The sequence below is a fragment of the Pezoporus wallicus genome, unplaced genomic scaffold (assembly GCF_028554395.1).
Source record: "Pezoporus wallicus isolate ANWC-B61680 ecotype Strahan unplaced genomic scaffold, APGP_CSIRO_Pwel_v1 contig_14356, whole genome shotgun sequence".
Lineage (NCBI taxonomy): Eukaryota > Metazoa > Chordata > Aves > Psittaciformes > Psittacidae > Pezoporus > Pezoporus wallicus.
In genome coordinates this window covers 83,358-154,212 of record NW_026635511.1, presented here as the reverse complement: position 1 = coordinate 154,212, position 70,855 = coordinate 83,358, and the positions used below count along the sequence as shown (strand labels likewise).

General features: G+C 49.6%; 2 protein-coding genes across 2 annotated transcripts in view; both read right to left on the bottom strand.

The window, feature by feature from the left end:
- Nucleotides 1-4,937, bottom strand: part of SMU1 (SMU1 DNA replication regulator and spliceosomal factor) — a 10,547-nt gene extending 5,610 nt beyond the window's left edge. Inside the window, exons 1-8 of the mRNA XM_057396684.1 lie at nt 4,840-4,937; nt 4,396-4,606; nt 4,126-4,278; nt 3,477-3,587; nt 2,614-2,742; nt 1,710-1,829; nt 1,193-1,309; nt 869-996 (exon numbers count right to left, since the gene is read on the bottom strand). Of these exons, the coding sequence (XP_057252667.1) occupies nt 869-996; nt 1,193-1,309; nt 1,710-1,829; nt 2,614-2,742; nt 3,477-3,587; nt 4,126-4,278; nt 4,396-4,606; nt 4,840-4,865 (995 nt within the window). The 5' untranslated portion in view covers nt 4,866-4,937. The remainder of the gene's footprint in view (nt 1-868; nt 997-1,192; nt 1,310-1,709; nt 1,830-2,613; nt 2,743-3,476; nt 3,588-4,125; nt 4,279-4,395; nt 4,607-4,839) is intronic.
- A 29,026-nt stretch (nt 4,938-33,963) lies between these two features.
- On the bottom strand, nt 33,964-59,208 carry B4GALT1 (beta-1,4-galactosyltransferase 1). The gene is made up of 6 exons (XM_057396683.1): nt 58,873-59,208; nt 45,283-45,518; nt 38,083-38,270; nt 36,612-36,734; nt 34,805-34,909; nt 33,964-34,229 (listed from the first exon to the last, which is right to left on the bottom strand). The coding sequence occupies exons 1-6, from the start codon at nt 59,135-59,137 to the stop codon at nt 34,094-34,096; spliced, it is 1,053 nt and encodes a 350-aa protein (XP_057252666.1). The 5' UTR covers nt 59,138-59,208; the 3' UTR covers nt 33,964-34,093.
- Between the last annotated feature and the right edge of the window lie 11,647 nt (nt 59,209-70,855).

Below are 70,855 nucleotides of genomic sequence, written 5' to 3'. Positions count from 1 at the left end.
ATTGTTGCTTTAACAGATTACATGCATGCCAGGTAAGGTGCAGTAGCTGTATGCATGTAAGTCTTAGCACATGGGAAGTGTCAGGTAATGCCATGTTTGTTTAGTTTAGTCCAACCACATTAAGAGGGATGTACCTCCTTCGATTTTCTGTAGACAGATCTCATATCCAACCACTGTAACTAGGCTGACACACTATCAACTAGCTGAATACACAAACTGGACTGTGCATCAAAGAAACTCCAAAGTCTGTAGAAAAACTCAATTCCCATTCCCACGGTTCCAAAATCACAGCCTGTAGGCCTTCAACATCATGAACTGCTTCACTGCCCCCAAAAGAAAGCCAGACATTGGGGAACTGAACTATAGACCATAGCAGTGGGGTTGGAATCAGACCATGTTTAAGGTCCCTTCCAACCCAAACCATTCTGTGATTTTAAACTGGATGGAAACAACCACTTTCAAGTCATGTATTAAAGACAGTGAGTTTGATCAGGCTGTTTAGGTCATTTAAGAAAAAGAAATGTCATTATCCTGCTATCCTCAGATTTTTTTCCCCCTACACTTATCATGAAAAATGTTATTTTTGAAGGTTGACACAACTATCACTTAAGCTAGGAGACTCACAGAAAGAAAGTGAGCAAAGTCAGTGTAAGCAACAACAGATCAGAGGTAGTTGGCCTCTACTCCTGAAGTAATTAAGTTAAGCAAGGTAAAAGGTTGAACTTTCAAACTGCTCCGCTCCAACCCTCAGCAGTCATGCTATCCTATATACTAAAACTCAGTGCAAAAGGATCAAATCCCAGATCAAATCAATATATATTCAAGTTTTTCTTATGCACTGTAGGTCACATATTTACAGTTTATTTACCTGATTGTCTGATCAAATGAAGCACTAAGAATTTGGCTGCTGTCTTTAGAGAAGCTGAGGCATGTAACACCTTTGCTGTGTGCTCGTTCAAATCTTCTCAGACACTGACCACTCTGAATTTTCCAAACCTGAGAGGAAACAGCAAATGAAACAGAGGTGGTCACTTTGTTATGAGATCATAGAACCTTAAAAACATTAGAGGGAATATATATCTGTTTCTGAACCACACTAAATTTGTTTTTAGAAGGAACTGCAACATCACTATAATTGAAGTGCATCTTTCTGGTAACCATTCCTACCAAAATACTGTAGAAAGATTTGTACCTTGATCTTTCCATCCTGTGCTCCAGTTGCTAGCATTTCTGTATCTCTGCTGAAGCACATGCAAAGCACTGCATCATCCATCATCATAAAATTATCTTGCGCCTGGTACTTCAGATCCTAAACAAAAGCAGAAGATCCACCAATCAAAATAGCGAATTCAATTAAATATATTTTAATGCAAAGTGTAAAATTACCACGTGTTTGAACTTCACTTGTATTTTATAACCCAACAGCAGGCAGACCTCACAACCTTGTAACAACAGGGGGTACTATTGTCACCATTTTAGAGGCAACAATGATGATCCAGACCCCTCTTCCTTTGCAGAGGGAAGTTTATGACAAACTGGACAAATGAATCCATGTAAAGATTTCAGAAAGGCATCTGAATCACCCAGCCAGGCACCCTTTACAAATTCACTGTCCCCAAGAAATTAAAATAAAGTATAAAAATCAAAGAATAAAACCAGGTGCTCTGTCCAACGAGCCATCCATATGAATAAAATAAGGCACAATTTACCTTCCTAATCTTTCCAGTAGTGAAGTTCCACACTTCAATGAAACCATCAACAGAGCCAGTAACAAGATACTGTCCATCTGGGGAAAACCGAGCACACTCCACATGTGACTTCTGCCCAAACTGTTTTATGGAAGATAAATTAAGCCTGATAAGCAATTTTTAAACAGCAACTAATTAAAGCAAAAATGCAGACTAATTTTGGTGGCAAAAATAAGCCATTTTCTACAGGTATGCTTTCACATATTTAAGGTTAAAGTACAAAAACGCCTGTCAATACCAACATATTCTAAAAAAAAAAATTAAAAAAAAAAAGCCCTTATCTTTCGTTCACTGTGAGAACTGGTAAAACTATTACCTAACACTTCTTGCTTGAAGTTGAAAAACCTTCACATGAGGAAGCTGCTTATTCTACATTGTGAGTGCTGCAGGACTACTATGTCATTATAGCATAGTTTTCTTTCTCTTATCTATATGATTAAATCCTTAAAAAGGAGATACTGATCCTATTAGTACACCTCGTAGGTCTAAAACTTCAATGGTTCACAAAACCTAATATACACCACCCACAGAAGTTCAAGACACAAGTACTGCCTTGCACAAATAAAGAAAATAAAGAACCACTTCTGAAAATTGAATTATTCTTAATTGTGAAGTCAAACAATTAAAACATTTATCATATTCACAAATATTATGAGCATCCGATTTCAGAGTCTCATGAAATGCCTCCTGATGAGATAAAGCATGGAGAAAAGGGGAAGAGGAGGGAGAGAGCTGAAAATCATTTAAAAAAAAAAGAGAACTGAAGAATTCAGAAGGTTTACTCTTATCTCCAAACATAAAGGCCAGCAAAGGAATAAGCTGGAACACCACATATCAAACACAAACCAAACAAACACAACATCACCTTAATATGTCTGCTTAGCTGTGTTGGGAACTTTTCTTCCTCGACGTCTTTCACAGCTGCTTTGCCTCTAAACAAGTCAATTGTCATACCAGGAGGAAGCAGGCCCTGATGCTGCTGCCATTTCAGTGCCTGGAGGAGTTGAAAGCCATACTGTTACGTATCAGTTAACATATATCTTCCTCATCAAAGCTTGCTTCTAATTAATATAGTACAGCAATTTCTTGTACCCTTTCAATTTACACACCTGAACAGTTTGAGACTGTATATAAACTGGGAGGAGTCACCTGGAAGGGTAGGCTTGGTACTGGTCAGCAGGTGGTAAGCAATTGTATTGTGCATCACTGCTGTTTATTGCATTTTTTCCTTCCCTCTTCAGGTTATATTCCCTCCTCTTCTTACTTCCCTTATAATTAACATTAGTAGCAGTAGTAGGTTTTATATTATACCTTAGTTACTGGACTGTTCTTAACCCATGGGGTTTACATTTTTTTGATTCTCCTCCCCATCCCTCCAGGAACTGGAGGAAAATAAGGCAGGGAGCAAGAAGCTGTGGGGTGCCAAGTTATCAGCTTGACTTAAACCACTGAAGTATGCACCTTAAAAATACACTTCTCTACGCTCGCAGTACCTATTCTATGGCAAAAAAACTATTCCTGGAGTGCTGACTTCCCTAAATCTGCTAAATCCTTGTCACATGGAGAAAATATAATTTTACCTATACCACACGTAAATGTGCAGTACGTAAGCTTTACTTCCATAGAGTCTGAGAACCAACTAGACAAAACTGTGATCTCACGGGCAGTTTTATGCAGCAAAGATCCACAGAAACTCACATAGCTACTAAAATATTATTTACAAATTACCTGCCCCAGCAATGCCATGAGACGAGAGGGAGGCACCACACTGACTTCTCCAGCTAAAGCTTGTGCAATAGCAGCTCTCCGTTTCTCTTTGCTACTTCCATCCGGGTATGCCTAGGGAAACATCATTTGTATAAAATGACCGTTCTAAACTGCTTTCCATAAAAACATTCACTGCTTTGAGCAGAAGCCCCTTCCACATTAATTTCCTATTAGGCCTTCAAGACAGCCCTTCCTTTTAACACCAAGCCTCGAAACACTTGCAATATATTTTCACTACAAATTTCTGGCTGATGTAATCAGTCAGAAATAATAACTTATTACTATATAACAATTTTATTTACAGAAATGTACATTTTCTTCTGCACATATAAAGACAAGAAAAGCACAACACAGACATCATCCCATGACAGGGCACAGTTACAAACCCCTGAACTCCCACCTGCAGTATACTTCCAAAACCACTGCCTTGTGATCAAGTGTTACACATCGTTGCCCTAACACTTCATAAAACGTGCAAAGTCATGAAACTGGGCGGCTGCATGTTTTTACTTCTAGAGTGGAAAAATAAAAGCTGCAGTAAGCACCTGGTACTGAAGTCAAGAGTCATGCAAGAGACCAGTGTGAAGTCTCTAGGGAGAGCATAACTTACCTCACGAGGATCAAAGTAAGATCTGGCCAGGAGGTTTTCAAGATGTATGTACCGCTCTGGCTGAGTTTGTTTTAGCATAATCATGGGATCTGTTTGTCTCAGGAGAGATCTGGCAGCACCTAGCTCCCGGAGCTCTATCAACTCCAGCACAACCTACATCAAGAGAAAAACATCTCCATCAGTAGGTGGAAAACACCAGAGAGAGATCTACACCCAGACCAGAAAAGTGTGACCAGAAAACCAGACCAGATGCAGCCTGCACTCACTCACCTGCTCATAGAGATCAATGAGGGTCTTGTCGGGTAGCTTCAGCGACTGTATGGCTTGCAACACCGTGTCCCAGTGCCCACTGTTGATGTCCGCCACGAAGCTTTCAATACTGTCCACAGTGTTGAGGGACACGGTAGTTTCCTCCTGAAGGGTGGCGAGGGCTCGGTGCAAGCTGTTCTCCTTCAGGTACTGCATGATCAGGCGGATCACACTGCAGAGGCACGGCACAAAGTCATAAAGACGGCCCTGCGGCCCCTCTTCCCCTTCCCTCCCAGAGTCCCGCGGCCTCTCTCCCGCCCGGACGCTAGGCCATAGCAGCAGCGCCCCCGCGACCGCTTTCACGTTCCCCGATCACCTCGGGAGCGGCAACCCGCGGGGGCATCGCGCCCCATTACTGCTCCCGTTACGTCGGGGGCACCCCGACACCCCCAATACCACACGTACTCGGAGGACTCGATTTCGATCGACATCTTGCTGCGCCGACACCGTCACGACGCACCGGCCACTACCGCCACCACTAACAATGGCTTCCGCCCTCACTCTCCGCCTCTTCCGGCACACGCCGCGCCACGCCCCCTCCCTCCTGACTCACCACTCAGAGCAAGGGTGGATGGACGGGGGGAGGAACCAATTTGAGCGTGCGCACTGGGGCACCCCGCGCTACGGCAGCGGGTGGGCGCCCCCTGTAGGTGGGGGGTACTCCCTGCGGCGCGTATGGCGGGGCATATGGCGGTGGAGGTGGGGAGGGAGCGAGGGAGCCTCCCGACCTCGGTGTTCCTCGCCACACAGGCGAGTTGGTGTGAATGCTGGGGTTAATACTGCGCTGTGATGTAGCGCGAGCTAAATGCAGGCGTCGTGGAGTTGCAGCTGAGCTGAGCAGGAAGGCTGAGAGTAAACACGCGAAGAAAGAGCATTAGGAAGGTCGGGACTACTGTTCCGGCAGTCGTGGCTGCTGGCTCTGGTGGTTTTGTTCATTCCCTGTACCTCCCAGCGGCAACACTCCAAACAGAACGGCCGCTTGGGAGAGCACGTGTGGCATCAGGGAAGAGCACTAGGCCGAGTTACCCTGCGTGGTTCCTGTGCAAGCGCAGCGCTGTCTCACAGAACGGTCTGCATCTCCTGCATAAGTGTGAGGGGTTTACAGCCTGAATACACTGGTTTCCCACGGAGCTGCAGTCCAGCCACCGTCTCTCACTCATCAGGATCTCGGGAGGCTCCCTGCGGTGACACGGGCTGACTGCAGGTCAGCTCTGGCATGGATGTGGAGTAGCTCCTCGGCCGCTTGCTTCTATGCATATGCAGGTTTGCCGATGCAAAACAGGGATTTTGCTTGCTGTTTTGCAAGCCTTAACCCATTGTGAGCTCTGCATTTCAAAAGCATGGTCGCGTGTGAAAGGTGGCACTGCATAAGGTAATATTTAATTAGTAGGGAAGTTAATAGCGTATTAATTATGGACCAAGAATTGGGAAAACGCTGCTGTGCCCAGGCAGACCCCTGCAGAGGTGTGGGGGGACATGGAAGATACTTGTCTTTTAAACACAAAAAGGTGGCTGTGGCAGCCATCCGTGCTGCTTGGACTCTGACCGAGGCCAAAGGTCTGGAAGCCCCGGTTAATGCTGAAAGACAAGTAAGGCTGACTGTGTCCCTCCTGAGTTCGCGTAGGCTTAGGTGGCCTTGCTGGGAAGGGAGCTCCTGGCTCCATTGGTATAGGAACGAGGGGGTTAATAGCACACCCTAATAGAGGTGATGGGCTGCTGATGGGGGTGACTAGGCTGAGAGTTGATTAGGGGTGGAGGCCGGATGGGCGTTAATGGCTGCCTCAGCAGTGTGAATAATGGAATGTGTCACAATTCCCACCTTGCACAAGACCCACAGCCCTTTGAGCAGCCAGACCGAAGGTAATCAAAACTGTCATTCACTTACATATAACAATACACCAAAGTGAGATCCCCCACACCATCTATGATGGCAGCAACAGGCAGTTTGAAAACAGTCTCAACAGTATAAACTGAGCATTTGAGCTCCTCCATGGCAGAGCATGAGAATACGACCCCGCTCTGCGGACAAGTCAGCTGGCTCTCTTGCAGGGACGCACTCCTCTTTGTGCCTCCTACAACACTGGATAATACCCGGGTGAAACTGAGCTCAATGGTTTATTTTTCTATACAAACTCAATTAATCATTGGCTAGCTTTGGATTACAGTGCTAATGAAGTAAGTGAATTTATCAATGGCAATTCAGAATCCGTATTAATGTTGCTTCAATAAACTGCACTATTTGTGGATCTGTAACTGTGAAAGTTCTTACTGAACACAAAGGGAGCTTGAGTCTTGAATTAGTGATAATCAGAATCGAGCCCAGCCATCCCCAGCCTCTCTGATCACTGGCTGGAACACAGCAGGGGCATTTTCTATACGTGTAATGCAGCACTGGGCAGCGCCAAGGATGCTGCTGCTTGTGTCTTCCTGGTGCGGGGCACTTCCCACCTGCACCAGTAAGTGCCCAGTACCAGTGCTACACTGCTAGTGCACGGGGGTGTGAGATCTGCTGTACTCGGGCCCTCTTGGATATACTTGTTCCTTGCTGGCTTTTTAGGCTTAGTGTACAATTTGTTGGATGAGGCATGGAAAATAGAGCCGTGTGTGAGAAAATGCCTGCCTTTGCCAACAAAAGCTGTTCTTTGCTGTCGCTGTCCCCTGAGTGCTTAAGAAAGTAATCTAATAGCACAGAGTTGAAAAAACAAGGAGTGAGGCACATGGGTAACGTTTTGCTTGCTGTTGTTTCCTCTCCACTCCTCTTTTTTAACTCCTAATAGAGGTGCAGGGGTTACTGCTGAGTACTAGTTAATTATACCAGGTATTTTGTTCTCAGTGACAGGTGTATTGATGTCTATTGAAGGTTGATTTGAAAACCAGTCTGATCCAGACTGTAACAAAGCAAAGTCCAAAAACAGCAGCTATTTTTGTTCTGGCAGCACACAGGGCTCTGGCTCAATTCATCACTAAATTCAGCTGCATATAGTAGTATTTATGCTAGTAGTATGCTGTCCTGCCCGCCCTCCGTCCCGTGTTCTGGTCCCAGCAGGAAGAGCTGAACAGACAGGCTGCCTGGTCTTGAACCATCACAGTCATCAGGATGACATTCTCCTGGAAGGTGAAACCAGCACAGGAACAGGTTAACAGCCTGGACGGATGTCAGTGCTATATATGCCACCTGGCCTTCCTTCCCTGATAGCTGCAGAGGGAGGTAGACCCCCCAACTAAACCTCCCTGTGTGGAGTCAGCACTCTCCATGAGCTTCATCCAGGGAAAGGGTCATGACACACCAAGTGCTGTGCAAGCACAAGGGAAGCAGACTTCGGCTTTGTGGCTAGACACAGCTAAGGCCAACCTGATATGGTGCTGGCAGCAGTGCTGGGTCTGGAGACCTCCAGAGAGTGTTCCACCCACCACTCACAGGATGCCAGCTCTGGCAGAGCATTATGTAAGGGAAAGAAAGGTGTTTATTCTATATTTTGGCTCCCCTGGGAAATGGATGCAAAAGGACATAAATATTCTTGCTGCAGTTAGGCAGCACAGATGATCTGCAGTAGAACAGTGTTAAGCCAAGTCCTTGTAGGTCCCAGACCCACTTTTTAAGTGGGAGCTCAGTCAGATTTTTTAAGGAAAAATATCTTTTTCCCTGGATGAAAATTTAATAAAATACTTTTCATATCTCTCCCAGTGGAAGATTAGTCAGTTTTCTGCACTCCCCTTCTGCTCCCTGGCTTCCCTTAAACACCAAACCAGGAATGAGCCATGCCTTACACTGACTGGGTCACCTGAATGCAGTGGCAGGGGAGCAAGACCTGGGTGCCACTGGGGTGCAGAGTCACAGCTTAGGGGTAGCTGTACACCCATGAGGACCTCACTTTCCCTGCCAGATGGCCATCTGGCTTCATGTGCAACTGCCTGCTGCCTCGCCAGCTGCAAGGCTTGGTTTCCTATGCTCCAGAACTGTGCTACGGCACCAGGAGGCCACATAAGCTTACGGAGACAATGATGTCCTTTCTCTGCTCTCCAGATTACTCTAGTGACCTGCCGTAGGGTTTTGCTTTTCTCAGCTTTCAGACCACAAGGCCGGAAATTAGTCCTTCTGCCAAAGTGCTTTCACTGTAGTCTGAAAATAAGAAGCACCCCCCTGAGGCCAGCATCTTGAGAGAGGCTGCATGGGGGAACCAGCTTGTGTCATTTCTATCTCTCTGTTCTTGAGAATACTTTTTATGGGTCCCAAAACAAAAAACCACCCAAGACCTGCGTCTTGCAGGGAGGGAGATGCGCGACTTGATGTGGTCCCAGAGGATCCTTAAACCTGTGCAAGTACAAGCTTTGTTTCTCAATGCTGTTGAGGCAAACCACACTCTGGGCCATGCAAAGAGATGCAGACCATGGGACATTATTTTCCCCTCTGCTAGGCATCCACTATGGGGGGATGCAGAGAAGGTAGAGGGTTCATGCATGAACAAAGAGTTGCATGAAGGGGCATGGGGCACATGGCCTGCAGGCAGGAGCTGGGCAGGGAGCTGGGTTTAACGTCAGCCTAAAACTGCGGGAAGGGCAATTCCAAATGGCTGGAGGCTCTTTGGTAGCCTCAGCAGACGCACCTAAGGACAATAACCACATGGCACTGGGTGAGTTCAGTCTGCACAACCCCTTTGAAGGCAGTCCTGAGATAAGGCACCAAGGAGGTAATCCCAGACCTGGGGAGCAGGCTTTAGCTGTGGCCACACAAAACTTGGAGATCTGGGAGAGCCTTGCCACCAGTGGGGCTTGGGCTGAGCCCCCTCCAGGAGCCCTAGTGCTGCTGGGGCCCTGCAAACTGCAGACCACATCCTGGCTTTATCCAGCTGTTGGCAGCACTGTGGGGAGGACTGGTAATTTAGGCCTGTCTCTAAGAGATATCCAATGAAATGTATCTTGGACTAATTAGGCTTTAGGGCTCAGGAACTCGGTTCCAGTTGCCTGGCCTCTGTTTTGACCCCTCTTTTCTTTGAAGTTCATAGAAAAGAGGAGAGAGGAAATGAGAGGAGAGGCCCTGCTTTTCCTGTAAAATGCCTCATTCCTCATAAAATCATTTTGTAGGGATCTCTTTCAGCTGGACAAGCTGAATACTTTAATACACTCCTGAAGTCATTTTCCTTTCTTGTCTCATTCCTCTGGCTGCTCAGTCACTGCTCTGCATCAGTGAAACTGTGTATGTGCAGACACGAGTGCTCCTTGAATTGGTAGTGGAGGAGATCTCCAAAAGCATGTTAAGGGGCTCTGAAATGCAGCTGTATTGTTTCCTGGACCAGCTGAAGTGCACAGCCCTGCACAGGGCAGTGGTGGCAGATCCTGCTCAGCTCTGGGGTTTTAGACCTTCCTTTCAGGCAAGCCTGCTGGTGGACACAGCTTCCAGCCCTCCCATCGTAACACAGAATCACCAGCTTTTGTTGGCAAGGCATCTCTGGAGGTCTATAGTCCCAGCTCCAAGGGCCAAAGCTGGATCAGATTGTGCTGAGCCTTGTTGAGTTCTGTGCACCTCCAAGGACAGATATATGGTTTCTGAGATGCACCACTCTCAGTGGCGGGGTTTTCTCATGCCCAGCTGGAATGTCCCATCCTGCAGCATGCACCCATTGCCCATGTCCTGTCCTTGTCTTCCTTGGAGAAGAGCTTGGCTCTGTTTTTTTCCAAAACCACCATTCAGGCAGTGGATGACACCTATGAAGACTCCCCAGTTGTCTCTTGTGGCTGGAGAAGCCCAGTTCTACCAATGTCTCTTCATATACCTGGCGCTGCAGCCTCATCACCACCCTGGGAGGCACTGCTGGTCTCTCTGCAGTTTGTCAGTATCTTCCTTGTACTGAGTAGCCCCAAAATACTACTACTGCTACTTGGATGCAAGTACAGCGTCTTCAGCAGCAGTAAGTTATGCAGCAAGATCATCAGTATTGAACTTCACAAGGTTGCTTCTGCCCATTCCTCCACCCTCGCACTGGGTGGCAGGCCTTCCTCCCAAAACATAGCAACTGCTCCCACAGTTGACGTTAGCTTTTTCTCATTTTCTTGGAATGGGATTCAACCCACCTTTCCACAAGACAGCAGGACCAAAAGGGTCCTGGGAGCTGCCCAGGGTTTCCACCTCTCTTGGCCAGGCATGCAAGACTAGCCATGGGAGCTGTTGTTTCCCTGGAAGGAAGGTGGCCTTTCTGCAGAAGATGATTTGCATGGAGTGTGGTTAGAGCTGGAGGCACTCTTCTCCTTGTGGAAGGTGAAAGGATGGCCCGAGTGTGGTCAGAGATTTCCTGCAGCTACACTCAGTGGTTGGCCACCTGCAGTCCTTTAGCTGGAGGTTTCACATCCTCTTCTCGACCAAGCCTGCCTCACTGCTGTGGGAATGAGGACTTAATCTACCTCCAGCAGCACCTGAGCTCTAGTTTGGATGAACAGTCAGTTGGGGAGTTTCCGGCTTGCCTTTGTGTGTTCCTGGGGGTCTGGAGGAGTCTGCAGCAGCGTGTAAAGAGTCTGTTCTCAGACTGCCCACCAGCATCATCTTGGCCCTCTGACTTCTGGATTGGGCATCTCAGAAGCACTGGCTGACCTAAGCAGCAGCTGACCTAAAGCTGGGAGAAAGCCAGGGAAGGTAGTGCTAGCACCAGGTTGTGCAGGAAAGTTTTCTGCTATCTGCAGTGAGGATCAGCAGCTGAGGAGCACTGGGAAATCCAGTACAACTTGCAGTTGGCCAGGCAGTTGGTGGTGCTCTCTCAGAGAACAGCTTTTGGGTTCCAGCCCCATAGTGTTTCCATACGCAGTTAGCGCTGAGTGTCTGCAGAAGCACACACGCAACTGTGCAACAGTGCAGGGGCAACAGAAGTGCATCAAAGCAGAGCCACAGGTACCCCTGCAGAGTTTTCATGGAAGTTCCTGCTATCCTTCTTACCTGCATGGTCTTTGAAGTTTCAAATGACCTGTGATATGAGGACAGCCAGGCATTTATTTGAGTACATACAGAGCAGAGGAGGCCTCCTGAAGGCATAGCACAACATGGTGTACTTAGGCTGTACCACCTTGGAGTGGGAGACCTCATTACAGTTATACTTCTGTAGCTGCACCTTGCAGCCCCTTGGAGTTATTTTAATGTGTGACTCATGTCAAAACTGCTTGAATTAGGAATTAGGAATTAGGCTGAAATGGCTGTTATTCAGAGGCAAAAATTGAATAAAGGCATTTGCCTTTTGTTTTTAAGGACTGCAGGCAGGGGAAAACTGTGAGAAGAATAATTTCTGTGTAACTGGAGACTAATCATGAATAATGACACTCCCTGATGACGTTAAATAGAATTGAGCTTATTTAACTTGCAGGCTGTGTTGTGTTTCCAAATTGTAATCTTGGGCAGGGCTCCTGCACACTGTTACAAATGAGGTGAGAAGTGATAAAATGACTGATAGGAGTAAGGAAGGGCCAGGGAATGATGCCCATGTCATCGCACGTGGCAGCCTTTATTTAGGGTTAGCCCCAGTCCCAGTCCCTGCCTGGAGATCCTCAGGACCAGCAATGCACTCAGTCTACTCTCCCCAAAGCAGTGGTCTCACTCACCCTTGCCCATGACTGAGACTTGTTCTGGAGCAAAATGAGCATCTGACGGTGCAGAGAGGCTCATTTGTGCCCGGGCTGCAGACTTATGAAGCCAGGATTTCATGTTACACACTGGCCATCACGCTTTACTGTGGAGCATGGCAGGACAGCACCCTGGCGGCTGCCATTTCAGGCACCAGCAGCACCAGCACAAGCTGTCTCTTCAGGCCATTCCTCCCTGATACACCAAACAAAAGCACTTTCAGTACCTCAGAATATCTGAGCTGCCTGCCCTTCATTTGTCTGTGTCTCTGCCTCTGGGTGCCCCTTGGGGGCTGCAGTGCAGGGGACAGGCTGCTGTACCTTTGCAGCATCCCACTGGAGAGCAGTGCTTTCTCTCGGGTTAAGTGGGGGCAGGACAGCCACAGCTCCTCTCACTCATCTGTGTGGGAGCCTGAGCAAGAAGAAAACTCTCCGGGCTTTTTCCCCAGCCAGCAGGCGAGGTGTGTGCTGACGGGAGTGACAGCCACTGAGACAGAGAGACACTCCAGCAGCCTGTACTGCTGGCAGGCGTGGTGCAGTGGCAGCGTAGGAGCTGGTGTCCTCTTGCTGCTCTGTGTGCAGTTAGCATTACAAACCTCAGCATGGACACAGCACAGTTTGGAGGTAAGTAGAATCCTCCCATTAGAGTGGTTGGTTTGTTGTTGTTTTAAATTAGTATCAGCAGGCAGCAGGGTGGCTGCATGAGATCCCCAAGTATCTTGTCACTGAGAAGCACATAGAGCATACAACTCACAGAGACTGAAGTCAAAGTCTGAGTCTTGGAAATACCCATCTACTGGGATCCTTCCCTTACTGTTCTTATACCCAGGACCCCAAGCTGAGTGGGGGGAAGCCCAGCTCTTCCTGGCAAAGGGAGAGAAGGCACGTACTTGACTTTCAGTAAAAGCAAAGATGTCTCTGACTTGCCTTTGTTGCCTGCAGGATACCCTCTAAGCCAATACCGGAATGCCACACCACGGCCAGCAGGGTGTGTCAGCTAGCACCCATGTCCCTAACAAAGGCAGATTCAGCGGGTATTTGCACCTAAGCAGGAACATATTTTATTTGTCACAACGTGAGAAGCTGTAGGCATTGCTCAAAGGTTCAGTTTCAGTTGTGTACCATAGGACATGTTTTGCACTTCACTGAATACCTTCAGCTGCTGTTGCTTATGACCAATTTGTCTCACCTGAATAGTTTTCGCCCTCCAGCAGTGCTGGTGATGGAGCCTCTGGTGGGTCTCCATTTGGTCCCTCTGATTCAGACCAGGGCAGAGCACGCAAAAGCAGCTCAGCTCAGAGGTGGCAGGGGCTGGAGGTAGCCCTAAAGTGATAGAAGTGAACACCCATGGCAGCTCCCGGTGCACCTTGGCCATGACACCTCTTCATGCTTTCCTCCATGCGCAGAATGGCCAGGGGACCTCGTGGAGACCTTCGGGATTTCCCAACTTGGCTGTGCAAGTCCTTGAAGCTGCCTGTGCTGTGAGCACAGGTTTGGATCTGGGCACCTCCGGAGGTTCCTCCTGACCTCAATATTCTCATAATTTTGCTGTCATTGCAGGTTTGCTGGGCTTTGGTTGTTGTTCCTCTAAACAATAATTTGTTGAGAACAAATTTTACAGAGCTCCAGCACTGTTACGAGAGTGCTGTACAGAGCCTTCTTCCTTTACCTGTAGCCCTTAGAAAAGCTTTCTCCTGACTTATACCAAAAGGGCAGGTTGCATTCAGTGTCAGACCCTTGACCACTTTTGAACTTGTTGGACAGGTCACATCACGCCAAGAAAGAGAGGCCAGGGACTGAACAGAAGATCCAAGGGTGGTCCTAGAGTCATTGCTGGCATTTAATGAAGCGGTTTGTATCCCTGCGGTGATATGTGTGTATAAGGGAGCCTCTCCTCTCTCCCAGCCCCACATGGCCATGGGGAGCATGGAGAGTTGAGCTTGGGCTGTCTCCATCCTGATGTTCCTCTCAGAAATAACACCCTGACAAAGCACCCCATGCTCTGCCCTGGAATCAACCCCTCCAAAACCAAGAAGCATGGCTGTTTTCTGAAGGCAGTGCTGCATTCTCATTCACATGCCTCAACCAAGAAAAATGTTACAACAAATACCTATGCTGCTTGTGGTTCCCTGTGACAAGAGTACAATTTCTTTCACCTTTCAGCTTCAGCCATCAGTTTGCTGTGCTTTTGCTGAGCCTTTATGAGTGCAACAAAAAGAGGGATAAGGAACCATCCATCATCTAGAAAAGCTCTTCAGATACTTTTGTAGGGTAAAACCAAAACCACTAAACCCACCAAGGATACATCTAGTGATGCATTGCTTAGAGTTTGGCTTCATGGTGCGTGATAGCAAATGTTGAGAAAATGACTAGGGTAACCATTTCACAAATAATTAACCTTGCCACTTTTCAGTTGCTCACATAAATTACCAACAGCATCATGCCTCAGGAGAAACCTGCTATTCAAAGTTTGACCAGGGAAATTATTACAAGCATCATGAGGGGTCAACAGGTAAGACCCTAAGGAAAACTCTAGTTCCTGTTGTTTTCCTCTTTGGTAGACTGGTAATTTTTGGCTTTATTGCTTTTAATAAAAGTCTTCCTCTGCCAGGAAACATCAAAACTGGGTAAAGTGTAGCAACACTTGTCTGCAGATAAAAGATTTAGTTCTAGAAAACAGGAATTTTATATACACACACACATATGGTGTGTATACATGTGTATTTACATACTTTTCTTTGTTTTTTTTACAGCGCTGGAAATAGCCATTTTGAGGGAGTAGCTGACATGGTGAAAATCAGAGCCTCAGTCTGGCGTACCTCTCTAAATGGGAGGACAGGGATACCTGGGTGCTAACAAAGCCCCGCAAGTAGCAATGCCAGTGATGCTTGGTACACACGGGTGAGGGAGAAATAACCCTGAGCAGCTGTCCAGGCTGGAAAGTGACTGGTGGAGCTGCTGGATAGGACTTGGAGGTAACTGTGAACATGCACTTGAACATGTAATTCTCGATGTGAATAATGCAAACTGCTTACTGGCTGTATGAGGAAAACCACAGTCAGCCCAGTGGAGGGGTGTTGGAGACTCTTATGTTTCTGTAAGTCTAAAAAGTTCTTCAAGGTGATGCATTGTAGTAAGGACAAATAGGCTATGCTGCTGCCAAAGTGCAAGAAAGATTCCTTTGCAACCCTCTGGACCTGTCAAGGTTGTGGGTTGTCAGACCAGTGGGAACCCAAGTTTTTAGTCAGAGACACCAAAGTGTGCAGGCATACTGGCAGAAGGTGGCAGGCAAGATTTTTGCCATGTGTTAGGCACTGGAATGAACACTCTACAGCTTGCTGGCATTGCCTAAGTAATCATTGCCTCGATGGGTCAGCTGTGAGAGCTGCACTGGGGTGCTGGGTGCTAGCAGCACTGTCCCTTCTGCTTCCTCCTCGGGCCATTGCTTCAGGCATGCTGGAATGTTAAAGGTTAGGGTGGGTCCTGTGACACAGCCTGTTTCCTTTGCAGTCAAAATGGAAGGGTTTTGGCACTGCCTGGTGTCCTTCGGCTTGTTCTTATGTTTTGCTTCCGCTAGGCATTGTTTTGTCTGGAGGCCTAGGACCCTTGGCCACACCATGTTTCCAGTGTTGCACTCTCTGTGTTTTCTGCTGGATGGGTTTCTGACTATTGTACCACCTCATGTTAGTGGGGCAGGGGTTATTGGAGCACTCTTTGCTCTGAGCTGTTGGTGCAACAGCAGACCATGGAGTTAAACATTAGCAGAAGTCGCTTATTTCCCCTAAAGGAGGATCTTTATGGCTCTGCCCTTATTTTATATTGTAGTCCCAGCAGTACTGTAACTCTGACAGCAGGGGTTAGAAATCTGATTTGTTAAAACATTGCAATGTCATTATGGCTGGTGCTTTTTCAGAGTTTCCTGGATGTTACTTGAAACCGGATAATTATTTACTCATGTGCAACCAGTGACCACATGGAAGCCGCTCACAAAAGAAGCCGCAGCCTTCGCTAACAAAGGAGCTCCTTTCTGTTCTAGTTCTCCAACCAGAATTCCCAAAACAAAGTAATTGAATTTCTCCCTTTGTTCTGGCTTTTGTGTTTGCTCTCACTTACAAGTAACCCAGTGGGGGGATGGAAGATACGGGACTTTAGTCTTAGGATACGGACCTTGGTTTGAAGTTTTTCCTGTAGGTAGTTGTTCCTTGTCCAGAAATGTCAGAACATGCAAGGTTTTTTTCTTCTTTGGACTCATTTGTCTCATGCATTCATACTACTATAGATGGTATACTTTGGGGAAAACAAAAGAGAAGGATTTCAGTTTAATCAGGTCCAGGCACAAATTTTGGATCAACAGCTAATACAGCAGAGCGTTGGCAACATCTGTCTTCTCTCTGCACTCAGATCCAAGAGGACTCAAGAGCTATCCAGGCATTTTTATGACAAAGATTTGCTTATTTAAGAACCTACTCCCCTCTTCTCCTCTAGTTTTCTTCTTGCTCTCCCAAATGCAAATCAGTAACCTTTATTAACACCAGGTCTGAAAAACACTTCTGTGTTTAAATGTGAGCACAGATGGGTGTTTGTTTTTTTGGGGATGTCAGTCAACCAGGAATGTGTAATCTGCATGAGTAATGAATTACACCCAGCATCTCCATCTGCTCCGGCATCCCTGGGAAACTATAGCTGGACTGGGCTGGGATTCCTGCCATTGAGAGTCCGTTGCAGGGGCAAGGTAGGGAGTAGTCAGCTTCCCTGCAGGGAATGAAGCTCAGGTGAGTTGGGGTAGAGCTGTTCACATGTGGCACTGCTGCAGTGCAGGAGATAAAGCAGAAGGGATTGCTGATGCAGGAAGGCTTTGCCTGGTAGCTGAGAGGGTCTGGAGGATGGGTGAAAGGCTGGGCTGGGTCTCTGGCCCCAGCCAGGTCTGTGCATGAGGTGAGCCTGTGATAGGGTACAGGGGGTAGAGGGTGCTGCAGCTCAGCCTAGGACACATCAACAGGAGACACCCCAGGGCGAAGGGTCAGATGCTGCTTTCACCAAACCATTTTCCATTGAGCACCATTCTGGAAGCAGAGCCTCACCCAGCACTGCCTCTGCTCATCTTCTGTGGTTTTAGGCAGGACCAGAGGAAGGGAGGGTTCAGTCTGCCCTAAGGCTGCCTCTGAGATGAATTGCTGGACTTGATGATCTTGAAGGTCTTTTCCAACCTTGGTTCTATGATAGCTGTCTGTAGGAGGTTGCCTTTTCACAGCCTCAACCCCTGGGAGTGATGCTTTGTGGCCTTTTGTCTCTCCCTCCATGTTTGCAGATTTGGTTTCATGGGCCCTTGCCAGAGGCAGCCAAGGCTAAATCCACCTGGTGTTAAGGATCCACCTCAACTTCTAAATCTGGAGGACCTGCAGTGGCTTTTGTAGCCACTATGAGTCACTTCTCTTTCTTGCCCATGCCCTCATACAGTGAAACAGCTGTCTCTCATTTGTCTCTCTGTGGCAGGCCAACAGGCTAAACCATGGACCCTCATGACAGCCTCTTTGCTGGCAGGTTTGCTGTGCCTGGCACCAGAGAACTGTCACTCAGCAGGACATGATGTGCATCCTTGCAGTGGTGAAGTGGCACAAATGACTCATGCAGTATCTAGTTGCTGCAGTGGAGGGTTGCTCAGTTATGTGTTGTGCTTGTTACAGTCCCAAATATAGAGAATGGGGATCTTTCACCGACATGCTCTTTAGAGGTCCTGTGAGATTTGGACAGCCAGCTGGCTCATACTAACAGGAAACCAGAGGAACACTTAAGCTAGAAGGGAGCTCTGGAGCGCTCCTAACATATCCTCTTCCCAAAGCAGGCTAATTGCAACATCAGATCTGGTTGTTATGAACCTTATCAGTTTGGGTTTGGGGTCTCTCCAAGACCAGAGACCCTACCAACCCTCTGATCCCTATCTGCACCCCCCTTGCAGGGAAGCGGCTTTCCCTTGTGTCCAAACAGTATTTCCCCCATGGCAACCCTTTGCCCAGGCAACAGTAAAGTAAATGTATGCATCCACATTACACAGAATCACAGAATCCTAAGGGTTGGAAGGGACCTCAAAAGATCATCTAGTCCACCCCCCCTGCAAGAGCAGGGTAACCTAGAGTACATCCACAGGAACTTGTCCAGGCGGGCCTTGAATACCTCCAGTGTAGGAGACTCCACAACCCCCCTGGGCAACCTGTTCCAGTGATCTGTCACTCTCACAGTAAAGAAATTTTTCCTGATGTTCACATTGAACTTCCTATGCTCCAGTTTACACCCATTGCCCCTTGTCCTATCACTGGACATCACTGAAAAAAAACTAGCTCCATCATCCTGACACTCACCCTTTACGTATTTGTAAACATTGATGAGGCCACCCCTCAGTCTCCTCCAAGCTAAAGAGTCCCAGCTCCCTCAGCCTCTCCTCATAAGAGAGATGCTCCACTCCCTTAATCATCTTTGTATCTCTGTGCTGGACTCTTTCAAGCAATTCCCTGTCCTGGGGCCCAGAACTGGACACAATATTCCAGATGCGGCCTCACCAAGGCAGAGTAGAGGGGGAGGAGAACCTCTCTTGACCTACTAACCACACCCCTTCTAATGCACCCTAGGATGCCATTGGCCTTCTTGGCCACAAAGGCACATTGCCGGCTCATGGTCATCCTCCTGTCCAGCAGGACCCCCAGGTCCCTTTCCCCTTCAGTACTGTCCAGCAGGTCAGCCCCCAACCTGTACTGGTACATGGGGTTGTTCTTCCCCACATGCAAGACTCTACACTTGCCCTTGTTGAATTTCATCAAGTTCCTCTCCGCCCAACTCTCCAGCCTGTCCAGGTCTCGTTGAATGGCAACAGAGCCCTCTGGTGTGTCAGCCACTCCTCCCAGTTTAGTATCATAATTAGTATCATTCCCATGCACATACTCCTCCTTGGGCACACAGGGAGTGCAGTGAGATATGCGCCCATTGGAAAGGTTTTTTTGGGGGAGGGGAGGCAGCTACGTGCTGTCTAACTGCATGGGGAAGCAGCAAGGAAAGCCATTCCCTGAGCCTGTGGTGGGCTGGATCCAGCACAGGGAAACGAAGTGTTTCCTGAAGCTGGGAGTGTGGCCGGTTGGAGCCATGCTGGCCAGGCGGCTCTCAGCCTATGGGTGGCTTTTTCTGCGTCTGGCAGCAGTGGGTTTCCAGACAGAATGATGACATCATTTTATGAATGAGGACTGCCGTTTCCATGGCAACCTGCGGGTGTGAGTCAGCATCTCCATGCCGCAGGGGCCTGTGGCATGGCACACTTGGAGGATCGCAGGGAGGGGAGTGCTACCCCGAGAGCAGGGGAAACCTCAAAGGGAGGATCAGACTGGTTTTCCTGACAGTTAAATATGGGGATCCCTTTGCTGAATGGGGCTTGTCCCTGCCCACCTCAAGGACAGTGCTCTGCATAGCAAGAAACTACCCTTAACTTCCTCCCAGTGTAACTGCTGGTGCTCTTACCATGAGCTGGCGAGGGCTGTGCCAGTGTGCAACCTGCTGTGTCCAGACCTGACTGTGCCAGTGTGCAACCCGCTGGCTCAGACCTGACTGTGAGAGCAACAAGAGGGATGAAACATGGTCCTTCCTTAGGCACAGTGGTAACTGTCTTTGTCTTTGCAGCTGCAGCTTGAGGGAAGGCGCCACCAGCGTGAAGCACTAGCAAACACCACTGTGTGCTTTCTATGCGACCCACTGCAGATGAGGCCCTACATAGAGCATGGAGCTGTTAATTACTGTTAGCAGCAGCAATCCAAACTCTTATCTTCTGCATCTGTGGGAGACAGAGGGCATAAAAGCTTCCAGGCAGTGTACCATGCAGCCCTGCCCTGTGAGCATCTGCTTATAATGAGGGACCAGGAGAGGAGAGTCAGGAGACAGACTAGGTGAGGACTTCACCCAGCAGGCACCAAGCCTGTCTGCCCAGGCTTTGCACCCAGCAAGTCCCCTCAGTAGTCAAGGTGCAGGGTTTGGGTGCCAGAAGAGATTTGGAGTGTCTCCTCAGGATGTGCAAGGAGCCAAAGCCAAGCCAGTAAGAAATGGAGAGTCTATTGCCCCTCTGTGAGCCAGGAAAAGGCACAATCCCATCAGTCATGCAAGCACTGTCAACCTCTTTAGCATTCAAGGTGGGCTTCAGACTTACATGTTACTCAGTCCCCACTCACAGACTGTGTGAACAGATTCATGTTACAGGTTCATTGTCTTTACCCTGGGCAGCAGGTCTGGGTGACAAGTGGCACTGTGAGGGTGTGGGGAAGTCCCCCAGTGTTCCTTAAAGTGCACTGTTTCGAGATCAGCAAGTCCTGTGTAAATACTGGTGTGGTGGGAGCAAGATGTGCTTGAAACATGAAACTGCTCTGAGAAAGGTGGTGTGCTGTGTCTGGGTGCAATGCAGAACTGCTAACCTGAATAAAGCACAGGGCGGAAAAACCTGTCCAGCATCCGTCCCCCAAGACACTGCTGCCGCCATGCCCTGCCACCCTTCTTGGCTATGAACACCTTGCTTCTAAGGGGCCCTTGGCCTCAACCTGCTGGTTTCACACTTCTCCTCATCCAAAGCTGTGGCCAAGTTGCATTGACCTCCTGTCACCTGCAAGCAGTCTCCTGGCCCCATCTGCCCAAACATCAGCAGAGCCTACCTTTGGGGCCACAACAGCTGGAGCTCCTCTCCACAGTACAGCCGCAGCTTACAGGACTCATCAGCTGTGTTGCAATATGTATGTAAATATCTGTGTCTGCAGTGAAGCGAGGTTAATTTATTTCCTGGAGGTCTCCCAAAAAATGTTGGAATTCAGCATTTTTCTGCCATAGGATTTTGGTGGTGTGCAGGGTGTTGTTTCTCTTCTGTGCACTGACCCACAGGACTGCTCCCTGTGGGAGGGTCTGACACTCCACAACTACCCTGATTTGACTGGAGCCATGAAAAATGGCAGCTCCCTAGCCCAGCTGCCTTATTCTCTGTTCTGTGGTTCAGTACAAGATGTCTCTGCTGCCTTGTAGAATACTCTAACCTTGCAGAAACGCATACATGAACAGAGCCGTACATGATCCTCAGGGTGATGCTTTGCCAGGTGTAGTACATCCAAGGTAAGATACATATAGACGTTGTTCCAGACATTGTGAGGACCCACAGCACAATGCAGTATTCGGGCAGGTGAGGGTGTGGGCATGCCCATGGGCTTTCAGCCTCTGATCGCTCCCCATGCTTCCCAGCTTTTTGTACGTCCTGCAGGCTGTTTCCCATCTCTTGCTCACCTGATGGGGTCAGTCTGCAGTTCAAAGAACATGCTCTCTCGCTGTAAATAGATGAAGTGCTTCAGTGTCTGAGGAAAAAGCCCACAAACTGCTGGATGCAACACAGCTTTGTGGCAGGCAGATTTTGGGGGTCCCCACAACAGTGTCTCCAGGCTGACTGGCATCCAGACACCTGCATGGTCCCTGACAGCAAGAGGTATGCACTCACTGCATGTGCATTGTGTCAGACCCGTATGTCGCTCCTTCCACCTACAGAGGCAGGGAGGTGTTTTGAATATGCTGTGGCATGGATCTATCCTGTGCATGGCTTCCTTCAGCCAGCACAACTGTGAACGTCTTAGTGGGCAATAACACAAAATGGAGTATGGTGGCCACCAAAGGGAGCAAATCATACCAAAGGGCTTGGCAGCACTGCTGTCAGCTCCCTGCTGCTGAGCTGCAGTCCTTCTGCCACAGGAAGCGCTTTCTCCTTTGCCTTGCACAGTCCTGAAGCCAGGGCAGGCAGGGGTTAGGATTTGGAGCAGCAGGGCTGGAAAGAGTACACTGCTGTTCTGTGCCACCACCTCTGTGCAGCAAACTGCTGAACCACAGAGGGACTGTAAGTGATGGGACAACATCAGCCAAATGCTTAGCAGCAGGGGGACTGGGGTGTTGCTTCCTCCAGCCACCCCATTGGGTGCAACATGGGTAAACACGGGCAGCCTGCCATACAGGACTGGGGCAACCTGCTCCTGCATCCTCCCAGTTTCTTATCCTGAAACCATTCAGGAGAGGAATTTCCAAAATGAATGTTGCTACTCCAGGAATGCAGTGAGGGGAGGGGGGAGGAAATAATCACAACAGAGATAAGAAGAAGACAGTCGACTCGACAATTATGCTGAGCAGCCTCCTAAGGCTCCGGCTGGTTTCAGATGGGACTCTGCAACCTGCCTTTCCCAACCCCGGGCAGCCCGTGCTCTGCTAACATCATCTCTGCTGGTGTGGGCTGGGGTGGCAGCTCTGGGACAGAAGCAGGGAAAGGAGGAATACACCAGTGAGGCTGGGGCAGTGGGGTAGCATCTGCCTCTGCTCCCCTCTGTGTATGAGCCACGCCAGCTCCTCTCCTCGGCTACTGTCCACCAGGCTTCCGTCTCACTGTTCCATAGAATCACAGAATGGTTTGGGTTGGAAAGGACCTTAAGATCACCCAGTTCCAACCCCCCTGCCATGGGCAGCATTGCCTCACCTTAGACCATGCCACCCAAGGCTCTGTCCAACCTGCCCTTGAACACTGCCAGGGATGGAACAGTTTCACTATACCACATGTGCATCTCCTCACAGCCATGCGGTTGTCCTGTCCCATCCTCCCAGGGGGAATCTGGGGGCTTATCTGCTTTCCTCCTTGTCCTGGGCTGTGCTGCACTCGGCTGCCAAGATTCCCCTGTCCTCGCCACTGCTCCCCTTGGGGACCAGCTCTGTTTAACATCTGTCTGGCTGCGTGGCCCTCCTCTGGCAGGCTGCTGAAGCCCTTGTATAAATGTTCTCCTGGCAAACGACATCCGAGGTCCGGGGTCTAGTCCTCTAATCCCCAGGAGAGAGGAAAAGCTGCATTGCTCTTGGCTGGAAGTGCAGGGGGAACTTGACTACTAAAACCAGGTGCCTGCTTCCACTTCCGTTGACACCATGCTGAGGCTTTCGAACCTTGCAGTGGTTCGGAGAAAACTCCAGGAACAAACTCGCCAGCAGAGTTTCAAGTTGACAAGCAGGTATTCTTTATTGCGGCGCCGGGAGACACGGGGTATAGCTCCTCCTAACGCGTGTCCCCGTATCGCCATGCAGGCCATCCTTATGTGGTCATTGAGCATATTACATCGTTTTCCAGAAAGTTTCGGGCATGCATACAAAAATGTGATGGTGGTCTTTAAGGGTCGTTTGCTTTTCCCAACAATCTTCATAACCAGCTTAATTAACATTACAGACATAGCAATCATCCTGGCCTTCTACTTATCAGTTAGTTTAACTGCTCCTATCCTGGGCATCTGCTAGTCCGGGTTACTCCCTAGTAGATGCTTACACCAGCTTAATGGGTTTATTAACACCCCAAGCATAGCAATCATCCTGTCCTTTACTTATCAGTTAGTTTATCTGTGCCCACCCTGGACATCTGCTAGTCCCAGATACTCCCCATCCCCAGGTCCTGTCCTTCTATTCTGCTTTTCTCACACCTTTTGTACTGAGGTCCTGAGGGCCTGAAATTATGTCAACTACCTTCAAGCACCGCAGTTATTTTCCATTACAAAGCCATCAAACTTAACATTACTTAGAGCTGATTACATTATGTATTTTTGTGCCTCCTTGTCTCAGCAGAGAGGCTATTCTCTTGCTGTCGGGCAATAAGGAATTTGGCAGAGCTGAGGCTGCTCTCCCAGGACTGTGCACATCTGTGGCTTGGCAAATAAATGGTAAGAGAAAACAGGCCTCCTGGCTGGACATCCTGCAGAAGGAAAGGTCAACAGACAGTGCTTAGGCAGGTGGATGCAAGGTATCCCGCTGACTGTTCCTAACGCACTCGAGTCATGCTGTGCACCGAGAAACAAAAGGGATTCCCTGAGCGTTGAGATGTGGAAAGATGAGGAATTAAAGATTTCAGCCCTTCAAGGTGAAGTTGTTCACCCAGAGAAAAGCCTTCAGTTGTGCAGGTCTATCCGAGCTCGCAGGTGTGCTCAGGTTTGCTTGTCCACCCTGTGCCATTCAAGCATCCTACAAACGTAGTTTATTTTAACTCACTGCTGTGCCAAACCTGCTCAGCACTTTCCTCTCTAGTAAAACAGCCATCAGGATCTAAAACAGAAAATGCCGGGCAAATAAATGGTAAAGAGGGGATATTCTTCCTGACCCCTGCAGAGAACTAACTCTGCAGCCTAAGCCTTGGTTTATAGTCCCTGTTGCAACACAGAGCCGCAGAAGGTATCTGCAGAATTGTCAATGCCTCCTCCCCAGAGATGTACCCAGTGCCGGGGGAAAAAAGGAGCAAAGCAGAGACCTTATTGATGGAAAGACTGAAGGTCAGAGGGAATCCTCAGAGCCTTCCCTTTTGCTGCACTGTAACATTCAAGAGGGCTCAGAGACACTTTCTCCCTCCCAGATGTGTGGCACAAGGTAATCTTCCTGCTGTAGCACTCCTTGCTCATCTCTGCAACCTCTTTGAATATGTAGATTTAATTGTTTCTTGGGAAATACTGGCAGCAACTGAGTGCTTTTTCTACCAGGGCTATGCACAGAAGCAAGATCCCTCTGTTTCTAATGCTGTAACCCCACTTGCTTACAGCTGGGGGTTGCATTATCCCTCTTAACTGCAGCACAAATTGCTCGTAGTGTTATTCACAGATACATTTTAGTCTCTGCAACCTTGCTTTGCAGGGCAGATGTCACATCTGGCATTACTAGCCTGTAGTTGCATTTCAGTAATTCATTTATTAATTTCACCAGACTATCATGATTTATTTAGACCCAGAGCCTTCTGCAGCAGACAGCCATTATTTGCTATGCCACCATGTTCCTGCCATCTGCAAACTTAATAAAGGTCTTATAACAGCTACTCTCTGAAATGTCGCTGAACTACTTTTTAAGCATTGTTTCTTTTGCATAAGGCCTGGGTGCTTGGCAAAGCATCAGGTGATATAAAGTAAAAAATGCTCTGAGGAAATCCTGTTATGTAACAGAAAAACCATGCCCTTTATGGGGTTTGAACAATAATTCTGAGCCGCATTTGTTTGAAGCAGGAAAAATAGGAGAAAACAAGTTTGTTTGACAATGCTGTGACTGTGACTCGGGGCCAATTCCAATAGCAGTTTCCAGCTATCCCGATGTTCAATAAGTGGCCAGCTGTTCTCTTGCCCTAACTTCTATTGTCATGGAAATACTGTGCTGGTTTTCTTTTCCTGCAAAGGAGCTGCAGTGAATACATTGACTGCTGTGGATGGAGTCTGTGTGGGTACCGGAGCACCTGCAGGAATAAGTGGCAGGAGTGGCCACAGGCCTGGCAGCCAAGCATTAGATGATTAGTGCTTTCCACACCACCCCAGAGAAGGAATGGTTTTAAGTATGTGAGAGCCTTAGGCAGGCTATACTGCAGCCATTAAAAAAAGTGTTTGGAAAACAGGGAAAAGGGAAGGAGACATTAAGGAGACAGAAAGCGATGAGTGCATCTTAATAGTTCCCAGAGGGGATGTGAAGAGACAGGAGACCACAATCACCGTCAGCTCCTAAGGGGTACAAAATGGCAGAACTCAGGAGGAGCGTGCAGCTCCTGAGACAGCAAAGGAGGAGCCATGGTAAAACCTCAGTTACAAGTGTGCCTTTTACTCTGCATCACCATTAAGTGTCCCTGGGCAGACTTCTTTCATTTTGGTGCTTGCATCGTGGACAGACAACTCAGATGCCCCCATCTTGGACATCCCTATGAGTAAAGGGGTGTCGGGGGTGGCAGTGAGGAAACTGGCTTAGCTTCAAAATAGTCCTCCTTCCCATTGTGCCCCACAGTGAGCTCTGATGCATTGTTGCAGGATGACCTTTTGCCAGCATTTTCGTGGTGCTCTGACACTTCTGGTTTGCTTTTCTATTGCTGCTGTGGGCCAGGGCTTACCCCAAAAGGACACTGCCACTGCTGGCAGCAGCCTGTCCTAAAACCCCATCCTGACCTGTCCTCTCTGTTGTCAGCTTGCCACGAGTCTGGTGTGTGAACTGGCCCACAGTACCAGATGTCTCTTGTTATTAATGTGTGATGTAAGTGCAATAGCTGTAGAGGGCTTGAGAGTTTTGGAACAGGTCACACGCAGAGGCACCAGGACTATAAATAGCTCTCTGGTGGTAGATAGTTGCGCAGGCTCAAAAGCTGGGAAAAGCCTGTGTTAAGTGTACCAAATTAAAGCAGCAGCAGCAGCAGCAGCAGCTGAGCCCTGAGAAACATCTGAGCAACAGGATAAGGCACCTGCTGCTCCCTGGGAAAGCAACAACCATCAGTGCAGTGCAGGAAGAGGATGGGGGATGAGAGCTGTCTAGGAACTCAGACCCCTCGAAGGAGTGCTTGGATGCTGAAGGTGGTGTGTATCTGTGGGTTCTTGTCCCCACAGTCACTGCTGCAGGACCAATGTGGGGCTGTTGAGTGTCCCTGCTCCGTGCAGTCTTTCTCTCCTGGGGACCACACGCAGCCACAGAGCAGTTGAGGTTGGAAGGGACCTTTGCACACAATCCTCTCCATCCCCTCTGCCCAAGCATGGCTGCCTAGAGCCAGTACCATGTCCAGGGTGCATTTGAACATTTCCGACGTTGGAGATTCTCACTCTGCCTGGCTGCAAACCCTGACAAACCCCTTTTGAGTCGCCAGTGTCACCCAGGCTAGTGCGTGGTGCTATGAGTGTATCTGAGCATGGGGCTCTGTGCACATTTCTCCTGTCTAATGCTCCAGTCTTCAATGAAGCTTTACGATGTATCAACTCAATTGCGATTGGAGATCACAGTTTTGGGCAGCATTACCATCTAGCACCTGTGGGACAGGGCAGTCCTTAGAACAATGCTTCAAAAGCAGGCCAGTGGCAGTGTTTTAGACACACTGATTTTCAAAGCAGCTAATTTTGCAGAGAGCAAACTTGCAGGCAGAGTGCTGCCTTAGCTGGGTACAACTGCAGTTTGCAGGTGCCACCACCAACTCGGATGTTCAGCTGCCCTTTATGTGTTAGGGATTTGTACCCTTGATGATTTTACATCACCTCTGCAATCACCTGGCTTCTTGTCCACCGGAAATTTTAACTTCAGTGAGATCACAGCTCTTTAAGGCTGCCAGGTGAACCTCCCCAAGGAAACCCTATTTCCACCCATGTTCCACATGGTGTCTAGATGAATTTCATCACATCAATGAGGCATGCAGGGTCCTTGTGTCTATAGAGTTCCTGGCGAGAAGTACCACAATGTTCGTGGGATGTAGAGGTAACCAAATCACAGCAGCTGTGATTTGTAAAGGGATGATAGTGGATTAGAGTGATTTAGGCAGGAAAGGATCTCTGGAAGGTCTCATTCAATCCCTCAGTCAGCCAGGGGTTTGCCCAGGTGAAGTGTAAGCTGTAGTCTTCCCCATCCTATTGCTCCAGAGACACCCAACCCATCCCTCAGCTCTGTGCTCTGTAGTAGGACTTCTGCTCAGACCAAGCTTTGGAAGACTGCTCAGACCTAGAAAACATGTGGTGCAAACTTTTGGCAGCTGGAGGAAAAGTGAGCTGTACAGACATAGGCACCGGTCAGTGTTTTCTGCCTGAAACTATCAAAGCAGGCAATCTGAGAGAGCAACTGCACCTGTGGACTTGTTTCACCTCCATGCTTCATCTATCTCACCTCTGCCACTGATGATCCCACACAGCCTTGGCACTGCCTTGTCTCAAGCATGTCCCCAGGCACTGATGCTTAGTGAGTGAATGAATGAACTGCATGCAGAACCCAGTGCCTTCGCTGAGCTGAGCTTAGTGCTGCCTCCTCTGTAAGAACACATCTGCCCTGGTTGCGTTGGTCAGGAAGGCAAAGGAGCTCGACCAGCAGCAGAAATATAACCTCTTTTCCCTTCGAAGCTAATATTCTCCAGTGCTAGTCTCTTCCCTGGCACATCATGCTCTTCGTTGGGCTCAAGTACCTCTGAAAGTATTTCTGGATATGGGGAGTATAATTGTTATGCTGTAAAGACATTTCCTCCCAGGATATGCTGGAGCATATCCTGCCCTAGAGTGATGCTGTGATCCCCTTCCTCAGCCCTGCAGTGAGACCTCATCAGGTTGTCAGCCGTGCCCTCCCTATGAGACCTCATCAGTCCTCAGTCATTAGAGCAGTCACTACATCCCATGTGAAAGAGGTATGGTGATGACAATGTTTTTTCCCATTTTTCCTTTCAGATGAGATTTTTTGGTGGTTTGGGGAAAGAAAACCGGGGCACTGACAGGTGGGGTTGCTGCTGGGGGTATGACTTCAGCCTGTGTGTGTTTCACCTGGGAGTCTGACAACGTTTTGCGTTTCTTGACCAAGCTCTTTCTCTCCCTCTCAGGAGGGTGTAAAAAAAACATCAGAAAGTGAGCTTTTATTGCACATCTGCAGGTGCCTGGAAGAAATGGGCAACAGACATGGGCTCAGTGTCCCTTTGCCACCTCTGGATGAGTTAGGCTCAAGCATGGAAAACTTCCCGACTCTTCCCTTTCTCTCTTGCAACTGGGAGGATGTTCACAGTGGTAAATACCACACAGAGGTTTGGCTTTGGAAACACAGTGTAAAGTGGGTTTGGAAAGCAGAGGCAATCATCTGGCTCCATGCTTTTCCCCTGGCAGTGCCATGCAGGCTTCTTCAGGCTTGCTGGCATCACCCTTGTCCCTGTCTCCTGCAGTGTCCTTTTGCAGACGGGCTGCAGTCTCCTGCCTTTCCACTGGCTCCACCTTGGTGCTTGCAGGGTCCGGTTTGTCGCTGTGTTGGCCACACATCTCGGGAAATGCTGACTAACCCTTGAAACCTCCCAGGGATGGAGATGTCCACCATGCTGGGATGCTGTCCCAGGGCTGCACCGTCCGCCTGAGGAGGGTTTTTTTCACAGTGCCCATTCTGAATATCGCAACCCTTCCCTTCTGCAGGAAGACAGGAATTCCAGTGGAAGTCCTGCTTGACTAAAAAGGGAGCTTCTTGCACTACAATGCAACAAAAGATGCATGTAAGGAAGGAGAAAAACCATAGACAGCTAAACAATGTAGCAGACCTTGCTTGATGTGGGAAGCATCAGCCTGTAAGCTCTCTCATTGTAAAAAACATGAAGCAAGACCTCTTGGAGATCATTTTTGAGCAAGTGAAGGGCAGGAAGGTAACCAGAAAGAGTCACAGGTCCAGGCTTTGGACCAAGCCCCAGCCCCTTGTCTTCCCCGCTACTGCAAGATCTAGTGCAGCCTTTGAGGGGTCAGCTACCTCTGACTCTGCAGAGATCTTGTCTCTGTGCTCATCTGCGTTGCTGGTAGTAATATTGAGAGCCGGGGATGGGAAAGAAAAACAGGCTCTGGTAGTGGGGCTGTGGCCTTGCGTAGACAGAAAACAGGTCTCATGCTTGTGTGCACAGACATTCTGTAAATGGGACATAGGCAAATAAGAACAGATCCAGTGTCACCACTGCTGTGCTAAGACAGAATGAGAGCAGAGGGCAAGCACACCCACTTCAGGCTTGCTCCAAGGGGGTGAAAGGAGTCAGCAAACTCCAGCTTAGCCCTTTTCCTCCTTCTAACAACAGCTTCACTTTTACTGGGAATTTTCTTCCCCATGGGCCGCAGAACAGGAAGGTGTGGCAGGTTAAACGCATGGGATAAATGTCAGAGACCTCTGCTCCATCCTCACTGCTGGCAGGCACGTGGAGCCGGAGGTGGGAAAGGAAGTCCTGCTGGAGTAAGTATGGTCTCACAGCAAAGGAGTCAAGGAATCCTTTACAAGGCACGTACTGATCTGGTCCAGGGAAGCCTTGGTAACCAGTGGGGAGAAGGGCGACACTTCCCACCTGCTGCTTTCAGCAAGGGACAAGATTTCCACACAGGGTTTCCTCCAGCCACTGAGCTGTGCAAGTCCTGCCTGATCCTCACCCACCTGAGCAGAAATGGGCAGGAATGGAATAGTCTGGGGACAGAAGCATGAGAAAGTGGAAATTTCCCATTGGACCACGTTTCTGGTCCATGGATATCAAACCTTGAAACGTGATAATCAAATGGCCACAATTCCCATGCAATGCCTTTCAGGGTCCAAAAGCCAATGAAAGATGCCACAGGGCCTAGCAACCTTGCCCCACTGCATCCCTGTCCCAGCCCTCTACTGCATCCTGGTTTGATAGCAACTTCAGTGATGCTCCTGCACTGTGCCCAGTGTCCCCATTCCCAGCCCTGGGGGGATGACACAGGCAGAGGCCAGTAGCCTGCCTCTGTCAGTATCATTACCTCCAAGCAACTGAGAGGCTTGGGGATGTTCTGCCCACTGTGCCCCAGCTGGGAGCAAGCTCATCTCTCCCTGCTGAGCACTCCTGCTAGCCGCCTAGCCTTAGCCACTGCCTTGCAGCCAGAAGAATCTCTTCCATGGAAACTGTGTTCATGAGAAAGTGCCAAGGAACACAGGCAAATGTTTTTGCATCAGTTTCCCAGGAATGACTTCTGCATTTCCACGCTCAGACCAAACCCACAAGCACCGGGGGAGCAAGCAGTGGCCTGTTTCCCCCAAGCAGCCAACAGACAGCCTGGGTTAGAGCTTGTATCCCCTGCCTGGTTTCAGCAGGGGTTTGTGTGCTGTCCCCCATCCCACTGGTAAATGGCTTATGCTACGGTTTTCTGGCGTCAAGTGGGGATCCCCGTTTTTCTAACGCCAGTAAAAACATTGCAGTGCAGAAATTCACTCAGTGGGACAGCCAGAGGGGCGGAAAGCTAGAGAGAGCTTAAAAGATTGGACACTCTGGACAGGGTGCTGGGACATCTCATCTAGGTCATGCTTTGCCTAGAAAGGTTGGACCAGATCATCCTTGAGGTCCCTCTCAACCTATGGAAGTTACTGCAAGGAAGCTAAGACATGGCCCAGTCCACCCCATCAACCAGACTCCCACCCAGCCAGAGGGGTAATTCAGAGCAATGCAGGCAGACAGCATAAGTGAAAATACTTTATTTGACAAGAATAGCAAAGTAAGAACATCGGATTATACATCCCTTGATGCAGAAATGATAAAATGCAAAAGCAAAACCATCTACAGGGAACCCATAAGCAGTCCAGTAGACAAGTAACATCCCAGGGAAAAGCTGCATTCCAGGACTCTCTTTCATCCCAACAGTCATCCCAAAGAAACCAAGCATTACCATTTCCTTTGCAGCTGTTTGCTCTGGGTTTCAGCCATTACACACAGTATCACTTTGAGTGCTGTTACTAGTATGAGAGAGGAAAAACCACCACCCACCACAGGCTATGGCCAGAATTCACTTGTGTCAACATGAGGGTTTGTAGGAAAGGCCCCTGAAAATCCCAGTGAGAGAAATTTCATGGGCAGATTGAGTCAAGAGTGTTTCACGAGTTTGATATAGTTTACATGGGGGTATCTGGAAATCACGGGTCAGCACCAAAAGGTGAAATGAGTAACAAAAGGCAGCTTCTGCTTTTATATGGCTTGCAGCTTGAGCAGCAGAAGAGAAACTAAGCAAGTTTCTTCACTCGCTAGTGCCTCTCTGCTGAAAATGGTTTTCACATTTCCTGGTTTTCCAGTTTCCATTTCTCCCCCCTTTCAAGACTCATGTGTAGACACCTTTGATTGCAACATCCAGAAACAAGTGCTCAGACCACCACCACAATATCCAATGATTTCAGCAAACAGCGGAATGAGTTGTTATACTCTTCTCTAATCTTCAGAGAATCCCAAGGCAAGAAAAAAAAACCCAAACCAACCACTCAGTTACAACAGGCAGCCCCTTTGCATAGCCTGTTACAGACAGACACCACTACAGCCGAAGGTCCCAACTGCTCAACTTGCAAAGGGCTCAGCGCAAACCTGAGGTGCTCTCTGCCAAGACCTGACATTTTCAGCCAGCCTCCGTGAGTTTTGGTGCTGATGTGCCACCTGTGGGAGCAGGGCCCCGCTTCTAAGGCACCTTTGAACCAATAAAACCTGAAGTCCCCATCTGTGTCTCCATTACTGGTTCAGACTACATCCATACCACTGTTTTACAGGTAGACTTTTGACCTGACTTCTGCCACACATTCTCTTCCTGTACTCCCCTGTACCTGCAAGAACTGGAGCCTGACCTGCCAAAGCACAGTCAGGTTTTTCATGCAATGATAAACACCAGTGAGCAGCTCTGTATGGTATATGCTTTCCTTGTGCTTTGCTCCTGCTCCATGCAAGCCCACCTTTGCTCAGCTCCCAGCATGACTGAAGCAGCACGTCTGGACAGCAACAGCTTCTAAGCAAAGGGAGTGAACAACTTTTCAAAGCAAGACTGAAAAGGCAGTGGGTGTCTCCCTAGTAATTGAAGTCTCCGTGTATACAATGAGCCTAATGAGAAACACAGTGTCCCCTGTCCCCTGCAGGATCCCACCCCTGCAGCGCAGGGTTCAGCAAAACCTTCGGGTCTCAACAAAAATCCAATCAAAGCCACAAAAACAGAAAAAAAAGAAAAGGCAAAAAAAAAAAAAGGCAGCGCTGAAGATGATCCCCAATCCAACAATGAGTGTCCCTGATTTTAACAGCCTTCAGCACGGGCCAAGGAAGTGCAAATTGCTGTGGTCAGAGCTGCTGGCAGCATACTCGCCAGAAGGAATTCAGTTCTTGGTTCTGGCTGAGAGCTTTAAATCACTGAAACCGGCTCCCTGGGTGTCAGCGCTTGAGGCTTTCACACGGTCACGGGAAGGAAAAGCAGGGTATCTGACAAAAAACAGTATTTCAAGCGTGCGTGAGACTCAGAGCCTGAGAAAGTCAGAAAGGAGTTTCCTGGTAGAGGACACACATTGCAACAGGCTTAAGGCAAAGAAAGACCAATTGGATGTCAGCCCTGATGCAAGTATCTCAGCACCGCAGGAGGTTTTATGGACAAATACACAGAGCAAATATAATACATGTCTTATAATAATGACGCACATAAAGAACCTACTCATCTGAAGATAAAAGAGGCCTTGAATCATACCCTATTATGCTGCACCCTAGTTTAATCCGGTATTAAATATATTGCTTATGATATACAAATTACTTTTAAAAACTTTTAAAAGTTATTAAACTGTTACAACAACAAGAGTAATAAGTGAATTCAAGTTTTATGCATGACCTTGTAAGAAAAAAACCTCATTTTAGACAATGTTTAAATGGTAACCTTTTACCGCTGTTAACATGTGTCAGCAGATTTTAAGGCCAGAATTTCTTTGCACAATCCAATTAACCCATCTTTATTTCCAGGGGAAAAAAAACCAACCACCCTCCCCCACCCCTCCCCAAAAGACCTCAGGTGATGTTGTGGTGAGGCACAAACTCAGTGTGACATCCAGAAGCAAGGTTGTCTGAAGCCAGTGTTTTTTGCAGATGGCATCTGTGTAGCTCCTACCCTATGCGGAGAGCTCACTGGCAAACTCCGGTTCAAGTCATTCAAAGCCTCCTTTGAGGCTAAAAGAAATGGCATTCAGTGAATTCAGGTTGCTCAACACTTGCTCTGCACTCAGAGATGTTTGTTTTGGTCACTATAAGGGAAAAATATATGGTGATGTCCCCATTAAAAAACAAAAAAAAAAACCCGAACCAAATCTAATGCAAAGCGTAAACTTGAACAATTTTAGCAGCATTTTACAGTCCTTCATAAAATAAAACCAGGATTGAATTAAAAGGAATGTTTTCAACAACCTCATTTAAAATACCGAATGTCATGGGCAGTAATTGCTGATGCATCACAGTTGTAATCAGTACAATTTGGGTCCAGTAATTAGCTCAACATGGGGAGCACTGCAGCAAACAGATCAGATTCAACGTTTTCTGGCAAAGTAAGTATTTACAACTCCTATATACAGCTCCTGGACTTACAAAACAACGGAGAGCTAGAAAGTTGTGTAAAGTCAAGTTTGGAATTTAAAAAAAAAAAACAATAAAAGCACTTTGGCATGCCAAAAGAGGCCTTTTGTTGTTGTTGCTGTTCATTGCAACTGTTAGAAACCCAGCAGATATAAAGCATCAGAGAGGCCAGATGTCCTGGTCCACACAGGCAAGGTCTCTCTCCTGTCTGTGATGTTAGCTATTTGGTGAGCCAATATCCACTGTGATCCTTGTATACAGAGGGTACTTGTCAGTTCTTAAGACCTTGTAGGATAGGGTGTTTAAGCCGTCAGAGCTCATTGTCTCCCTTGTGTGAGCAATTCGGTCGAACCTGCAGAAGGTGGTGGGGAAAATCCAAACAAGGAAGGGGTGGGAGAAACAAAGAAAGAAAAAGACAAAAAACATTTAAACTACTGAATTCTGGACATTTCTATAGCCTCTCGGGCAGCATCTCTCGTGTTTTAAGTACAACCTGAATATTATTAGTACGGGTCCCATAAACTCCCAGATTTGGCCAGCCTGAGCAGTGTGCAAAGGCATCTCTAGGGGATAAAATTTTAGCCGGGAAAAAGCAGACAAGCTTTTAAATCACACAGGTCCTTTTCCAGCTCTGCAATGGAGCTCAGGTTTTATATGCCAAAGACAAGCTGGAAACAATTACTTGGAGAGTAATTTGCTGCATTTAAGGAAAAAAAAAAGAAGAAATATTGGGTAAAAGGTCTGTAGTAATGTAGTAAAGTGAGGAGAGCAAGGGGGCAGCTCACAGAAAGGTCAGCAAGGGAGCGGATGGCGGCAGGCTTTCCGTGATGAGGCTTTTTGCCTGGCAAAGGGGAAGCCAAGCAGCTGGAGCAACAAGGGTGGGAGGCACCTTTTGAACTGGCTATGGGACGGGACAGGGACACGCACCTCTCAGGGTTGGGTTCGTTCTTCCTATCCCGGGAATGCCGAATCATTCTGCACTTCCCAGTGACAGCATCTGGACGCGATATCCCCATACCTTTGAACACCAGCCTGTAAAAATCAAGCGTATTAACCACCTGTGACAAGCAACAGATGTGGGATGCTCTCCCACTTCTTCCATAAACCACCACGGGGGGTTGCATTTTTTTTCTAAGGATGTTGCTAGTCCTTTTGCAGGATTGCCAATGCTGAAAGACAGGGGAAAGACAGACCCTTTCCACACAGGCACATCATCATGAGGAAAAGAGATGTCCCCCTGCAAACACCAAGGAGCTCCTAATTCACTGCATGCTGACCTACACCATTTGTGGCCTTTGGCCACGTTAATCTTGTTCCAGGCTGAAGGCTGGAATGCGTATGGGAGGCACATAGTTTTTAACCTATCTGGAAAGGAGCCAGAAGAGCATTCATTTGGGATGTTAAAACTGCAGTGCTGGTGAAAACCGAAGTGAATGGTGGTGAAGGAGAATGAGGGGGAACACACGGTCAGAGCCACAGTGGTTCTAGCTGGGACCCACTGGGCAAGTGACAGCCTGCCTTTGTTTGCACGCTCTCCGCAAGGCACCTGCAGTTCATGCCCACCAATGCTAGAGAAGTACCTGGTTTCTTCACCCTGAGGGTGGGGAGGCACAGGCATAGGTTGCCCAGAGAAGCTGTGGCTGCCCCATCCCTGGCAGTGTTGAAGATCAGGCTGGATGGGTCTTGGAGCAATCTGGTGTAGTGGAAGGTGTCCCTGCCTGTGGCAGGGGGTTGAAACTGGGTGAGCTTTAAGGTCCCTTCCAACCCAAACCATTCTGTGATCCTTCATCTTTGTGTCTCTGTTTTCATTTCTACATAGCATCCTCTGCTGCTCAAAAATAGTGTCCCGAAAAGAGAGGATCACCACCCTCCTCTGAATGCCCTGCACCACTGAAAAGTTGTCTCTCGCTTGGTTTATCAAACAGAAGTGCTGAACCTCAGGAAGGTAAAAGCATTTTTAGGAAGACCCTTCTGGAACTCCAGAAAAGCTTGGAAAGCCCTGAGAAAAGACCATGCAGTGTTTTTTTCATTGAGAAACATGAAGACGGCTTCCCAAATCTGCTCCCTCAATGACTTCTCACTCCCAGTGACTGCCCTAGGGACTCACATCCATGAGGTAGCATGATGCCATGTCCACCTTCTGCCCTGGTCTTCAGGCAGGGGTGGTCCCAGCCTGCCCCATGCAAACACCTTCCTCCTCTCTTGCAGTTCTGAGCCTTGCCTGGTTTCCTTCCGGGCAGGAAGCAACAGCTCATGGTGTTCTTTAGAGCTGCTTACAGCCCAACAAACAAAGCTCTCCTGGGAACAAAGGGATCCGACACCAGGCTGCAGACCCAGGCAAGCCTTGGTCTGCACTGGGTGAAAGTCTTCTCCTTTCATCATGCCCCAAATCCCCTTTCTTCAGCCAGTGCTGAGAGACCCATAAGCATGCTGCTCCAACCTGTGCATTGGTGTGGATGCTTCCAAAGCTGTGTGGTGGATGCGTGACGTGTGTGTGGGGCAGGGGTGGGATGTCTGTCACCTGGACCCACCTTGGGAGCTGCAAAATGGGGTGCCAGCACCCAGCAGGAAGAGCATGCTTTCACTGAGCCACCTCTTTCCCTCACCCAGAGGGGAGGCTCCCCTGATTGGGGTGAAAAGACATCCTGCACCCCCTCATCCGGGTAAGAGCAGCAGGTCTGTGCTCATCCCCACACTGGAAGCACTCCAGGTGCCAAGGAGGGTATTTATTTACCTGTTATAAATGTCATCATCTTCGCCACCCCAGCCCCAGTAGTTGTTTGGGAACCCATTGATCTTTGTGAACTGCTCTTTGCTCAAGGCAGACACACCTCCGAAATACTGATTGTAAGGCAGCCTGAAAGCAGAGAGAAAAGGACATTAGAGGAGGAGAGGCGCTAGCCGAGAAGCAGCCTGCCCACCCAAACAGGGCTTGCCACAGCCCTTCACCCCAGCCTGCAAACAGCCAGCACCCACCACAACGCAGAAGGACCTGGTGGGCTCAGTCCCAAATACAGCTGGCAACTGGCAGTGGCCACAGCCTTTCACTTAGAAGTATGCTGTCCTCAAAGGACAGGCTGGTGAGAAGCACACTGCCTCACCAAAGGGCAGATGCATGCCCCAGCAGCAGCAAGGCATTGGAGGTGCCGCAGAACCTTCTCCTCCTGCGGCTCCTGGGGCTCCACAGTACTCCAAAGGAAAGCTCATAGCCCAAAAGTAAGCCATCAGTGTGACCTTGCACGCCCAAAGCCAGCTAGCTGCTGCTCAAAACAGGTGATAATTCACCAAGGGATTGGGGACTTACAAAACTCAGACCCACAGCATGAGGAGAGGGCCCACGCAGGGATCACCAGGACCTACTGCAGACCTTGCCTCTACTTCAACAAGCAGAGGAAACTCCCAGGGCCTGCATTTCTGCTCTAAGCTTCACCTAGCTGCAAGAAGAAACTGCAGCTGCTGTGGTGCTGGTGATTGTCCTGCTCTGAGCAGAGCTAGTAGGGTCTGGATTGGGGATGTGCAGGGGTCTTGCCAACACCATCTTTAGCACTACCGGACACCAGGGGGCCACGACTGGTTTTCACTTTATAGATGAGCTTCTGAACTCCCCACGGGTGATTTGGAGTAAGAAAACATAGAAAGGAAAAGACACATTTTTGTCTACAGCAGCTTGCGGAGTGCAAATGTATGCTGAAAGGCATTTCGTTTGTGCTGCTCTCAGACATTAGGGCAGTTCCCTCAGTGGCCCAATACTGAACAGCCAAAAATACTTCATTTTGCTCTTAAAATAGCATCTGATGCAGTCTTTTTAAAGCTGCACATAATTCTCGCTGCGTGAGTGTCTCACTTTTCAGACTGGGTGGAAACACTAGCTGTCTTCCAGCCTGAAACACAAGAAGGGATAGGCAGGCATCTGCAGAACTATGGGCTTGTAGTTTTCCCTTGCTCTGCATTTCACTTTCCAGAAGCTGTGAATGTTAATAAACCACTCAGCTGCATTTCCCCCTTTTCTCCCCTCCAGCTGATCTGACCCGATCCCATCCTGCTCGCAGCCACCCACTCCCTACAGGAACACCAAGCCAAGACAGGCTTTTGCAAGAGACATTTTCCCATGCTTTCACAGAGGGTGGGGATGTGTAACGCTGTGCCTGGCCTGCTAGCCTAACAGCAACATGAAGAATGAAAGACCCTTCCAAAAGGCATCTCACCGGAATCCGAATTTATCCATGGATACAGAGAGGTGCCGTGGCTGGCTGTAACATTTGTAGGTGTTCCTGTCATCCATTGGGATGAGGTCTACATCACTAAACACAAAGCAATCATAGTCATACTCTTTCAGAGCCTCTGCAAATCCTATATTCAGCAGTTTAGCACGGTTAAACTCTTCCTCTCCATCCTAAATTAAAACAAAACCAAGAAAAAAGCAGTTAAGTGACTTAAATTTAACAGCTGACATCAGCAGTTTCTTACCTGCTGCTGGACACGGGTGTCACTGCATGGGGTTGGTGTGCCTGTGATGGACTGAGCTTGAGCCTGAGCATCTCCCCCCACAGCATCCCACAGGACATCCACAGGGAGCCCCCCTGGAATGTTGCCCATAAGATAACAGCATCCAAGCCAGCTGTAAACCGCAGGGGCAGCTGCAACGGCCGAGGAAAGGCTGGACCTGGCTCAGCTCCTGTTTCTTGGTGAAAGGCTCCAAGAGGGCTGGTCTGATACTGAGCAGTTCCTCCATCCCACCCCACACACAGGCATTTCAAGAGTGAGTTTTGTGATAATTGGATTAAAGTTCAGTGATTTATGGACCGCTAGGGCAAGCAGCTGGGACTTCCCACAGCAGCTGAGAAAATCAAAGAGAAATGAGCCCCTCTGGAAGATGGAACCCTTGCTGCAGAGAGAAACCTCAGCAGTGCTATAGCTTACTGCCAGGGTAAAGACCATGGATCAAAACTCTTCTGTGCCCAGGATTTCAGCACCCTCCTCAGCTCTGCCACAACAGGGCTGCAGGACTGGCATGGCCTCGGCTGAGCAGCACATGCCTGACCTGATCTGCAAAGTACTGCATGGCACCAGGAGCTCCTGTTCCTGTGATGAGCCCTGTTGCAGCTGTGCACACATGAGAGCAGAATGCTGTGCAGGCCCTTGAAAGGGCATTGCTGTGACATACAACCATGTTTACTGACGGCAGGACGGTGTGACCTGCTTCCCGCAAGGACTACGACTTACACACCAACCACCACCATCTGCTGCGGTGCGCAGCCCTGGCTTTGCTGCTGCTCTGCCAGCCCGAGAACAGCACGACCCACCACCTGTCCCAGGGGCCGTGTAGGGAAAATGGAACCAGGAGGGCAGTCACCATGACAGGAAGGACTGAACAGAGCTGACACTGCAGCAGGGCACGTTTATACCCCAGAACAGGCACAGTTTACAAAGGGACCTGTGGAGCAGGGCAGGAAAATACCTGCTCTCCTCCCTAAGAAACAAGGTGCCTGTGGAGAATCAGCCTGGCCTCTCTCGGGCAGACACATTTCAAAAGCACACATGGCTTTGAATACAAGCACAGGCTTGCAAATTGCTCGAGTACTCTTGAGAAAACATCATACCCACAAACCCAAGAATACCAGTGGTTTGAGAGTAAGGGTTTTCAACCCAGGACTCAACTTTACAGCAGCAGCTTCAAACCCAAACCCTGTGCAGGGCATCAAAGCAGGCAGAAGGAAACTCACAGGACATCACTGAAAGAGGCTGAAGCTTTTTGCCAGCCTGGAAACCAAGACTGCCAAGTCCTTTCTCTTCTACCATATCCCATCTTTCCTCCTCCACATCCTCTGAGCAGTGCTGAGCCAAAGGACCCCCCCCCTCTCCTCCAACTGGGCAAGTCATCCCCACACCCTGTGGTACCCACACCAGCATGGAACATGAATCAAGGCAGGCAAAATACTGTGCCCAAGGAGCAGCAGCTTAAAACATCACCTCATCCCAGCTGCCTTTGCCTGGTTAATAAATAATCAATTTGGAAAGTGTTTAATCCAGACTGGTTAATGGACCTGCGGCTAGAGAGCCAAGGCAGGTTCTTGAAACAGCCACAAATACCTTTCAAATGAAGGTTTTAACATTTAACATTATCACCTGCCTCAGGCATAAATGATTTCACAGGGAGGAGCGAGCTTTCAGGGAGAGGACCTGCACAAATTCTCAGCATCCTCACCCAAAAACCCAAAAGGGTTCGCGCAGTTACTAAGGAAGTGGGAAGATGTTCACCCATCATGTGTAAGTAAGAGCAGTGAAAACTTGAGTGCAGTAAATGAGGGTGAGATGAGCAAAGAGGCTGGTGAGAGAGAGCAGCTGAGCCTGTGGGATCGGAGGGTTTTCTTTCCCCAGCAAAAGGGGCTGCCCAGCCTCAGCTGTCCCGTGCTCCTCAGGTCCCACGGCATCAAACCCAGCCCTGGCTCCATACTCAAAAGGGGCGCTTTTCCTGGTGCTGGTGCACAATGCAGTATGCTCACACCTCAAAGCACCTGCTTGAAGTGTCCTGAAGACAAGACTGTCTTCATTTCATACCCTTTGGCTGCTCTTTTCATAATGAAATTTCAAGGCAAAGGGTGCTTCACGCCAATATTATTACAGGCAGAGGCTCAATCACAATTAAACCATGCCTTCAGGTGGCCTCTGACTCCTCTAAGTGACAGGGATTAACAGTGCTATGAGGAGCTTTGATTTTAAACCTCTCCCTGAAAAAACCCAAAGGACAGTGCAGTGACAAGATCACAGGTACCTGGGACCCTCCTGTCCCATCAGAGCCCACACCAGGGCCCCTATGTGGAGATGGACCAGACACACAGCAAACAGTTCATGTGGGCACTGCCGCTCTCCTCCCAAATGGACACACAGGCTCACACTGTGGGATCCAAAAGGCTTGCGGGAGGGGAGGGGGGGGAAGGGGAGAGGAGGAAAAAAAAAAAATCACAACCAAATGAGAAAACTCCTTTCCAAGCCATTTTTTAGTAACTTTACAGTGAGCAGGTAGCTCATCCAGCAAGCCTTGCAATGCTAGTATTAGTGGTGACTTCTCTGATGCCAGGAGGCATGTTTTCTGTTGAGGTATGCAGGGCTCTACAGCATGTATTGGAGTGAAAGAAGACTGACAAGAGGTTTTGCTCTTCTGGATAAAGCTCTGTTTCTTTACCTAAGGCAGTGTGGAAGCACTGGCGTGCTTGCAGTACCCGAGATTCAGATCTCCCAAAACCCAGACACATGCTGTAGACTTCCATCTCTGACTGATCCACAGCTTTTTGAAAGAAAGCAAGTTGGGAAATCTCCTTTTTGTGCTGCTGTCCCTGCCAGGACAGCACAAGGCACAGTACTACTCCTTCAGCGAACAGATGAAGCACAGTTGAAGCAACCTCCAGTCCTTGCCTCTGCTTGGCAGCAATTCATCCCACAGAGGCTCCCTGTTATTTGTCACAAGGAAATTGATTAGTTTGGACTTGCTTAGACAGAGGAGCATCATCCTGAAGAGCCAGACAGTGCGCAAGGGACTGACTGCTGCTTTGACAGTGCAGCCAAGCTCTAAACATAGCATCCATGCTTACTTCCTAGGTTTTCAACCAGAAGAGATACAGTCCAAGAACACTTTTGCTGGTTTTCTCCCCTGACAATTTTTTCCCCATGTTATCTTGTCCTGAAACTCAGCCCATGTCTGAGTTCAGCGCTGGTACCCAGCACCAGTTTGTGGCTCCTGATTTCACTCTCCCTGTCTCACCCAATACATCCAAGTCCATCCCCATTCTGTGGTCCACAAGAGACTGGCTGAAGGGGGACAACCTCCTGCCTCAGTCCTACAGGATCTGACACTAACTCATTCTCACACCCAGAGACAATCAGCCCAAACAAAAGAACATGGAGGCTTTTTTACTTCCTATCCATTACCTTTGCTGACTCTGGTTTGCTCAGCCAGACCTTCCAAAGCGCCAGAAAAGTTTTGGAACTGTCATTCAAGCTAAAGCACCTGAAAATCAGCAAGAAGCCATCCATCCCAATTTTGTCTTGCCACCCAATTCCATATAGAAGGCAGCTCTGAGATTCCTCCTGCAGACTGCACAGCACTGCAGAGGACCCGTAGCTGCATCTCTCTCACTGGAATCCTGCGCTCTCCAGGTCTCAGGATGGTACTGGTGAGGATACATGTTTCTGGCCAGCTAGAAGAGAGCCAGCACCTCCAACAGGAGGCTGCTAGCTATGTCAGGGATCTGGCATGGCAACCTGATTCACGATGTCCCTGTTAAAGACCATGTTCCAGTGGTCCTGAGTAGCAGGTAGAAACAGATTTCCAGAGTCTTACAGAGACACGAGGAGATGCTTAGGAGAAAGGAGCTGCAGAGGAAATTCACCTCCCCCACCACTGAGAGGGTAAGAAGGAGCTGTGCACAATTCCCTCCTCTGCCCACATACCTGGGGGGTCCTGATACTTCCTGCAGAATAACATGGATCAGTATGATGGCCTAACCACTCTGCAGGCACATGTACACACACTCACACTCTGGAAAATCACTACTGAGGACACTGCAGGGGCCAGCAGAACACGACTGAACTGCACGGTTTTCAGGGAATTTGCTAACTCTCCCGAACTTCAGTCTGGCTGCAGAGCCATTTGCGGTACCACAGTCACCACTGCCTTCTCGTTCAGTGCAGTCAAGCTTGCATGGCAGCAAGTGGATGCTACAGAAAGCATGTACAGCTGCATGTCCACGTCTCTGGAAAATCCTACAACTGCTACTCCATGCGTCAGGCCTGGGTTTTGCTTGCGGTGAGTGAGGAGGGTGAAGCATAATATATACTTTTTCCACTGGCTCCTGTTACATTTACAAACATTATCCCCCTTACTTCAGCCAAGTCCTGCCCTGAGGCATTCGGGCATGCAAGAACAGCATGTTGGAGACAGGACAGACTTGTGACAGAAACACATTGCGCTGAAAGGAAGAAGTTTGACATTACCAGTGCAGCAGTAGCAGGGCTCAGCGCTCCTCTTTCTTTCTATGAGATGCAGAGCACAGAAGAGCACGTAGGCAGCGCGTAAGAACCAGATCACACAGTAAGTCTCCTTGCTTCAGTGATTGCTTTGATATAGACAGGATTAACAAGTAAAGGTAATATTTCCCCACTAAAAGGAAAAATATAAAAAAAAACAACAAAAACGAGGGCAGATGCAAAGGGAAAGACAGACAAGAAAAAGAGAAAAGCAATTGTCAAGACAGCAGAGAAATAAGACCATTTTCCTACTGTATTTTTGGCAGAATTAATACATTTTCTGCAACTCTCTACATTCAGTGTTCCACTCACCCTCGAGAGACACATCCAGTGGGTTTACTACCACTGATCACTCTGCCTCTTCCAGACATAACTTGTTAGGGGCATGCAGAAGGAGCATGTTTAATTTACAGATCAAGTAGTCTCACTTACTAACCTAGATCTGACTGCTTGATGTGTCCAGGGTGTATATAGCCTGTCTACTGCGTATCACTCTCTCTCATTCCCAACTTTGCTCAAAGAATGCATCTGAAAACAGCATTTGCTTCAGTAATTTTAGTGAGTGTTACTTTAGAGCACAGAGACAGCCCCACAGCCCTAGTGCTGGAGGACAGGACCAGAGAAGAGGAGGAGCCAGCAATGCAGGGCAACGCAAGCCAGCATGCAGCATTGCAGCAGCAGCAGGAACTCCAACCGGGCTTCAGACGACACTGCCTGCCTTTACAGGCACCAGCATAGCCCCATGGGACTGGGCCCCTTGCTTTCCTTATCCTTGAACATCACTCATGGGGAAATGCCTGCCCTGGCTGCTCTTTGCAGTAGAGACGGCTGCTCACTCACAAGCACTGTCCCCAGACCTGGTCCTCTGCAAAACCACTGCAGGACCACTGCTGGCAACACACCTTGCTTCCAAGCCACACTCAGGAAAGCGAGGCACACTGCCCTGCCACCATCACCCATCTGTACCCAGTGACTGGTGGGGACAATGGCTCAAGCAGCCCTGTGGCACCAGTACCTTGCACAGGCAAATGTTGCTGTGCAAGGAATGCAGCCTGAAGGATGAAGGGCTGGGGCTGGCCCTGCATTGCTGGTCTGCAGCAGCACCGGATGTTCTTTGTATTACACAGGAAGGGACACTTATAGGGCTTAGTTTTAGGGCACAGTGTGCTGCAGAAACACCTTGTGTCCTCAGCAGCACAGCCACAAGCACACCTGGCTGCAGACACCAGAGCAATTTGGCTGCTGTTCCTGGGAGCTATCACTAATTCCCCACAAATCACTTCTGCCCAGATCTCTGGCACCTGGAAATGAGCAAAGTGAGGGAAATAGTAGTTATGGAGTATTGGTTTCCTCTCTAGAAAAAGGTCTCCCCTTACTTTCAATTCTGTGAATTGGGTGACCACTTTCAGTATTCATGGTGTCTGATATGCACGAACACATCAGCTGGTCCACACATTTAAGGAGTTACATTGAAAGAATCATGTTATTTCACACCAGTTTCCACAGAGCTGAGAACACAGGATATAAATACATATCCAAAAGAGAAACTGTATTGTGAGATTGTTCAGCTGGCAGTCTCCTCCGGGGCCCTCAGAACTACATCTGCCCTTTCACACTGCAGCCCATGCAAATGCCTATACATTTTAGGCTTCTCTAGGTGTGGACAACACTCAATTATTTAACCACCATTACAGTATAAATTAAGACAGCTTATTTGGAATGAAACATGCCTTTTTCTTTCCTTAGACAGGTCTAAGGCCATCAGATATTGAGGAAAAAAAAGCAACAAACCAACAAAAAAGCCCCTTGTTTCTTTTGTGTTCTATTCACCTGAAGATCACTCACCTGACTCCACTGCCACAGCTTTTCTTTCTTCATCTTGACATTTTGTGTACTATTACTAACAAGAATAGAAGTTGCTCAAGAAAGTGAAATCCTACAGCTTTATGACACACCCAATGCCAGATTATGCATTAATGCTACCGTATCACCTTAAAAATCTCTGTATGCAACTCCTGCAGCAGTTGGGAAAAAGAACCATTTGGAAAGAGGTAGCAGATTGTTAGATTGGGTTGTGTCATTAGGGATTTTCTCCCTCCTCACCAGGTGGGCTCGTTAAGCAGAAGCTCTTTAGAGTGAATTGTGCCTGACCAGAAGAAAGGGCCTCAGATTTTCCATCAGAATCACTGAAGCAAAATTGCTCAAATTGCTCATGTTAATTTTCACTTTTCTTTTTTTCTTATTTATTTTCTAAAGCTACCTTACCCCTGCCTGCCACACCACTGCTGTTGAGGACAAAGAAACCACTCCTCTGTTTCACAGGGCACAGACACTATTAATCATAGCGGTATAAAGGCCTGACTATGCCTTGAGCATCTTACCTGGTTGATAACATACACTCCATAATCTAGTTGTTGCCTTTGGAGAATTGGGTGCAGGTAATAGAGCCAGTACTTCAGGTGCTCCTCTCGGTTCCTGAATGGTATGATTATTGCTACTTTCTGAAGTGCTATACAGTCCTTTGGAGCAAAACGACCTCCTGCTTTGACCTCTGGATTTAGTCTCGCCACCTCGTCCAGGTTCACAGGCTGGGAGAACTCCACACGTAGCGCACCAACTGGAAGAGAGGCACAGCACAAAGCAACTTAGCACACATGATCTGCTTCTCTGAGCACCCATCCTTTACACGTTTGTTTTCCTGGTTTGTTTTGTTCTTTAAACACAGAGGGCTGGATGCACACAACATCCCAGCAGTGCACGGAGATGCTGAAGCTTGGAGCAGCCATACAACAGAATTCAGAGCAAACCTGCAAGTGCTGTAGCCTACTCGTATCAGACCCCAACCAAGTCACTGACACCAACGGAGTCATAGAATAGGTAGGGTTGGAAGGAACCTTAAGATCATCCAGCTCCACCCCCCTGCCATGGGCAGGGACACATCACACTAGACCACGTCACCCAAGGCTCTGTCCAGCCTGGCCTTGAACACTGCCAGGGGTGGAGCATTTACCACTTCTTTGGGCAACCCATTCCAGTGCCTCACCACCCTCACAGTAAAGAACTTCTAACTTGTATCCAACTTGAAGTTCCCTTGTTTATGTTTGAACCCATTACCCCTTGTCCTATCATTACAATCCTATCTGCTTGGCAAAGCAGAAGCAGTGCTACCACTGGCATGTGTGCCACAAAACAAGCCTACAGAAGAGTGTTACCTCTGTGCTCTCACCCATCCTGCACAGCTCTGAGAGAAGAGCACTCCTCAAACAACCCTGCTCTCCTACCAACACAACTACTTACACCAAGGCTCAAACACATGCAAAGTGAACAAAACCCTTGTTCTTGTTTTTTCTTTCTCTCCTATTTTCCGTGTTCTGTAGGCATGCCTGTTATTTATTAGAAGCCCCACATTAGAACTGCTACAAAAAGCATATCCAGATTTGCATGGTGGTTGGCAATTCCTGCATATGGTTTCAACAGCGGCAGGTTTTGAAACTGCCAAAATAATCTATGCCAAAACTGGTGTGTAAAACCGGAAGCCCTCCTGGCACCACAGCTAGGACAGCAGCCACTGAGATAGCTGTTCAAAGCTGAACTCAGTGAGAAAGGGCAGCGACAGCCCCAGGCACTGATATGGCCAATGAGACCTACTCCGCAGGACTTTGGCTCACGTGCCTGCACGCACGTGCTCATTGCTTGCCAGGGCCTCTCTGCCACGTGGCTCTACAGCACTGGATCACAGACATTTTGTGCATGCCTCCTCTTTACATCCAAGCTGGCTTTTCTGTGGTATCTGCTTCCAGCAGCCCCAGCCCTGGTGAACAGGCTGGCTGCAAAAACCCAGTGAGCACGGTAGTGGTCTGCAGAAGGACCTCTCTTGCTGCCATGTCCTGCTCCCAGTAATGGTGAGCTAATAAACTGGGCTTTGCAGGCAAACCCTGTTCCCACTGAAGCCTCTGCAGGGGGCAGGGATGCTAAGGCCCCCGCACATAAAGCAGGTCTTCACCATAAACAGCAGGCTGAGGATCACTCCTTAGAGATTTGGCTGGTGTACCCTCTGCCTCTACTCCACATGGGTGTGAACACATATGTGTGTGCATGCACTCACTGGCACATGTGCCTTAGAGCTCCCATCTCTTCTTTGCATTTGCTGAAGAGATGCCCAATGCACCTCTGAGGACACACACATGTACATGTCTCCGTGTGTGTGTGTCACAGTGCCCTCACAGAGCCCTGTGAGAAAAGACACAAGTGACTTTTAGAGCTCTGAAAGACAGTGGCAGTACCAATCAACTTTGTGCATACCCCAGGATGTGACTGCACTAAAGGCAGAAACAATGCTCCAGGTGTACAGCTTACTCGCTGCTTACAGATCTAGAAGCTGCTTTAGCTCAGTTGTGCTGCTCCACAAAATGTGTGCTTCCTCAAGGCTGAAGATGGCAAGAAGGAAACCAGCCAAACAGGCAGAGGTGCTTGGTGTATCCCCAGAGGCAGCAGGGATGCTTTGCTGCCAGCACAATGGAGGTAAGACCTTGTATGACCTGGCATCACAGGCAGGATGCAAAGGGATCTCCTGATCTCAGGTTAAACGGGTAAGCCTGCATGTTCCTCTTGCACAAGGAGAAAGAAGGCAGTGATTTCTCAGGCTCCAGCACTGGGATCAATCTGTCCATACCCTCAGCACCCTCATGGTTCCCAGCTTTACCCTAGTGTGCCTGCTCAGCTCCCCACCCTCTCTGCCCCACGGGTCCTGCAGACGTCTGCCGCAGCTAGGGCCAAAGCCTCCCCGATCGAGAGAGCAGCTTGCAGGGAGAGCCTGGAGGGCGCTCTGCAGTGGGAGGAAGAGGCAAGAATGGGAGGAACCAGCACAGGAAGGAACATGCAGTGGCATGAGCAGGCATGGGGCACAGCTTCCCCATGCAGTAGGAAAGGCAGGGGGCAGGCACCGGAGCAGCACAGTAGGAGCTGGGAGAGTGCATCTGTTCCTCTGAATGTGGGTACCTCTTCCCTGCAGTGAGTGCTCCCTCAGAGCTGCCTCTGGCCCCAGCACACATCCATGCCTGCTTCCCCCTGCCCATCCCTCTGCCCCTCAGTGCTACCTTCAGTAGGAGACTGGCACAGCCAGCATGATGCCTATAGCAAAGGGTGTCGCAGTGGGCATGGTTCACTTAACCATGGTCATAGCCAGCAAATGGGATTATGCCGGGCATCTGTGCTCAGGGATGCTATTTCCCTGCCTTGTTCATGCCCTGCTGCCAGCAGCAGGACCGACACAGCCGGACACTGCAGGAAGCAGAAGGGCGGAAGCAGCACATCCTTTCACAGGGCCCTGCCAGCACCACCCGCTCCCAGGCGCAGGGCGGCTGCTGTCCCAGGGAGCAAGCCCCTTCCTGCCGCAGAGAGATGAGCTCTCTGCTCCCAGCAAACTGCAAGCCCCATCACGCCAGAGGATGCTTTCTGGTTTAACGAACAAAGGCTCCGTTAATGTCTCACACTCACTCGCACATCACAAAAGTTTGCCATTTAGGAAAATTTAGAGGGGAAATCTCCTACTGGTGGTTTGTGAGCTCCAGCTGGGCAAGGCTAGCCACAGGCTATCCAGGACACTCCAAGCCAGGCTTTTTGCAGGCTGGCACTCACCAGCCCCTCAGGGCTAAACATGGACAACTAACCCTGCCAGTGGTTGCTCTTGTTTGCCTTCAGGAGGCTGGAAGGTCAGCAAGGAAGAGATGGGAGAGGAAAACACATTCATGATAAAAAACAGGTGAGGAAGACAGATATTTAGCAGTTTCAGGGTCCTGACAGACACTGCTGAGAGACGATCTGTGCTGCTCTGACCTCCAGTTAATCAGATCAGTTTAAAGGCAACACACCCTCTTACAAATGCGGCCCCGAGGGATGCAGCCTACATGAAGGTCAGTGAGAAGACCCCAGGCACTGGCATTGTACATGTACAGGAAGGCAGCCGCTTTGGATTCAAATCACCCGGTTAATACACTCACTGGCATCAGTAAGAATACAAAAAACGTGAAAAACCTGAATAGGCTGTTTTCAAATACAGAATGACTAAAACAAGCTAGACCTGGTAAAGCAATGTGACTGACAAAAAGCACCATACTACCCGCTGCACATCAGTGGTTCCAGTTCACTTCCCATGCAGGACAAGGCTGAAGCTTAATCTGCAAACATGGGCTTTCCAGCTGGCGATCAGAATCATGGTTCCAGTTGCTAATTTTAAATAACTTTTACTGAAATTTGACTTCCTGGATAGCAAGAAGCCCCAAGACTGTTGTCTCACAAGGGTGCCAACTCAGGACATGGTCTGCTGATGCCATGAAAGCATGTGAAGTTTGCTGCGAGTGCTGTCCCACTGGCCAAAACTCTATCCCTATCTGTTTTTACTAGGTAAAATTTTCAGCCCAATTCGCTCCATTTCAATCTTTTCTGCTCCTGGTCAAGGTGACTGCCTGACATAGGAGTCACTGTATATTAAGCCCCTTGCTAAAAACAGGCAGGCATGACAGAGCTATGCGGACTTCTAACTCTGGTCACCCATATGGCCTAGGATTTGTAGGCAGACACTCTTTGGGTTCAGAGTTACAGAGTTTATAGAACCATAGAATAGTTAGGGTTGGAAAGGACCTTAAGGTCATCTAGTTCCAACCCCCTGCCATGGGCAGGGATGCCTCACACTAGACCATGTTGCCTAAGGCTTTGAACACTGCCAGGGATGGAGCATTTACCACTTCTTTGGGCAACCTGTTCCAGTGTCTCACCACCCTCACAGTAAAGAATTTCTTCTTTATATCTAACCTGAACTTCCCCTGTTTAGGTTTGAAACCATTGCCCCTTGTACTGTCACTGCAGTCCCTGATGAAGAATCCATCTCCGGCATCCTTGTAAGCCCCTGTCATAGTTTAAGCCCAGCCGGTAACTCAGAACCACACAGCCGCTCGCTCACTCCCCCCCTCTTCTTCCTTCCCCTGCTCCCAGAGGGATGGGGAGGAGAATGATAAGAATGTAACTCCTACGGGTTGAGATAAGAACAGTCCAGTAACTAAGGTATAACGCAAATCACTTCTGCTACCACCAATATAATAATGATAAGGGAAATAACAAGGAAAGAGAATACAACCTCTCACCACCCGCCGACCAATACCCAGCCCGACCCAAGCAGTGATCTAGCCCTCCGGGTAACTGCCCCCAGTTTATATACTGGGCATGATATGCTGTGGTATGGAATACCTCTTTGGTCACTTTGGGTCAGGTGTCCTGTCTCTGCTTCCTCCCGGCTTCCCCTCCTCCCTGGCAGAGCATGAGACTCAGAAAGTCCTTGGTGAGACTTAACATTACTGAGCAACAACTAAAAACATCGGTGTTATCAGCGCTGTTCTCATGCTGAAAGTCAAAAACACAGCACTGCACCAGCTACTAAGAAGGAGAAAAATGACTACTACTGCTGAACCCAGGACAGCCCCCTTCAGATACTGGAAGGCTGCTATGAGGTCTCCAAGCAGCCTTCTCTTCTCCCAACTTTCTCAGACCATTTTCACACAGGAGGTGCTCCAGCCCTGTGATCATCCTTGTGACCTCCTCTGGAGTCCCAACAGCAGGTCTGAAAGCCTCCACTGTATATTTTTAGCAAAAGAAAACCTCGAAAACAGGAGTAAGCAGCTGCTGGAAGCTGGCAAAAGCATGCACCCAAAGCAAACACTTCAGAGACTGTGAAAGGAGGATTTACAGCTGGCAGTGGTAGGGTAATAGGAAAGGCGCACACAAAAGTAAGCCAGCCTCCTCCTTCCCCCTATCTCTGACACTCAGAAGTGTTCCTGCTCTAAGGGAAGGTGCACAGGAAAAGTACTGTGCAGGCTCAGATGCCGGGGCAGCTGTCATGGTGTACACAAACAGGAAGCAGCTTCTCACATGAAGCAAAAGGTGAGGCTTGCGAAACACCAGAGGTGGCACAACACTCAAGCTGCAGGAACTAGCCCCACAGCCCTGGTGATCCTCCCATCCCCTACTTCCCAGCAGCCACACGTGCCACAACAGATAATCCTCCTGCTGCATGAGGCTGTCAGCATGCATCCTCACTGGCGTGCATCCCCCTAACCCAAACAAGAGGAACTTGCACCAACAGCGAGAATCTGCTTGGCTGGATGCTAGAACAAATTTAGAAGCTGCTCCAGTCTCCCTGGACCACAGATACTAGAAGAGACCGGAAAACTCAAGAAGCGATGCCCAGAATTATACCCTTGCATCACAAGGTGGGCAGCATCGCGTTCCATCCAAGGTGGTAGCAGGTAATACAAGGTGGGGCAGCAGCTATGAAGGGCAGCCCAGAGGGGTTCAGGTGGGATGGGGTGGAGAAGAACCCCTTCCCCAGGAGGGCAGTGCAGCCCCATCAGAAGGAGATGTGACGGAGAGCAGCTGGGCTCATGGGTCGGTTTACAGAGGTACCCATCAGAGCAAACCGCCCTCCCAAGCACTCCTCTGGGAAAAGTGGCACAATTCACCTGCATGCCTTAAGCCAGGTGCAAACCTCAGGTATTTAATTTGATGAGAATGAAAGCAAAAGCATGCAGCACAGAGGTTGGACAGAATGCCTCTCCAAACAGCGCAGAGAACCCTGGCTGAGTGCTCTCCAGCTGCTGAGCCAGGTGCACACCCGCACTGCTGGGCTCAGACAAAACTCATGAGAAAAGAAAGCTGGAAAAAAGAGAAGCAAAACTTTCAGGAAGGAAAAAACCCCAACCCAAACCTATCTCTGCAGGGGCCCAGCAGAAAAGGGAACGGCTGGGAAAAACAAACCCCGCTCCACCCCAGACAATGCAGGGGCACGTCTCCCCACCCCAGGCTGTGGAGCAGGGGTCCTTCAGACCCACGCAGCACTCCAGGGCAGGCAGGTACCTGCATCCCACAGCTCAGCAAAGCAAGCATTTCCCATTAAAATCAGCTCGACTTCAGAGCCATGCCAGCGCCTATGCAGACAGGACCAGCCAGGCTTGAAAAAGGGGTACAGCCCCATGGTGGAGGATGGGACTGGTTCCCTAAGCAGCCCGTCCTGGCGTGCGAACCACTGTATGACACGGTCCAGTGTGAGGCGCCCCTGCCCATGGCAGGGGGTTGGAACTATATGATCTTAAGGTCCTTTCCAGCCCTAACCCTCCTGTGCTTCTATGAAAACACCTCTGCCTCCTTGCAGATTGGATGGCAGCTGCTGCCCCTTGCTGCCTGCACATGTCACTCCCCCATGAGTGTTCTTAAAGGAAAATAATCCTTAGGTCTGGCTAGAAATATCTCAATGAGGAAACAAAGCCTCCCAAGGACGAGGATACCTTTTCTTTTGCTGGTCTACACAGGCAAAGTTGCACCCCATTACAGATGTCAGGCCAGTGCAAGGCTTGAGCCTTGTAGTTTGTTGATACACCAGTGCAGGGCCTGTCTTAGGCAGGTTCACACTGTGTCATCTTTGACTGTGGGAAACAGGCTGAAAAACCCTCGAGGGTGCATCACATACACTGGCAGCACTGGGTCTGCATGATGTCAGGTTTGTATGATTAACTGAGCACTTACAGACAGAGACAAACACAGCTTAATCCAACTCCACTGCCTATTCCAACACAAGGTCTCACACCATCAGGACATGGTGTCTTTCAAGAGAAAAGGAAAAAGTTTGCTGTTTCCATGAGAAGGTACTGTTGGGAGAGAACCACAGTCCTCATTGGTGGCTGAAATCCAGCACACGCTCACGGGGGCAGCTTTGAACTGTCTCCCTTTGAGCCGGGCAATCTGCATGCGATTAGCCCTTCTCACTGCCTCTTCGAAATTAAATTCCAGGCCCTCAAACAGCAAACTCAAAACAAATAAACACAGGGGCCTGGATCAGAAAAAGGCTGAGCTGCCCCCCACCAGGAACCCCCACCCTGCCGTGGGGCAGGATGGGAAGACAGGAGCAATCCCAGGATGAGTGGCATCCCAGGAACACAGCTCTGCCAGGGCAGCCTCAACAAACAAGGCAGCCCCCAGCTCTCCTGCCCCATCCCATCCCACGCGATTAGCAGTGCCTGCACCCAGATCCCAGTGCTGTCCTGGGTGGGGTGGAGGTGTGTCTGTCTGCATAAAATCATGCCAGGGCTGGCACACCCCTAAAAGCATGGGGTGCTGCCAGCAAGCAGCAGGGAGGTGAGCACAGAAGCAGGGCATTGCATGCCTGGGGCAATGCTGCCCAAATCCCACTGCCCCAGCACACAGGGAAACTCACTCCATAAAGCCTTTGTAGGGATGTTTCCAGCTTCAGCAAGATGTGCTTGCAGGCAAGTGCTCTCAAAGCAAGTCCTACATGGGGAGGTGGCAAAGCAGCCCACTTTCAAGCAAACATCTGCAGCGGCTTCAGGACTGCCCTGAGCAGTAGCAGCTCAGCTGCAGCTGAGAGGCAGCTGGAAAGGCTGTTTGCCATTCCCTGGTGCCACCAGCAGCCACTGCTTACCTGCCTGGAGGTGCTAATCCATGCCTGGCTCACCAAGCACTTTTTGCAGGCAAGGGGCTCTGGGCACTGATTCGTACAGTAGAAAATGCTGTTGCAGGGGCAACGGGCTGACCTGTGTGCTGTCTCCACAGGCCAGAGAGACAGGGCTCAGTGAGCTGACACTGCTCCTCTATCCACATCCCAGAAAACCCACATCTTTGGCACCACCACTGCAGCACTGCTGTAGGCTGGCTCACTGTGTCCACAAACCCCTCCTGCTCTATGGAGAAGAGTGTGCAGGAGGGAGTGGAGCAGTGGCTGCAGGATGCTGCCAGGAGAGGAGGAGGGTGAGCAGTGGAGCACAGCACCTTCCTCAGGCTGCCTCTGAGGCCACCATACCCAGAGCACCCTCAGCACGCTATCCTTTGGGGTGCAGGGGGGCCTTAACACAGTGACAATGTCCTTCATCTGCTGAGTGAAGTCACACGAAGGAGCTCCACACCAGAGGAGGAAAATTGAGAACCGAACTGAATTCTGCATCCCAGTGCAGTTTGGGAAGCTGCGAATGCCTGTCTCCTTCCAAACACAAACTTGGCCCAATTTCCAAGGAAACTAGCTGTTGCTTCAGATCAACGCTGGCAGAGGAACGAGCACATTATAAAACTCTACTTGCATAAGATGGGAAACTTTCCTTCCCAGCACATTCCATCTGTGGTGCTGTATCCCTGAAACAGCTGCGCTCCAGGCAGGCACAGTACCTTTCCGTTTGCAAGGCCGATGAATAGTCCTTGACCTCCACTTTGACCAGCTAAGAGGATGCTAGGGGTGCTCTCACCACAGAAGCTGCTGCCAGAGAAAGACTGCGCTTCGGAGGTGTGAGTGCTCCCAACCGCACGGGTAGCTGCGGAGCTGTCAGCAGTGTTACCAGGATGGCACATCTGTTCCCTGCCAAACAGCTTAAACATACCCTTTGGAGGAGTTTAACAGTTTCTCAACCCCTCTTTTGAGGCCAAGAAAGCCTAAACTTGAGCAAACTAGTCCACATGTGAGCTCCCCCTCCCCTCAGCCCACTCCATGCTCTCCTTTCTGAGTTTCTGTTTTACTTTTTCAACACAAGGCAGTGGAGGGACACTGCACAAACCCCAGTTTGCAGCCACCAAAGTAAAGCCTGCAGCATCCGGCCTGGGTGGGTAGGGGTGGTGGGAAGAGGCAGAGACAGCAGCTGTACTGGAAAGGTTCAAAATAACAAGCAAAAAAAGGCACCTCAGACAATAGCAGGCTCAAGTAAGAGGAGGGCAAGATGCTGCGTGTAAAGCAAATGCCTTCTACACCACTTGGTATCATAAGTGGCTTCACAGATTCAGAAGCCTGCAGTTTCTGGGGCAGAATCCATCCTCCCCAGCAAGACAAGAGCCCATGACTGCAGGTGGGCAATGTGACAGGAACCAGACCCCAGGCATGCCAAACCTAACAACCCCCTCTGGCACAGCCACCACCTCCTTAAAAACTAGCATTCCTAGCACCTCTTGAGTTTTCACTCTCTGGCCCCAAATTATGCTCTGCTAGGATTCTGCCAGTGCTAAAGCATCCTCCACTCCTGCACATGCAATGTCCACGTATACAGAGGCCTTAATCTAGATTATCTGTGAATTTGCTGGTGTCTCAGGCAGCATACCACCTCTAAAAACTTCTGCAATACAGGCACTCAGCATCACCACAAGTCTCCTTCAAACCTCAAAGCATCAGAATACCCTCATCACTTCAGTATCTACAAGTTAGAGTGACTGCACACACTGACTACACAGGCACCAGAAGCAGTGCATGGAAGACAAAGCCCATGCCATAGGTCCTCCAACCAAACGACAGCTGCTCACCCAGAAGCTGGTCAAAGGAGCTTGTTCCTCGATTCTTATTTCAGTGTTAAACATGAATTGCCAACAGTGGGAAGCATCAGTTTCTACCCAGAACTCTGACATTTCAAAGAAGCAGTTGTTTTTCCTGCATGCCCAAGATCCCTGAAGAGAAGGCCTTGGGAGTGTTGGCTGATGAGAAGCTCAACATGAGCCAGCTTCAGTGTGCGCTCACAGTCCAGAAAGCCAACTGTATCCTGGGCTGCATCAAAAGGAGCACGACCAGCAGGCTGAAGGAGGTGATCCTGACCCTTTGCCCTTGTGATGCCCCGCCTACAGTCCTGCATCCAGCTCTGGAGACAACTACACAAGAGGGATGTGAACCTGTTGGAGTGAGACCAGAGGAAGCCACGATCAAAGGGCCAAAGCACCTCTGCTATGAAGACACACTGAGAGAGCCAGGCTTGTTCAGCCTGGAGAAGGCTCCAGAGACCTTAGAGCAGCTTCTAGTGCCTAAGGGGGGCTGAAACTGAAATCTGGGGCTGAAAAGCTATTGAGCCAGACACCTAACAGCAACATGTCTAAGGCACTTGGGTTGTCTCAGCCATGAGATGCTCACGGAGTTGAGGATGTGAACAGAGCTCTTCAGCCTGCTACCCCGTACCAGCCACGACTGGTATCTGAACGAGGGTCAAAAATGGCTAGGAGACAGCTGTCTTCTAAAATAACCTTCATAAGCAACACGTGCTTTTGACCAAGCAGGACTTGAAAATGACATCCCTGAAATCCCTTACACAGGTGAGCTTTTCTGGAGAGGGATCTTGCTACCAATGAACCTGTCTCTTCCCATGTTCCCTCCTAAAATCAGCAGGCACATAAACTATGCCATCTGCTAGAATAGGCAGAAGAAAAGCATTTGACTGTTTTGAAAGCGTTCAGGCCAACATACATCCTGCTTCTACAGAGCAACTTTAAAATTTCTTAAAACCCAAACAAACAAGCACTACTTTTCTACAGCTCCTAAAGAATACAACAGTGTGGTGAACGGACATGTACAGAATATGTTTGGATTCACTTGGTTTTGGGCTTCTTGAAGGCTGCAATTTCACCGCAGCAAGCATGCTCTGCTTCTCAGTACAGCATTTAAAATACTCATTGACACACAGCTCTGAACTTGAGACTAAATCCACAATCCTTATATTAACTTGTATAAGAGAATTTCACAGCTGTTAAGGACTTTTAATTCAAACTTGAATTATAGTATTATTTACCCAGCCCTGATTTATGCTTAACAAATAAAGGCAAGTGAGCCATAAAAGCGTTTTAAATTTGGCAGCTCCTTGTAGAGATTAAACCTCATTCAGCTAATGTGTTTGTTGCTGTGCCAGAAAGCAGGGATTGTAAACTACTCCTCTAAACATCGCTAGGAAGAAAACTGTGTGACTCTGAAATGAGTACCTGGCTATGTGACCTTTCAAAAAGCCCGAGCAGCTCAGTCACACGTATCCTGTGTGATTCATCACATGCTCCCCAACGACGGGGGAGGGAGAGGGCAGAAAATAATAAAAACTAGGGTGAGGTGCATTTGTAATTTAGGTTTATGCTGAGGGCACAGGTCAGTTGGAGCTACCTGCTCTCATCAGAGCACTTCTCCATGGCTTTGGGAAGGTGGGCATTACAAGAAGGGACTGGCTGGCTACTGCTTGTTACGTTCATACCAATAAGGAGCATTGTGCACAAAAATAAGAGGGTTTTCTTTTAATTCTGGGTGGGTGAATTAAGTGGCAGAAATGCCTGTGGAGTGTACACCTTTCCATCCCCACACTGGCCGTGGAGATACAGGAGATGCTGATCAGGGCAGACTCATCTGAGGCCTGATTGCATTGCTTTACAAATATCGTTTGCTAACAAAACCTGAAATGAGCAGGGGAAAAAAACAAATACCCATCAGGTCTCTCACCTACACACTGGCTTCAAGGTTCTCACCTACATGCTGGCTACAAACCTTGAAGCCGTGATGATGCTGGCCTCCAACTAACTGCACCCCCGCAAGTACTGAAGGTAACAAGGCTAGAAACTGTCTGCCTACTATGTTGTTCTACGTGGCTCTGAAGCTCTCTGAACATCTGTAACCACTTCCAATAGCCCCATCTGGCCCTTGGCAGATTCAGCAAATCCCATTGAAGATGTTACAATGACAATGTAAAGTACTTTAACGGATCCTTTAGCCAGTAACTCTGATAAATGCTTTCAATCTTGAGGACACTAAGAGCATTTCTCTGAATTCCAGGCATTTAAAAAGCACATGACTCCCTCTTGAGAGGATCAGAGTAAGTGGAAACCATTTAAAGCAAAGCCATATTCATAAAGGACTCCCACATCCACTTCATGAGGACAGGCTTGAAAAGCCACTTTCAACTTAAAGTGATCCAGGGGAAAAAAAGTGAAAGATACTAATAAAAAATAACAACAAAAAAACATAGCACAGTTCCTTTTAGTGACCTCAAAACCACCTTCCTAAATAACAAGCCAATCATTTGTTATGCAGATCCATAAACAGCTGACCAGTGAGCATCCAGAGCATCTATGAATTTCTGTGCTGGGTTTATAAACTGAAAACCACAGCTAGCTTCTTGAAAGTCTCTTCCACTCGCTGTGATCTCTGGTAACAAAGGTGCCTGTGCTAACGTGGCACACTGATGAAGAGGGAGATGATCCCCAGGCTGCAGGGCCCAATTAGCCTGTGGCCGGCTCATTATCCACTGGGATGGCTCAGGCTGTGGTAGTGAACTCTGCCACAGGAGGATCTATTCAAGAGCAGCAGCTCCAAATGTGAGGTTGGGCGAGAGCGTTGTAAGGGTAGGGAAAAAGCCGAAACCCACCTCTCCTCCACCGCTGCCTCCTGACAAAGGCAGTGGATCCAACCAGATACAGGTGCTCAGTGTAGAAACGGAGACCACCAGCTGGCTGCAGACCTGCGAACCTCCTGCCAGCACCCAGGCTGTCCTGGGGGAAGACCAGCTCCAGTGCAGATAAAACACAGGCCAGGCTGCCACGTATCAGGATACTGCATCACAGCACCAAATACGTGGGAAGCGCCGCTGGGATGCCTAACAACTGTATTCATGACCCTGCCTCACAGCGCTTTGTAAATCCGTGCTGCTCACCGAGCAGGTCCGCGCACACAAAAGACTGCGGGAACCTACACAGCGCCAGCAGCCCGTCTGATCCTTCCTGTGAAATTGCGCAAGAGCAGTATTTTGGGTAGAGTTCCCAGAGGAAATTACCCAACCGCTCCGGCAACCAGAAACCCAGCCGGACGGGGAGGGCGCGCTCCCCGAAAGCGCCGCGGCTTCGCTCTTCTCTGACTCCCTGCGCGAGCATCCCCCCCTACACCGGCTCCCCCGGGATTCTCCCACAATCCCCCTCCGGCCAGCGGCACGCGTGGACATCCACGCCGCTGTCACCCCGCGCCCAGCAGGGACACCGGCGCACGACGCACGGCGGCGGGACCCGGCGGCGGATGCTGCCGTCGGGGCGCGGACTCGCGGCACTCCCCCCCGCCCAGTGTTCCCCGCGGAGCGGACGGCGCCGGGCACCCGTCGGGCGGCAGGAGGAGGTGAAGCGGGGGCCCCAAACTCATACAGGACGGCACTCACCGAGCAGCGGGGAGGGCTCGGGGCAAGGGCCCGTCGGCGACGAGGCGGGCGGGGACCCTGCGGTGGGTGGCGGCGGGTGGGAGAACGGCAGCGAGAGGTTGGCGGGTGGAGGGCGGCGCGGTGGCGGCTCGGGGCTGCCCGGCGGCCCCAGGGCGCTGCCCGCCAGGTAGTAGAGCAGCGTGGCCGAGAGGTGGAGGGCGCAGAAGGCGACGAGGAGGCGGCAGGCCCGCTGCAGCGAGGTGCCGGGCAACGACGGCTCCTTCATGCCGCTGCGCTGGCGGGGTGCACCGCCCACCCCGCGCCGCGCCGACGACGGGACACAGGGACGGGGCGGGGACCGCGGCGGCTCCGCCCGCCAGGGGCGGCCCCAAGCCCCGCGGCCCGCCCGCAGCCGCCCGCCTCAGGGAGAGCGCCGGCATCCCCCTCGCAGCCCCCCAGTACCCTCCCAGCATCCCCCTTCCGGCATCCCCCACGCACCTCCCTCCGGGATCCCCGACCGCATCTCCCCGCGAATCCCCTCCCCGGCTTCTCCCACTGCATCCCTCACCTCATTCCCCCCCCCAGGCATATCCCACCGCATCTTCCCCTTCATACCCCACAGCATCCCCCCACCTCCCCCGGCATAGCCCCCTGCATTCCCCACCGCATTCCGCCCCGGCCTCTCCCCACCGGTGGTATCCTCTCCTGGCATCTCCCAGCCCGGCATCTCTCCCTCCGGCAATCTCCCCGCCTCGGCATCCGCCTCCCGACATCTCCCCTCCCGGCATCTCGTCCCCGGCATCCCCCTCCCCCGACATTCTCACCTCGGCATTCCCTTCCTCGGCAGCCCCGCCTCGGCATCCCCGTCGCAGTCCCCTCGCCTGACCCTGCCAGCGCTGGTCCTTGGGAGCTCACCGCTCCCTTCTAGCTGGCTCTCCAGCGTGGTTCCCGGTAATACCGCGTGGTAACGGTGGCTGCAGGTTCGTGCAGGTCCCTAGCAGCATGGAAAACCGCTGGGCTATAGCAGAAGGCGCTAAGAGGTCCCTGGGAGCTGCTGCGAGATAGCGCAGGCTGTCTTTGGTCTCCTGCCTCTTGGAGGGTTGCAGGTAGACTTCACTAGGCACAGCTAAGTGTAAACTGTAGTTTCCTGTCAGCTCAGTGGAGCTTGTTTCAATGTGTTTTCTGCCAAATGAAAAAGGCCAGGACCACCTTCTTGTTGAATAAATCACAGGACCCCAGCAGTGCCAGCGGCAGGGCTTTCTGCAGGTCTCCTGCCAAACATCCTGCTTGGAGCAAGACTATTGCCAGCAGCAGATAAAACCAGCTGCGTTTTATCCCTCTGAGCCTTGAATGCTGTCCAGCATGGGGATCTCCACCTCTCTGGTGCCCTGTCCCAGAGCTGCCCCACATTCCTAAGGCAGGAGTTTCCTTGTGTCCTTCATCAAGTCACTAGAAGAGCCTGGGCAAGCAGGTCTGCGCACCATCCAGCATCCCTCAAAGTTATATGTGTCTCTTACGAGTGGCAAGCTCACCAGCATGGAAAGAAGCCTCCTTGGAACTGTCCTGTAACCCTGTCTCAACCAGCAGCAGCAATGGTGAGAACGTTTAGTGTTGCCCTCACGTGTGAGGTGACAGCCAGGAATTCAGTACTCACCCTGGTGCTGCAGGCACCTTGCTCCTGGCTGGCTGGAGAGAAGTCAATGGGCATTGGTGAGTCATGGGGTGAGGCTGACAGCTGATGAGGCAAAATCCTGCTGGTCTGGCAGCCTTGCATCTATCTGGTTAGCCCCATGGGCCTCACAGTGCTTCAGGGACACCCGGTGACACTCAAGTGGTTTTCAAGCGCGACAAATAAGGACCTCTGCCAGTAGTCCTTAACGCTACTATTTAATGTTACTGCTTACTTGGTCTCATGAAAGCCAAGTCTCTGAAAGGAGAAGTGAATCTACCCTCTTCTCATTGGTTAAAACTACTTCCCAACACACACACACAGCACTCCCACTGCCCTCAGCCCTTGTGGTCTGCTGATCTCAGTGGCCTCCAGTGCTGCTTGGTGGGCCGCCAAAGTGCTGGTCTGTGGAGCTGGGCTCCCTTCCAGGAGTTTGGATGCTCCTTCAGTGCTTGTTCAGTGACTGCTCACAAGTACTCTTCCAGGCTAGCATGCCGTCTGTGGTCTTTGAAGAAGCATACCATGTCCCATCCTTTGACCTCTGCCAACACTGCTGTTCCTCAGTCTCAAAACTGGCACTCTTTCATGAGATCAGATGCTGCAGGTGTTTCTCTTGGTTTGTACTGAGGTTTGAACCAGCTGGACCTTGCCAGATTGATGTTTTGTTATCTGGTCCCATGGACTGTAGCTGTTCAATGCTACACACAAGCAAGCACATATACCTTTTTACTACTGACCATGGTGAAAACCAGCAGGGCACAGTCTCAGTTTGTGATAAGAGAGCAGAAACAGGAAGAGAATGCCCAGGAAGTATGGCTGTTGCCATCAGTGGGAGAATGCACTCATCTTTACAAGCTGAAATGTTCAGTGATCTTTGTGAATCTCGACAAATCTACCTTGCTCTGAGGCAAAGGAATTTCCTGTTTCTGGCAGGACAAGGATCTGACTTCAGGTCTGAGTGTCTCTTTGCACTTCCTAAGTGACTTTTACTAACCCCCTGAAACCTCCTTTGAAAGAAGGGCATCATCTCTGCCATGAGGAAGCTCAAGGAGAATTATCCTGCAGTCAAGGCACCTGAACAGAAAAATCTGCTTACTCTTTTCTGTTCATTTACACATTTCTTGGTTCTTTCTGACATCTTCCACAAGGTCAAGTAAATCAAATAATCACCTTGTGCTTCAGTTAAACCTGATGTTGTAAGCATCACAATGAAAATGCTGGTGTCCATGACACTAATGCCATTACTGCTGATATTCTCAGTCAACATTCAGCTAAAGACCAGCTCATAAATTGCCTACTTCAATGAGCAAACCCAGTTTTAAGCATCCAGGCTCTCCAGACATCTTTTATGAATCAGTTAGCAGGAGGCAACCCAGCAATGCGACTCTCAGCAGATAATCTGGTCCTCAGAACTCGCAAATCAGTCCAGAGTTCCCATGTTTCATGCTGCCAGCAAATACCTGGACTTGTGCTAATCAAATCTCCTGCCTTTCTTTCAGCTTTGAACTGGGCACTTGTAGGGGAAGTTCCCTGCGGAGCACTGAGAGTCAGATCTCAACTGTGACTTAAGGTAAATTTCCTGTGACACTGCTATGTACGTCACTTATTAAGTTTAGCTTGCAATAGCAAAAGAAGTTGCAACACACTGTTCACACAAACGCCAGAGGGACAGGAAGTGTCCAGCACATTTTTCCACAGGTCCTTTGTGGCACCCTGCCATGAACGCCTGCTATGTTTTGTGTGAATGGTATGAAAATATTGACGTTTTTCCTACAGGACCTCCATCTTGCTCCTACATATCTGGAAGTAGAGAGGGGCTTTGTGATGAAGGAAGCCTCTGTTGCAGTCAGGGATCAATCATTTGTACTCTTGGACACACACAAGCATGCAGCCATGTATGTATGGGTAAATATGGGTATCTACATCTAATTATGTAGTTGCACACCTTTTTTTGTTACAGAGGTCAGATGTCCTACAGTACCTGTGAATGAGGAAATAAAGACACAGACCTTAAAGGAAATGTGAATACGTGCAAATCCTTGGGCAAGGTCCAGCTGTGCACACTGCACATGAACCCTTTCCAGCTTTTCACCATTGCAATCTCCACCCAGTGCAACCTCTGAAGAGTCCTTGGAGATCTTACTTTTTTAGTCATACCTGAACCATATTTAGCTCCCTGGCTTCATTGTGGGGGTGATATTCTTCTTTTGGTGAAGCTAATTTTTAGTCTCCTTCTCCCTCCAAAAACCTGCTGGGTAACTATACTGTTTTGCTGCACATGAATAGATCTGTCCACCTATCATAGCTAATAACTTGTAAGTCTGATTTTAATCAAACTCGGCAGTTGGAAGAGATCATAAACATCCCAAATACTTGCTGAAACGAGCCATCAGGGTGCAACAGAGTATAAGTTTGTTGGTAATGTAGCACGACATTTGTATGAGCAGGAAGAGAGTGGTTGTAAACCCTTCTTCTCTTGGAAGAAAAGCAAAGTTCTTGAGGAGCATGGCAGAACCCAGGGAAGGATGTGAATATGTGCCAAACAGGGGTTTATCAATCCTGCAGCTCAAGGAAGGATTTGTTTCAGTGTGATTTGGCTTTCCAGGTCCACGCTGAGGTCAGTTTCAGCCAACTGCTGCCATGGGGCAACCACTTCCCCCTGAAGAGCAGCATGTGGTCACTACCAGCACTGCAGGGGTGTATCCACATGGAAATGCCCTGTCCCACAGCAAAACATGGTTGCTGGGACAACAGAGGTGCAGGAGATGTTCTGAGTATGTCTTCGCCAAGCGTCACAAGTGCTTTTCTGGCCAGGGAGGGTACAAAGAAGCACAGCCCTGCCAACAACTCTCCTACCATGAGTGATGCTGGCTTCTCTAGGAAAAGTCGCAGTTTGTGTTTGTTACCCCACTCTTCAGTGTGGTTGCGGTAGCCCTGAACATCCCTGGGGATAGCAGCAGCTCTGCACATGTGTCCAGCCTGGGACTGCACTGGGGTGAAGCCCACAGCCTTGGGCTGCTCACAGGAGCAAAGAACATGCACTGCACATCCCCACAACCTGAAAGCAGTGCCTGGGATGAGCACAGAGTGTACAGGAAGCAGGGAAGATGAGAGGCAGGAAGGCAAGGTGGGGAGTGGGTGAAGAGGGCTAGTGGGCAGTGGTAGGGGAGCCGTGGGGCTGTGCACCCTGTCCAGTGTGGGGTGCCTGCGTTCACAAGTGTCCACTACTGGTCCCTGCACCCGCAGTGATGGTGACGGACCCTGAGTGTGCGTGGCGGTGACGGACCTTATGTATGCACACACACCCTGGGCTCCAGCCTGTGTGTGGTGCTGTGCAGCTATGCTCTAGAGTAAATTCAGTGCGGCTGAATTGGAAATGCTGCTTCCAGGTGTGCCAGCAGGACAGATGCTTCTTCCTGGAATGGGATGGGGGGAGCCCTCTTGAGTTCACTGCTTCCTTCAAGGCACGCAAACCCCCAGGGATATCCCTGGTGTCTGAAACCCCCTGCTCTGTCTCTTCCACACTCTGGGCCATGAAAAGCAGATGGATGGGTGAGCATCACTGGGGCATAGTGCCACCCCATGCAGCCACATTCCTCTGGTGTTTTCCAGTGTTGCAGGGGCTGTGGTGTGGAGCAGTGCACTTCCACAGGGCAGGAGACAGAGGCAATGACATGGCCCCATGCCGCCTGCAGGTCACCCTGCCACATGTCCCAGCATGGCCCCTTGCTCTCAGGATCTGGCTCTGTGAGGCCACCGCTTGCCTGTGTGGCATGCAGAGCTCTTCTGCCAAGGTGCTGAAGAGTCAAATAAGAGACAGAAAGTCTGCAGAAAGAAGTCTCACGAGAGACCAGACAACAAACTTCATCTACAATATGCACTGCTCATTATGTGAAATAAAGGCTTGAAACTGGCCAAGTTTGGAGGAGTGCAAGACTCACACCTGACATTGTCTTACAGACCTGGAAGCCTTTTTGCACAACTCCTCTTTAATTTCTCCTGACAGCAGTGAGTTGGTTTTGTGGAGTGGTTTTGCGCAGTGCAGCAACTTGGGAAGGGTGCCAAGCAGCTCTGAAGTGACATAGCCCAGCATCTGCTAACCTGCTTGCTGCAGACAGAGGGTGCCCCATACTTGTGACAGGAAAGGTGTATGATCCTAGACCTCCTTACCAGCCCCACAGGGCTGACTCCCCCTTTCCTTTCAGTTGTAGCCAATCTTCTGACTAATGCATGTGTGCATCTTTTTAAGTGGGTGTCCTAAGCTGTGTCTCAGGTCCCATTTTGTGTGCTCACCTTGGCAGGGAAGTAATTCTTATAACATAGAGGCCAAATCATGTGTTACAGCAGTTTAAACTTAAACCCACTAGAAGTGTGCTCAGACTTTGTGCTTGTCATTATTAGCTGTGCATTTCTTCCTTATGCACTGCTTTGCCTCCTGGAACAGACAACAGCAAGAATGTCCAGAGGTGCCAGGACCTGGCTGGGTCTTTGGACAGTGTATTTTCCAGAGCAGAATCTGGGATGAAGGTTACAGACAAAGGTGTGTTTAGGTGCTGCTGTTTAACTCTGTGTCTGACAGGTTCACAGAGGAGAAACTCTGCATTAGCACTGGCCACACAAAACTAAGCTGTTGGCAAGCCTTCTGGTTCTGCTCTGATCAGCCAGTATAGCCATAATGTGAAAGTAAAAGATAAAGCAAAGGTGTGAGTTGAGGCTATTTCTATCTCAACACAAATGAGATGTTTCAGAGAGGACTTTGCTTTGCAAACTGCAAAATTCACTCTGCAACTTTTAAGAGGAACAGAAACCAGAAACTGGAGGAATGTGCTGGAAGAAACAGGATGGGTTTCAGTGTTCAATGGTATCTATCATGGCTCACTCCTGGTGTTAATTTGTACACATCCAAGCAGTTAATAGGTCATTTGGGAAAAATGATACTTCATAGTAGGTGGGCTCTGAACTCAAAAGCAGCCAACAATTTCAAGGGCGCACAGTTCTGCTTTTAGCATCTATGTGTAAGATCTGCTTCTTCCTTCTTTAGCAATTCAGCTACAGGCAGAGCATTTATCAGTGTGTGTGCCTGCAGTCACTGTATGAACAGTGTATTGGAGAGCATTTTGTTCCTCCACTTTTCTTCAGAAGGATGCTGCACCCCCGGATGAGTAGAAGAAACTGGAGACAAGTGTGAATGTTACCAACAGCAACGTGGAAAATCGGGTGACCCTGCTGCCAACGATCCATGCAAATGCAGTGTTACAGAATAACATCCCCCCGGTGCATGGAGGAACAAAAATACTTCCCTGATTCTCTTACACTGCACCTCTCTTTACATCGGTTCATCCCAGTGTAGCTGTGGGGGCTTTAGCAACTGGCAGACTGGGAAGACCAGGCCTTTCCTGAAGAAGCCAAGGGACCTCCTCCACAAATATTTGTCAAGAGCAGCTGTCATTCTGAAGAGCAGAGCTAGCATATGTGCTACCTGTTTTCCTCCAGTGTGGTGCTAAATGCAGGCTGATGACAGCATTCAGTCCTACACAAGATGGAATTAGGAACACTGTTCTCAGAAGGTATAAAAAGACTAAGGATGAACAAACCAATATAGGTTTGTTCACCTAGAAACAAACTCCAGGGATAAAGAGGCTCCAGAATATGACCTTTTCTTTTTTTTTTTTTTAAGTCACAGGGAGTGCAACTTCTAATATAAACAAGAGTGATCACTGGCATGTCTGGGACAGAGATACACCTGCTCCTGCTGCCAGCATCCAGGTAAACTGTTGTCTGCTCAAAGTAAGAGGGCACAGTATGCAGCAGTCCCAGCCCACCTAGCTGAGAGTTCTGCCCACCCAGCCTAGACAACACAGCTTCATCCCCCTCCCTTATGCCAGCATGGTGGCTTAGTTTACCCATGCTGAGCATTCACTAGAGAAAATGTAAATCCATGGTTTTCTGCTGTATTATCTGCTGCACTGATGGTTTAAACACCCATCCCTTATGTGGGAGCACATGGAAAAAAGGTCAGCACTGTTCTTAAGCTGCCAAGGAGCTGTAGGGCATTTGCATACCACAGATGCACTCAGAGCATGTCTTGTAGTCCAGAGGTCCAAACAGGCAGAGGCAAACATCCAAAGGAGAGGAGACACAGGTATCCATGGACTGGGGCAAGCTGCAGCAGCTGCTGTTAAACAGCTGTTAAAGTTAAACTGCTGTTTAACAGCAGTTAAAGCAGGGGACAAAGGTGTGCAATGGATGAACCCCTAGCCTGCTGCACCTCTGAGGTCCGGCGCACAGCCTGGCTTGGCGGGAAGCTCTAGTCTTGTCCAGACCGATGCCACCTTGGTCCTGACTGACCCTGTGCTGGTGGGGAGGTCAGCAGGCAGGAGGACTCGCACGTGGACTCACCCTGTCTTGCACTCTCGCAGCATGCAGTGGTGTCACCAGGATATTTCTGAATCATCAATGAAATAGTGAGCGTTACTCACTGCCTGCCACGTGGGAGTATTTACCCACAGCAATAAAGAGGAAGCAGACAGCCAAATGTGCGGTGTGAACCCAGATATTCTGGCGAAACTTATGGGAAGTGGCGATAGCTGCTCCCTGCCCTGGTTACACAGGGTAACAATCTCATGTGTGATGGGGTGTTCCCCTCTATAGCCAAAGGAAAACCTTTGGTCACCTGCATCTCTGTGGGGGCTTTTGTTCCATCCAAAGGAACAAATCAGTCCTTTTCCCTTCTACTTGTGAATACACCTCAGGGTGAGCAGAGGCAGAACAGAGACTCTCATCATCTCTGTAAAAGAAAAATCTGGAGCAGGGAGAGAGCTAATGATGGAAATGAGTGTGGTACTTACCCTCCTCTTTTTTACTTGCTCGTTTGTGCAGCAGGCGGGCAGACTGTGGACTCGGAGCTTGGCAGTGCTTTGCTCTGAGTTACCTGGGTGCTTGGGGCGCTTTGCTGCTATGCGAAAGCCCTGGGAGGAGCAGCAGAAGAGGAGTTAAAACACTGGTGCAAGTGCAGGAAGCTGTAAGGCTGAGAACAGCCATAAAATCCAGGAAAGGCAGCTGAGAACAGCAACTGGCAGGTGCTGGGAGGAGCGGTGACAAATCCAAGGCCACAAGTCAGATGAGGCCACCTGGCAGACATGGAGAAAGAGTAATGTGATGTAATCCAGCTTGACCTGCTGCCACAAGTGCCCAGGCAGATGGAGAGCCTGCACACAGCACCGTGGTTACCAGGAGGCATAGCCATGGTAAAGGTCCACGCTGCAACAAGCAATCCCGGGCAGGCAGCGCAGACACAGGATGCCAGTCAGCTTGTGAGTACAACTGCAGTCAGGGGCTACACCGTGAGGCAAAAAGTGAGATGGTTTGGGTTGGAAGAGACCTTAAAGCTCATCCAGTTCCAACCCCCTGCCATGGGCAGGGACACCTCCCACTAGACCAGGTTGCTCCAAGCCCCATCCAACCCGGCCTTGAACACTGCCAGGGATGGGGCAGCCTCAGCTTCTCTGAGCAACCTGTGCCAGGGCCTCAGCACCCTCACAGTAAAGAGCTTCTTCCTTATATCTAACCTGAGCTTCCCCTGTGTAAGTCTGAACCCATTACCCATTGTCCTATCGCTACAGCCCCTGCCGAAGGGAATGAGAAGTAGCTCCCCCGTGTGTTCCTGTAGCACTGGAAGCCTCGGACACACCGGGGACAGCAGAAAGGTAGCCCACTTCATGACACCTGCAACACACAGCAGGAAAGCCCAGACTCAAATGTGTGACTGTCTCAGACATAGCTGGAGCTGTGGGGCCAGTGTGAGGGCAAACAGCCATCAGAAACCCTCCAGTTCCACCCAAGGAAGAATTTCCCCACCTCTTCTATGAGGGGGACAGCAGGCAGGACCTTCAGCAGGGTCTGAAAGCCTGTGCTTGACCGAAAAAGCAGAAAAAGACAAAAGCAGCTTGCAAGAGGTGTTTTTGTCGTCTCTTAGTGTTTGAATGCCACTGAAAAACCACATGGGGGAAGATCAAGCTGTGTGTCAGCCAACAGGTTTTCCACAGCACCACATAACCTTCTGCCTCTGGTACAGACCCAAAGAGCCAGGCCATGCCTGGGACCTGTGACACAGCATGGTTCTCTGCAGTGGTGGCACTGGAGGCCATCAGTTTTTGTGTAGGTTTTTTGGTAATAAAAGCATTGAAGAGTATTGTAAAGGCCCATGATAGCCCTCAACCAGGGCTGTGCTCCCAGCCTGAGTGTTGGTGTGGGAGCAGTTTGCAGGACGTGGCCCCATGGTGTCCATGTAGTTGAGTGCTGGCTGTGACCACATTTGAAAGGTAGGTGCCATGTGTGCTGGAGATGAGAGCTCCTGTGTCCCCAGGACCCAACACACTGTTGGTGGGCTCCTCCAAACCTTGGTTTGGTGGACCCGCTAAACCTTGTGCGTGGAAGGGCTTGGACAGGCCACCTGCACCCCTGCACATAGGCCACCAATGATGGAGATCTCCCACCTCCCTGCTGGTCTGGGTTGCTGCTTGATCTCCACTGTAGGGATTATTTCCTAACTTGTGACCCACACATCTCAGGGCTGCAGTTTGAGCTTGTTGTATTTTATTCTGTTATCTGGCACTATCAAGAGGCTGTATCAGCTCCCACCACGGCCTCTCTAGTACCGGAGTAAACAAGACCAAGACGCCTCCATGTGCCTTGGGAACAGCTGCTACTGCTGCTGTCAGGGTACTATCAGATCCCACCTTGGACTCTCTAGTACTAGACTAAACAAGAACAGCAGGCCCTCATTAGCTTCAGGAACAACAGCTACTGCTACTATCAGTCTACTATCAGATCCCACTTTGGCCTTCCTAGTACTAGATTAAAAAAGAACAACAGGCCCCCATGTGCCTCAGGAATAACCGCTAATGCAATTAAGTGTTTACTTTAGTTGAGGGATTTCCAAAGTGGAATAATAATAACAGCCAAAGGTTACTGAGCTGTGTAAACTCTGTGAAGAGGGAATATAAAACATGTGCACAGCTGCCTTGGCAGAGCAGAGGAATGGTTCTGGAAGGGGAACCCTGAATCAGTCACCTTCCTCCTTCCCAGAACCTGCTCACAGCCCTGCTGAGCTGGTGGAAAGACCTCCCAATGGCAAGGATGAAAGCAGTTTTCTGTAGTGCCCATACCCCTCTGATGAGGAGGGATGCTCACCAGGCTGTTTCCTTGTCTCAGACATTTAAGGCTAGCATGTACCTTCCTAAGCCTCAGGTAGACTTTTGGGAAGAAATGTCTTGAGCACAGTCATGGTCAGCTCCTCAGCAAGTGCACATGTGCTTGCTGTGGGTGTCTGGAGCTCTCCCAGGCCGATGGTGACTTCTGTAGGACACCTACCCCCTTCCTGCCCCTTGCCCACACAGCACCTGCTGCCTGCTCCCAGAGTGAAGGAGACCCTCTGTCACTTCCGACCCCAACAAGTCTGTCCCAAAGGAGTTTTTAGTCAATGCTGGTCTTTAGCTACAACACTGACTTTCCACACAGTGGTCTTTGTTTCCATCCTTTACCCTTTACTGCTGATTCACCAGAGGAAGGTGGGGATGGATGTGGTAAATTGAGATCTTCAGAAAGGGGTGATGAAGATGCTTACATGGAAAGAATGACATTGAGCATCCAGCCTTGCAGGCAAAGTGGCTGGGATCTTCTGGGTTGGTGATGCTTGCGTAAAAGTTCTTCAGTGAACAGTTGGCTTTTCTTACCATGGAGGATCCTCTCCACACTCTCTGCCCCTCCCTCTGAGTATTGAAGCTGGTTTTCTATTCACACAGACCCCTTCCATCACACTGAATCTTATGATACTATTGCTTTGTCAGTTTCAGCTGCAATCATTTACGTGACCAAGCTGGTGAGCAGAGCAAAGTATCAAACTGCCCATGAGGATGGGTAGAGGAGCAAAGGCAGTGGCTGCAGCTGCAGCTCCCTGCTCCCACTCCTGAATTTCACTCCCTAAAGCCCCTCCCCACCCCCAGCCATTCCCATCCCACCCTCTTATGGGGTGTGCTTGCTGCAGCATGACAGCAGGTCTCCTGCCTGTGTATTTGAGATCCCACTCCTGCGGTTCTGCCCCTGTGCGTCAGGGAGCTGAGCATCTGCTTGCCTGTGTCTCATAATGCTCAAGCCACAGCATAGCCATCCAAATGTGCCTGAATTTCCTCTTTTCCATGGGAAGTCTCCCAGCCCAACTGGGCATACCTGATATGTATGAAGAACAGCAGCTGCCAAGCTGGAGAGATGGTTTGGGTGAGATACACCCAGGGGTGAGCTGACTGTGGGGAGTGGAGAAGAGCAGCATCACCCACC

Bases quoted from the DNA above. Each gene is read 5' to 3' on its own strand.
- B4GALT1 (XM_057396683.1), bottom strand. From the start codon at position 59,137: ATGAAGGAGCCGTCGTTGCCCGGCACCTCGCTGCAGCGGGCCTGCCGC. The intron at 36,735-38,082 runs GTGAGATGCCTT...CTCTGCTTTCAG, and splicing joins ATGGATAAATTCGGATTCCG to GCTGCCTTACAATCAGTATT. The intron at 34,910-36,611 runs GTAAATAAATAC...TGATTTTTACAG, and splicing joins GATGATGACATTTATAACAG to GCTGGTGTTCAAAGGTATGG.